The sequence below is a fragment of the Garra rufa genome, chromosome 4, assembly GCF_049309525.1.
Source record: "Garra rufa chromosome 4, GarRuf1.0, whole genome shotgun sequence".
In the NCBI taxonomy this organism is placed as follows: domain Eukaryota; kingdom Metazoa; phylum Chordata; class Actinopteri; order Cypriniformes; family Cyprinidae; genus Garra; species Garra rufa.
In genome coordinates, this window is record NC_133364.1 from 44,271,324 (window position 1) to 44,343,412 (window position 72,089).

A 72,089-nucleotide genomic window follows, 5' to 3' on the forward strand; every position below is an offset into this window, starting at 1 on the left:
GTGCATAAAGTCCATGCTAAAGCAGAGGTAGACAATAAGCAGACAGAAATTCAGACTTTAAAAACTGAGTTGAAGGAACTGAAAGCTATGTTCGCTTCTATGGCAGCCACGCCATATGGAGTTGTGAAAGAAGAAGTGTCTGCTGGTCCAGTCATGAAAGCCACAACCTTAGAAAGTTGCCCCGACCCTGAAGTGACTGCCCTAAAAAAACAGTTCAAAAGATTGCAGCAGAAAGTTCAAAGTAAAAAGCCCATTGCCTCTGTCTCCTCCTTGCCTGTGGAGACTTCTAGAAATTTCACTGGTACATATAAGCCGACCACGTACAGTGATCCAGATGAATATTACTGCTACCGCTGTGGAGAAAGTGGACACTTCGCCGCAAAATGCAGAAATATTGAAAACCAAGCAAAAGTTGTTCGAAGATTAATCCAGTCGCTGAAGAAAGCCAAAAGTAGAGACTCTCATTCATCTGAGCCAAAAGACAGTACAACCAACTGTTCAGTAAAGAGGAGTGCTGTAGACGTACAAAAACAAAGGCACCTTCCAGAAGGTTTGGTTGGTCCAACGTCTGTTGTTCAGATAAAGGTAAATGGACATGAATGTGATTCCTTATTAGACAGTGGTTCACAAGTAACTATCATCTTCGAAGCATGGTACAAGCAGCATTTGTCTGATGTTCCCATTCACCCTGTCACAGGTTTGGCCATATGGGGTTTAAGTGAGTCTAGCTACCCTTACTTGGGTTACGTGATGGTAGATGTTGAGTTCCCTAGAAAAATCACAGGAACTCAGGAAACCCTTTCAGTCTTGGCCTTAATCTGCCCAGGACCGTGTAGTCCAGATCAAACACCAGTTATTTTGGGTACCAATGCTAACCTTTTCAAGCGTTTGGCTCGTTTGTGTAGAGAAAGTACTGGAGTGGACATTGCACAGACCTTGGGCATAAATGTGGGTTCAGTTTCCGAAGAATTGTCATGTGACCCGGCTAAGATCTCTGGTGAAGACGGAGTGGGCAGTGTAAGGTGGCTTGGTCCTGGCCCATTGTCCTTGTCCCCCGGAGGGGATTGCGTGGCGATCTGTGGGGTAGAGTTAAATGAACCATTAGGAGAAGAGGTTCTGTTGGTAGAGGCTTCTCCAGAGGCCACTCTGCCAGTTGGAGTGTTACTGCAGCCCATGGTAGTGCCACATTCTGAAATGGATGTCCACCATTTCCCAGTACTGATGCACAATGAATCCCTGAAGGACACCGTGATTCCAGTAGGAACAGTGGTTGGTCACTTACATCCAGCAGATCCAGTAACATCCGCCCCAAAGACAGGAGAGTTCGATACAAAGCTTATTAACTTTGGAGATTCCCCAATTCCTGAGACATGGAAGCAAAGGCTAAGGCAAGCATTGTTGGAAAGAGCTAATGTGTTTTCGCTTCACGAGTGGGACGTGGGTTTGGCGAAAGGAGTGGAACACCATATTCGGCTATCCGATACTAGGCCCTTTCGTGAACGCTCTAGGCGCCTGGCTCCTGCAGATATCGATGATGTTCGAAGACACATTCAGGAGCTTATGAAATCCGGCATCATCAAGGAATCACGAAGCCCCTACGCCTCCCCTATTGTAATCGCCCGAAAGAAAAATGGAAGCGTAAGAATGTGCATCGACTATCGCACACTTAATGCTCGAACAGTGCCTGACCAGTATACTACTCCGCGCATTGATGATGCGTTAGACTGTTTATCAGGGAGTAGATGGTTTTCCGTCCTTGACCTCAGAAGTGGCTATTACCAAATAGCTATGTCTGAAGAGGATAAGGAAAAAACTGCCTTTATATGCCCCTTAGGATTCTATCAATTTGAGCGTATGCCACAGGGCATTACTGGGGCACCTGCGACTTTCCAACGCTTGATGGAAAAAGCTGTTGGGGATATGAACCTGCTTCAAGTCCTTGTATACCTTGATGACCTGATTGTCTTTGGGAAGTCGTTAGAAGAGCACGAAGAAAGACTTCTGAAGGTTCTGGACAGACTAGAAGAAGTGGGACTGAAAGTGTCATTGGACAAATGCCAATTCTGCCAGACCAAAGTAAAGTATGTTGGACATATAGTATCTGCTGAAGGCGTGGCAACAGACTCTGATAAGGTCAAGGCAGTCAGCACATGGCCACAACCTACCGACCTTAAGTCCTTGAGATCTTTTCTTGGCTTCTGTGGATATTATCGTAGGTTCATAGCCAACTACGCTGCAATTGTCCGTCCCCTTACTGAGCTCACGAAAGGTTATGCCCCTACCCAGCGAGGTAAAAAGTGTGAAAAAGATCGATCTAAGGCTTACCTGAAAGAGTCTGAGCCCTTCGGAGACAGATGGAACCAGTCATGCACCGATGCCTTTAAGCAGATCATTCAGTGTCTAACTAATGCCCCAGTCTTAGCTTTTGCAGACCCATACAAACCCTACATTTTGCATGTAGATGCCAGTCTAAAAGGGCTAGGTGCTGTATTATATCAGGAGCATTCATCTGGTCTGCAGCCTGTAGCATTTGCTAGTAGAAAACTGAGTAATTCAGAGCAGAAATATCCTATTCACCAGTTGGAATTTCTTGCCTTGAAATGGGCAGTCGTGGATAAATTCCACGATTATCTATATGGAGCAAGATTCACCGTACGTACGGATAATAATCCACTTACGTACGTTCTTACCACGGCTAAACTCAGTGCCACTGGACATCGTTGGCTGGCTGCACTATCCACCTATGACTTTGATGTGTTGTACAGACCAGGCAAGAACAATACTGACGCAGATTTGCTGTCTCGTAATCTGGCAGATGAGGAAAAATCTGAGGTTTGGCAAAGCATCTCTGAGACCGATGTAAGGGCCATATGTCAGGAAGTTCATGTTGACTTAAAGCTCAACAAGTCACCTAGGTATGTAGAACAACTAGCAGCCTCACCTGAGTGTATTCCTGATGCGTATGCTTTCCCGGTTCAACTGGAATGTGACTTCTTGGAGCAGAAATCCATAGCTGATTTGGCGAGAGCCCAAAAGAATGATGTTGTCCTGAGGAAAGTAATTGAAGCTTTGAAGCAAGGGACGTGGCCTACTGAAGTGAAGGTGAATTCTGAGTTGTGGCTCATGAAACGTGAGGAGAATAAGCTTATAATTAAAGAAGGGTTGCTTTTTCGAAACAGTAAAACACCCTCTGGAGAAGAAGTTTCCCAACTTGTCCTGCCTGCTGAATTCAGGGAGGATGTGTGCAGGTTGTTGCACGATGACATGGGTCATCTGGGCATAGAAAGAACCACCGATCTTATCAGGAGTAGATTTTACTGGCCCAAAATGGCTTATGAGGTGGAACAATACATCAAGAATTGTGGAGAGTGTATTACTCGCAAAACACCATGCGGTAAAGCAGCGCCTTTGCACCAAATTACCAGCAATGGACCGATGGATCTGGTCTGCATAGATTTTCTCTCACTTGAGCCTGACTCCAAAGGAATAAGTAACATCTTGGTAGTCACAGATCATTTTACACGGTACGCCCAGGCGTTTCCCTCAAGGAATCAGACAGCTCGCACTGTAGCCAAAATCTTAGTGGACAAGTATTTTGTGCATTATGGCTTACCTGGGAGGATCCATTCCGACCAAGGGCGAGACTTTGAGAGTCATTTAATTAAAGAGCTCTTGCTATTCTTGGGGATTCGAAAATCACGTACCACTCCATATCACCCTCAAGGTGACGCTCAGCCTGAGAGGTTTAATCGGACCTTGCTCTCGATGTTGGGAACCTTGGGACATGAGAAAAAACGTCAGTGGAGTCAGCATGTGGGGTATCTGGTCCATGCCTATAACAGTACCAAAAGTGATGCTACAGGGTACTCTCCCTATTACCTAATGTTTGGAAGGGAAGCAAGACTCCCGGTTGATCTTTGTTTTCAAACGTCTGCTGATGGAACAGAGGAAAGACAACATTCTCAGTATGTTGCCAAGCTGAAAAGAGATCTAAAAGAAGCTTATCAACTAGCCTCTGAAGCTTCAAACAAAGTGCACCAACGAAACAAGAGAGCTTATGACAGCAGAGTTAGATTCCAGGTTTTGGACATTGGTGATAGAGTGTTGGTGAAGAATCTAGGACTGAGAGGAAAACACAAACTTCAGAGTCGATGGAGTTCTTTGCCTTATATTGTGGTTGACAAAATGCCCAACTTACCAGTGTATAAGGTGAAACCTGAACATGGTAGAGGAGTAAAAACCATCCATCGAGATCACCTCTTACCCATTGGACAGTCTGTGAGAATGCTGGAGAGTCCAGGATATGCATCGTCTGAAAAGAGAAGAAAACATTCAAACTCAAACCAAACACACAAAAAAGTACTAAAAGAAACCCAAAACCACTTACCTGAGATGACAGAATCCTCAGAGTCAGAGTGTGAAAGGTTTAATGTGCCTTACCAGAAGTACGTGCACAAGTTGCTGAAAAATAAGATGACAAGAGACAGATCTCCGGATAGCAGTGCAAATGAGCAATTAGCTGGTGATACTGATCAGGAGGGAAGTGATCAGGCTGAGGAAGAGTGCACTGACAACGACATTGTTGGTGAATCAGAGTCAGACTCCGAAGTTAAACCCGACCCTGTGACTATCTCTGAAAGGAAGTGTGAAGATCCCATAGTAAGAGACCTGTGAAGCCTGTTATAAGACTGACTTATGACGAACCAGGAAGAAGTAGTGACCACCCAATTGAGATAATTCATAGAGGGGTTATTATTAAACTAGGTCAGAGTTAAAATAACTAAATGAATAACGAGGTATAAACGTAAAGTTTTGATTTAAATGTCTGATGAGGACATTCAGACAATTAGAAAGGGGAGGGTGTAACCCAGTGTAATAATTTACAAGTTTTTTTTATACATATTTAAATTTCAGGTGCATTTTATAAATGTATATGGTTGTGAATAATTATTATACATAATTATTTTTGTATTTTGATATTTCTATTGTTTATCCAATCGAATTCACTTGTCCATGTTGGGTGTCCAATCAATGCTCTAGATTAAGGTGAAGGGGGCGGGAAGAATTGAGGGCAAAGTTGAACGAGGAAGAATCGGGAGAGCACGAGAGAAGAGCGTGCGCTCATCTGGTGTGATATTGTTTCACAAAATATAGTATAACTAATGCTATAATGTGTTTCAATAGTTAATGTAGTTAGTGTGTTGTCAAAACGAGAACAGAAACTTATACTACAGAGACGGGTAAGAATTATTTCTCCACAAAATAGTTCTGGTTGTATTTATTCCAGCCTCCATTTACTAGTACAGCGAATGGACTATTTATAGAGACTGAACAGTGTCTATCTTGCTCGGATGGGTTGTGTGTTTAGTTGGCGAGTCGTCAGCATGAGGATTCGTGGCAGTTTCAGATGAGGATGAGTCCAGATGACTTGATTTAACGTGAGTGCTCGGAATTCTTGTGGCCTTATAAGGAAATCGCCGCGATCGTGGGGTTGACGGACATTCAACGTCGTGAGGTGAAACACGCTCTTCGGATTGGGGATATTAAGGTATTTTTTTTTGTTTGTTGCTCAGTGTTGAGTGAAGCGGTCTTTTGTTTGTTTGTTGACCACAACGTACCCCAGCATCAAACAGGCCTGCAACGTGACAATGAAAGACTTACCGATTGAATAAGGTTAAGTGTGAGCTCATATTGCCGGCTTAGTATTTGGTTAAAGAGTATTTTGAATTTGAGTGAGAGTTTGGGGACTCAAGTTTAAATTATATCTAAAAAGAGGGAAACAAATAACTATTTACAAAAAAAAAAAAGTGAATATGTGAAATGTGTATTTGATTTATTTATTTGATACATCTCTGTGAATTGTTGAAATTCCTATTGCTTATTTACATAACAGTTATTTTATTTTACATTTTGAACAAATCCTGAAACTTGATCCTTACATTTTTTTTTCAGTAAATTGTCATTTAACTTACAGTATACTTGAGTGTTTTCAATTTATTATTATTTGAGATTTAATTACTTTATTAACAGAAGGTAAATTCTAAAATCCTAATTCATAAATGTTTAGGTGATTTTTATTTAAAATTTAAGGGACCCAAGGATTTAAGTAGCAAACCAGGGCTTAAAAACGGAAAAAAAATCCATTCGGTTCACTCCGAGCAGAATCGATATTATAACGTTTCTGTTCTTGCGTTCCTCATTAAACAATACGTTCCGAGAACGGTTTTCTAGAAAAAATACCGGTTAATAACGTTATTTTATTACACAGCACGATAGATAGATAGATAGATAGATAGATAGATAGATAGATAGATAGATAGATAGATTAGGGATGCTCATATTGACCGTTTAACCGTTAACTGACAGTAAGAATTTTAACCGATTATTACTATCAGTTAAACGGTTTAAAAGGGTTTTTTTCTATTATTTTTTTTTTTTTTTACGTTTGCTGCATGGTGAAAGAAATAATGCTATTTGTAAGTTATCTGTTTACTCACGCGCGCGTGTCGACACGTGCAGTGTGGCTGTACAGACATATTTCGCTTCACCTTTACCTAGTAAACAGATGTAGTATATGCAACTCAATGGCAAGTGGCGTTATTGGGTTATTAGAGAGTGAATCCGTGAGCGAATGTATTCAAATTCTGAATGAATTATAGTCTAGAAAGTGCGCAATAGGCGCTCCCGTTACAATCACTGGAAAGCTATCACTCATCCTAGAGTAGTTCATCGCAATCTCATAAAGTTATTAAAAAGTAATAAAATAACCTTTACACTGCACAATTAATCTCTTATTTATATAATGCCAACACTTTCTTTGTTTTAATAAGAGAGTTCGCGAAAGTGTAGAAATCAGCAAAACTGAAACCGGCACTTTGGTTGGTGAGTGGATTGTAACATAGCCTCCTCTGATTGGCCACAGTGATAATCAACTCAACATACATGTCTGTGATTGGCTATTGCTGAACGCTGTAAAACACGCGCTTCTCCACACGCATATGACAGTGGATGGAAGTCCCGAACCGCAAATTGAAAGGGTTTTTGTGATGGTGTTTTTTCGCGGATCTAAAAGTTAACAGGCAGCGGTCCTGCCTATCCGTACAGCATGTGGACATGTTAAAAACTAGGCACACTGAGGTATTGGCTGGCCTGCTATATATTTTTATGTCCGACGAGAAGAATAAGACCGGTACAGTTCTTCAAAGCGCTTAAAAGGATTCAGTGTGTTTTAGTTTTGTCATCTTAATTAGGTAGTTATTTAATTTATACATATTTAGTGTAGGCCTATTTATATTATTCTTTTTTTTCATTCAGATTTTCTCTGTTCTCAGAACCGCTGCTGATGCGTGATAATTTAAGTATATGTCAATACAGTTTTTGTTGTTGCTCTGTATGCTGCTGTTTGCACGTTAAAATAAAACATTTGCTTGTATTTTTAATGTATCATCACAGATACTCGTGCATTCTATTTTTATTTTAAACTAATTTATTATTCTAATTTTATCAGTTAACGGTTAATGTTCGGATAACGAGCAGCGGTTGTCGGTCAGGAAAATTAACCGAAATGAGCATCCCTAAGATAGATAGATAGATAGATAGATAGATAGATAGATAGATAGAGTGTGCCTTTTAATAACATGTTTGGCATTATGTTTACAAATGATTAAACCAAATTCCGTGTTCGTGTCATTTGAACTTCTTGTCTTTAAAACCGAAAGTAAACGAGTTCACAACCAGGGTTTGAAAATTAGCGCGGTCCTAAGTAAGGTGTTAAAAAAATTGTGCTATATTAACACCCTCAAATGCACTACATATAGCCAAAGTCCTTTTAAGAATGGTAAAATGCTAAGATTCTATAGTCTTTGTCTGATATAGCCTAGCGTCAGAAGATTTTTTTTATGAAAGTACAATGTTGCCAGATATTGCTACGAAAAACAAGCAATTACAAAAAGAGAGAAAAAGATATCCGAAATAAGTTCAAAGCTTGTGTTTTTTAAACAAGATTAATATATCAGTAACACTAACGTTCAACTTCCCACTTTATAAACGTCCCAAAGTGTCACACTAAATTGGAAAAATACACGTATAATACGTGGATCTGGCTGTACACGCGCTCTCACTCAACGCGCTCTCAAGCCCCGTTCACTGCGCTAGCTTCTCGCATCAACATGAATTGCAAACACTCGTGTGATATGAGGTGGTTTAAACGGCTTAATAATCATTCAGAGAGCTTGGCATTTTATTTTAATATACAAAAATGACCAATGGCCGGACCTCGGTGACCTCAGCTGGCTACGGCCGTGCCTGGAAACGCGTTACAAATGAGCAAATCATTTTTTTAAAACAATTTTCTTGTTTGATAATACTATAGCGAAATAAGCCCCTTCAAGACCATCCGCTTCACATTCTGACCACACGGCTTAATCTGCGATAAAAACCTGTTGATTTAATTATTCCTTACCTAATATACATAGCCTATTATAGGCTATTTTCACTCAAACAAAAGAGAACTTAAAACAATAGACAATTTTAACTACAAGTTTTAATTAGGCTACAATAACTTAAACCTAAACATACCTTTGCACATGAAACAGTCAGGTGCTTGGTAACCTTAAGCTCGTCGCATCAGAAAGGGCTCTGCTTATGACGTCTGCTTCGCGGGCATTTCACGGTGTATGTATGCGTCACCGTCGCATTTGCGCACACAATTTGAATTCATGTTTTTGGTCTGCCAAATTGATATAATAAAGAGAACGATAAAAATACCGTTATTAACCGGTTAATTTGGAATTTCTGTTTCTGTTCAGAACGATTAAAATTGATTTTGTTTTCGTTTTTGTTCCTGTTCCTGTTTAATGTCATTTGTTTTCGTTTTTCGTTTTCGTTCCTTAAACCGGTTCAGAGCCCTGTAGCAAACACAGTTACACAAAATACGTTGAAGTGAGTAAATAGGCACACATAGCTCACAATAGTTGATAAAACAAAGTTTATTCATCCGAACTCAGAGCGCTCCATTATCTAACCATGTAGGAAAGGGTTGAAAGCGCTACATTAAACAGGACAAAGTGTCCAAAGACACAGGGAAAAAAACCCTGAAGAAGCTGAGATCCATGTGACACAGAATTATAAAGATGGCATTTATTAAAACAGAGAGTGAAGACATGAGGATTGAAGAAGTATTCAGAGTCAAACATGAAGATACTGAGGAACAAACAGGTTGGTTTTCATTCTCAAAGCTGAACTCTCTCATTTGATCCTTATTAAAATGTCCAACACCACAGAATACAGAAATTACTAAACTATTGTGTCAGAGAAGACTGCGACTGCAATGCTTTGTCATTTGGAATATTTGGTACTGCTTTTAACATTTTTTCAAGAAGTTAAGGTGATCGCACTTGTCTGTCATGTTTTTTCTTTACACTGTACATATTTTTTTACTAAAATACAGATTTCCCTGCATATTTCGGTCTATTATTTTTTTTATATCTTTTTTATATTAATTATAAAATGGCTATGTTTAGGTTTGGAGTTAGGTTAATGGGTCTAAAAATGTAATTCATTTATCAATAAAAGATTAAAAATGAGTACACATATATTTATGATATAAAAGATTAATAAATATTTAATGTTTTTTTAGCTGTTAATATTCAGTAATATTATGTTTTAAACCGTGTAAAATGTGCAAATTGCATGTTTTAGCATCAGTCAAAACATTGAAAAAAAATGTATGTTTTATAAACAATGAGAGCAGGCTGGGAATTCAGCATTAAAAAGAAACACAAAGAAATCACTGTTCTGCTCACTGATTAGGTTTTGTAGCTTGAATTAAGATTAATTTATATTCAAATTATAGTTTCTGCATACACAAATTTTACTTAATGTAAAGATTGTTTGAACTTCACTTTTTTTAAAAGCCTAATAAATGTTAAAAATCATGCCTTTCAATGATGCTGTAATCCTGAATGTCTAAAATTATTGGCGTAATTTGAGGGGAAAATGCATTTTTATAAAGACAGCAAGTTGTATTTGTAGCAATAATACTAGCCTTAATTAGGCTACCTGGTAAAAAAAAAAAATATGCCATTGAACAATACTTTTTCCATAAATGGTCACTTTCTGTTCTTGTTTAGTTTGATTGTTTGATTTCTCATACCTGTTGTATTTATTATCCTTTATAAGTTATAAGCTCCTGTTTGTTTCCTTCTGTGTTGTCTGGTCTAACATTTGTTGTGAAATTCTGACACCATAAATATATTATATCAATATGTAATTAATTACTGAAAATGTACAATTAATTGGTAATTTTTTAGTCTATTGTCAGCACTAGTCTAAATATTTGAATGTCTGTTGCTTTGTGCCATTGAACGGGTGTTAACATATTTTTCTATTTTCACCTCAGACCTGATGGCACTGAAAGAGGAGAGTGAAGAACTGAATGAAACAGAAGAGAAAGATCAAAATGAGAAATATCACGATTTCAAAATCGAAGAAAAAACAATTAGTTGCTTTCAAACTGAAGAGAATTCCTCACCAAAAAACCCTCAAAAAACACCAACTACAAACCTCAATCCCCACTTGGTAACTCATATTGGAGAGAGCTCTTTCACCTGCCAACTGTGTGGAGAAATTTTCAATCAAAAAGAAAGCCTTAAAATCCACATGAAAACTCACATTGAAAAGAAGCCTTTCATATGCACTCAGTGTGCAAAGAGTTTTACACAGAAAAAAACCCTTAATGCTCACATGAAAACTCACTCTGGAAAGAGACCGCATGAATGTGATCAGTGTGGGAAGAGTTTCATACATAGAAAAACCCTAAATGTCCACATGAGAATTCACACCGGAGAGAAACCTTACTCCTGTCCTCAGTGTGGAAAGAGATTCGCCATTAAAGGAAACCTTAAGATTCACATTAGAAGACACACTGGAGAGAAACCGTTCACATGCAATCACTGTGGAAAGTGTTTCAGAAATAATGTTAACCTTAATAATCACGTGAGGATTTAAATGTTATCAGTGTGAAAAGTATATCGGAATGAGCCTTTAGTCATTGTCTCACACCCTTTTTCAAGTGAACAGGGCAAACTCTCAAGAATGTAGTACTTTCAGTTCTTGTCAAAACCGTCCAACCCTTTTTCTAGGTAACTCGCAAAGAAACAGTGTACCAGTATTTCTGGATGGTTCTACCCACCACAGCATTGTTGTGCAAGGACCAATTTATTTACAGAGCAGAAAATATACAGTAATACAAATTTTCAACTCACTTTGGTACTGTTTTTATAAGTAAGATGTATGTTTTTATTAAGTAATTTTAACATTCAGTTAATTTAATAGCAAACATAGCAAGATACATGTTTCAAATAACCCTTGTTGCCAAAATAAAGATGTTACAGTAATACAAGGTACAGATGCCACATAAAAATTGAGATACAATTAATAATGTCTGTAATACTGTCTGTCCAGTGTGCAAACAAGGAAACATTTACGCATTAATTTAAAAGGTGATGTGCTGTGAAAGCCAGCAAATATGTTTGCAGGTGATAAGGAGGACAAGTAGCCAAGTTTTTTTTTTATATTTATAGTACAGCCCTGTGATTTGATTTGTGTCATTTGGTTCAGGTGTGTGTCATCAATTATCTTTCTATGCAATAGTATTTAGAGTGTAGTCTGTCCTGGGCTCTCTTGTTTGGTATTGTTGATGATCATACCAATAATTTGTATCTTAACAAGAATACCAAATCACGTAATGAGAAAGTCTGCCTTTATTAGAAAGCAATATCACGTCAGTTTGCTACGTAACACCGGTGAACACAGCTAGATCAAGGTCTACATCCATATCAGCACTGAGCTGAACTAAATCATGGACTACATATAGTATAAAACAAATGGTACAAAAATAGCACAAATAAAAATTACACTTTTCACAGATATATTTATTCATTCATTTATGCATATCTACATTTATTTATATGTTTGTTTTTTATTTATGTATTTCCACATATATTTATTTATTCATTTATTTTTTGATACATAAGTCATTTCTCATCCTCCATAGACTTATGTCCAGATGCTAGTAAATTATTCTTTTCAGCTTAGTGCAAAGAAGGAGCCTGAAACCTGCTATTTCTGTTCTTTTTTTCATGTGTCTAATAGACATGAACAAGTTATTTGAAAAACATCTCTGACCTTTGAAACATGTCTAGTCTTCATGTCGAGTATGGATTCACTAATAATAAACATACATTTGCTTAAAAAAAGCATCCATATTCATCCATACCCATGTTGATTAGAGTATTAAAAACTTGAAAAGTATTAAAGGTATATTTAGAACAGATAAAAATGTGAGATTAATCACAAGTTAACTCATGACAATCATGCGATTAATCGCGATTAAATATTTTATTAATAAAAATTCCCCTATTCAGTGGAACAAGGAAGCAATTCTCAAAAAGATACTTGTTCTGTAAAAATACCTGTTTTGTGAAATTCTTTAAGATATGGATGGATTTCCACTTTAAAATCATCACACTTTGTCTCACAAAAAACCAACCAAACATCTGGTCCAATAACAACACATCTCAAAACCTTAGGATTCTCCCACCAGCATAGGTCTTGTTTAGTCTAACACAGATATTTGATTTGATTTGACAGTTATTTTTGATTGTACTGGTCTAAAGTGGGAAGATTCTGCACCAATCAAATTTTTTCCCATATTTTATAAAGCGACTACTGCTGAAACCACTTTCAAATAAAGTCATTTAACCCCCCACCAACAGTTTTGTCCCAGTTAGTTTCATGTTCAAAATTTCCTTTGTTTTAAAAATGTTGACATATAATTTGAAGAAGGATGACTTGAATATTTGCTGGAGGCAACATGAATACATTCAAGTTTATCCGCAAACAATGCAAAAAAAAAAAAAAAAAACACTTCCTCATTCTATCATTATTGAGTCAGTATAAATATGGCTGTCTGAGTGCTTTCTGTCAGAGCAGATTTTTTGTCCTTATTCTTGATCACTGAGACACCGGAGCAAAACTAAAGCATGTCTTCAGTGCACAGCAATGTTGTTCTCCAGGCTCTCTCCATCTTCACAGGTTCTACTGTCAAGTCTTTGACAGCAGATACAACTGATGGTAAGGAGCTGAATGTATTTAATTTTTTGCCAACCACCTTTGCTAGGACGCAAGCTGTTGATGAAGTTGACTCGTTACAAGCTTCTTGTCCCAACCTGTTTGTGGACATAAACAAATTTCTAGACCCAAAGTTTAATTATGATTTCACACATCTAAAGGACAAGTCAACATGCATGCGTGGAAATGAGCGGTACACACGCCCTTGTGGGTGGACACGGACTGCTGTCAAGGTCCTGGATAAGTATCCAGATGGAAATGCCTGGCTAGGCACAGATGGATGGAGGAGTAACTCTGTGGCTGGTGAGTGGCCTGTCTCTTATCATGGAACCAGCATGAATAGTGCTAAAGCCATCATTGAGGATCATTACACAGCAGGCCCCAGACAAAAGTACGGCAGAGGAATCTATTCAACGTATGACATAAAGGAGGCTACTAAATACAGCCACACAGTTACATGTGAAAAAACCAGAAAAAAATACAACGTCCTTCTTCAGAACAGAATCAATCCAAAAATGAGAACAGTGTGTGCCAGAAGTGATTACTGGATGATTAAGATTCCTGCAGGAACCCCATCTGATAAAGAGAGAGAGATTGTGGAGAAGTCAATTCGTCCTTATGGAATACTGTTTAAGGAAGTGTAAAGGTGTCCTCACAGCTGCCTGCTATCTGGAAAATGAGGGGCAGTCTATGGACATTCTGCTGGAGGGATTATTACGCTACTTAATACTACTGTTTGTTTTTTCTGGTGTATTTCTTGATTATTTTAACTAGCGTAATGGGTTTTACATTTTTATGTGCATTTTGGTTTTTTAACTTGTAATAGGATTTAAGCAACATTTAGTAGAAGATATACAAGTACATATATGTACATGACTAATACATCTTAATAACCACTTTGTAATCACATATATGGTAGAATATCTTTGTAAGTAATAAGAAACAAATTTTCTGCCTAAATACATACCTATATCCTGAATGTTAATTAAATGTCTCTCTTCATTTCTTTACATTCATTCATTCTTTACAATTACTTGTTCATTTGTCCATTTATTAAAGTATATTTTGTAAGTGAACAGTCTCTGACTTCCCTTGTGGGCACTTTCTGATTCCCCAAACTAGTTATGTGTCATAAATTTTATGGTGTTGACTATTTTAAAAGGTGCATTATGGAAGTTTTTTTTTTTTTTTTTTTTTTTTGGAAGGGATGGACAAAAGTCAATTATAGTTAGCAAGTATATAAAATTGTCAACTTGTTTGTTTCACATTAATAAGTTTATAATAATGATTTTTAATTTGAGCTGTTGGATCAGATTTTTCAACACATGTGCAGTGCGGTTGGAGATGTGTTTCATTCTGACAGCGGACATTTTTGTTCATTTCAGTTTTTGTTCATTTCAGTGTGCCTGTGTTAATGCCAACTGCATAAATTTTGGCTCAGGTGTTTTTTTTTTTTTTGTTTTTTTATTTTAAGGGTGAAATTTTAATATTTCACCCTCATTTCCTTCAAAAAACCAAATTTACCCTCCGTACAAAAATACTCACACTCAGGACCTTAAGGACAAAAATATTTGCTAATAGGCATTCATTCTATCAGCAAGGCTTCAAATTTCACATTTTTTTTATTTTTTTTACTAGATTGTGCCATTTTTTTTATTTTATTTGGCATATAGTTTAAAAAAAAAATCTAATTCTACATAAAAAAAATATAAATGCCTCAAAATTAATGTTGTTGTTCTTCATTGACACACCCAAGAATCTAATAAGCAAAGAAAAAAAAATCTTCTTAACATTTAGTATATGGAAGTTAACTACTATTTTTCCTTTTTTCATAAAAAAACCCACCTGTGGCATTATGTAAACAAACCAGCATTTAAAGGGTTACAATTCTGAAAATTAATGAATGTTTGGTATCTATGGATAGAACAGATGCTGGTTAAAAAAATCGACATCATTGAAAGTGGAAAAATTTTTAATAAATCATATTTTTTTTAATCATCAGTTTTTTGACATGGAAATTTGTGTCCATATTGCACCAATGCATAACTTTTTTCTTTGACGCACGAGGGTTCAAAAAAGCAAACATAAGCTCACAACACAACAGAAATACACCCGACCACTAGAGGGCAGTGAAACACTGATACAGATCGGGAGCTTTCCACGTGTGCTGCAAAAAGAAGGGCAGCTTTTGAGCGTAGCACCACAAAATGGATAATACATTGCGAAATTATATAACATCAGCATTAAAACTATAAAAGCATGTTCAGATCGCCAGGCAGTGCCCACGAATACTTGTGAAATGCGCATGCCAGAGTTCCCCCTAGTGGTCCGGAGCATTTCCGTTGTGTTGTGAGCTTATGTTTGCTTTTGTGTTTTGCATAGTGTTTTGCACTACTGGGTCAACATAGGCAAGACTGATGGCTTGATGTGAACGTATACAAGTTGGATTAGAAAAATATTAGTCACCATTAAAGGTGCAGTGTGTAGATTTTTGTGAATTGCAACAGTCCACTGCTCACCCCTCCCTTTACAGAACTATGGAAGCCAATACAGGATTAAAATCTTGCCGTTTTTGACAGCAATGAATAGTGAGATTTAAAAAAAAAACGTAATTTAAGGAATTATATTTACTTAATCATTCAATAAAACGATGTTATTGTGAATATTGCAGTTACTTGTTCATCATTGTGTCAGTGTTTTTTCGCAAGAACAACAGTGATGAAACGCGATATGTAGAGCAGTTTGTCCGTTCAGGGCTACTGTAGAAACAATACGGCGACTTCCATGTGAGGGGACCCGCGGTGTATGTAGATATAAACTGATAATTCTAAGTTAATAAAAACATAATGGTTCTTTAAGTAAGGTCTTTATACACCCCTGAAATCAGAGTTATGTATATTATATTGCACCTCTATCTAGAGATCATCTTAAATATTAGACAGTGCACCTTTAAGACTTTTTGTGGATTTTACAAATATTTAACCAATCAAAAGCATTTCAAAGATTTTGTGAATAAAACTCGTAGTGCCATAGACCCTTTTACAGCCCACGTGATCAAATAGTTGCGCGCGCATTTTGGCAACGGAAGTGGTGTTGTTCTCCACTGGCTCTAACGTGTTAGCGACTAAAGTTTATCAAAACGGTTTCCCAGCATCAAAATGTCTGGTTGTTGTGTTTACGGTTGCACTAATAGATATTCCACCAAGGGGCTTAAGTTTTATAGGATTCCGACAGGATCACGGCCGTTTCAGAAGAACCGGTGGCGCCTGTGGCTGCAGGCGACTATAGGGATAGTTCACCCAAAAATGAAAATTTGATGTTTATCTGCTTACCCCCAATGCATCCAAGATGTAGGTTACTTTGTTTCCTCAGAAAAACACAAACAAAGATTTTTAACAAAAACCGGTGCAGTCTGCCAGCCTTATCATGGACATGGATGGGCACCAACCCTTTAAAAGTAAACAAAAACATGCACAGACAAATCCAAATCACACCCTGTGGCTCGTGATGATACATTGATGTCTTAAGACACGAAACGATCGATTTTTGTGAGAAACTGAACAGTATTTATATCATTTTTTACCTTTGATACACAGCCACGTCCATCTGTCCTGAGCACGAGTTTGGCATCAGTCACGTCACATGAGCACGCGCTCTAGCGTAGAATACGCAAACGCCGTAAGGGGAAATCAGTGAAAAGTCCCGGATGAGTTTGCGCAAACTAATGTAATCTTTTAGCTTTAAATCGGTTTAAACAATCAGGATAAGCGCAAGTAATTACCATTTTGAATAGACGCTATACCCACAATCTCTGTGCTCTGTGTAAACAATGAGTGTCGTATACATGCGACAGATCGCTTCCGGCGTTTGCGTATTCTACCACAGAGCGCGTGCTCATGTAACGTGACTGATGCCAACCTCGTGCTCAGGACAGATCGACGTTGCTGTGTATCAAAGGTAAAAAAATGATATAAATACTGTTCAGTTTCTCACAAAAAACGATCGTTTCATGTCTCAGGACATCAATGTATCATCATGAGCCGCAGGGTGTAATTTGGATTTGTCTGTGCATGTTTTTGTTTACTTTTAAAGGTTTGGTGCCCATCAATGTCCATGATAAGGCTGGCAGACTGCACCGGTTTTAGTTAAAAATATTCGTTTGTGTTTTTCTGAGGAAATAAAGTAACCTACATCTTGGATGCATTGGGGGTAAGCAGATAAACATCAAATTTTCATTTTTGGGTGAACTATCCCTTTAAACGTGTTGATTTCAACACACAAAACTCTGAGTCTATGTCATGGTATTTGACGTTCTGTACATGACCACAGACAACGTATTCATAAGCATCCAGTGATTCTCTCAGGTGTACACGCTCGGTTTCTCAACTAAATACGTATATATATCTGGCCACTGTATATTTGGCCATCTGCTAACGTCTTCTATCCACTCCACTATAGTACACGGATCTGGTAGCCGGATACCATTTGATAAAGTCAACTTTTCCAAATGACTTTCTCTGTCTGTGTTGCTTAATCCGCTCGCGTAGCTTGACACACTGCTGATTCTCGCCATACTTCCGTTGCCAATATGCGCGCGCATACGTTGCTACGTCATCATTGTGTACAAACAGTAAAAGGGTCTATTGGATCCTGTGTTAAAAGGCAGGACCAATGCTCTAAGGGGTGTGTTGTAGTGAGGACGCATGTTATTGTGCAGCTCTTTTACCAGGTGTTTTAAATGCAGATCAGTGTTCACAACAAAATGTCTGCAGAGACCAGGGAGCTCCAGAGCTCTGCTTTGAAGCTGAGAACATTTGACAGATGAGCCCTGTGGCACTCCATACTTTTGTAAATGAAGAGACAACTCATCAAACAACCAAAGTGGTAGCAGTCAGATATACAAGACTTTAACATTCTCTTAGATAGTTTGAGAATTAATTTGGCATTTGTGGACAAACATTACCAGTGTTATAATCTATATTGTCATAAATTGATCCTTAAGTACTTGATCCTTAGGGGTTTGATATATTGGTGGATTACAGGCAACACCTCTTTCAGTTGCTTAGTAGTATGTTACATGTTGGCAGAAAGTAATTTTTACCTTGTATTGGTCTTTTTGCTTTAGACATGATGCTGCTGAAAGAGAAAAGTGAAGAACTAAATGAAATCGAAGACAAAGTACAGTATGACAAGCTTGATTTTACTGGAGAAAATTTTAGTTGCTCACAGACTAAAAAGACGTCTTCACAAAGAAGGGCTCAAAAGACAGAATCTGGAACTAATTTCATCTGCCAACAATGTGGAAAGAGTTTCACTAAAACACAAATCCTGAAAATCCACGTGAGAATTCACACCGGAGAAAAGCATTACACCTGCAAACAATGTGGAATAAGTTTCAGTCAAATAGGAGTCCTTAAAGTCCCCCTGAAATCAAAATTAAAGTTTTTTGGCTTTTAGTATGAAAATATTATCCTTAAGATTATCTATAAGCTAGTGTGCTTCAAGACAAAGACAAAATTCACATTTACAAGATATGGGCATTCATGACTTACAGTCTCGTAACTTCCGCCAATATGAATAAAAGATTTTGATAATATCACCGTGCACTTCAGTTTCTAATCAAACGTTCTGTCCAATCAAATGCTCTCTAGAGTCCGTATTGTCCCGCCCCCTACACAGAGACGCAAGAACATGGAGCAGATCATATGCGCTCATATGTGCGATAGGCATGTATTAAACTACACCGCCTCAGCATGATTATGATCACTATTTTGTTTTAGCAAGAGTTTCATATTGAATCTGTGGGGTAATTTATTAGTCTGTGGCTGTCATAAGCTTACAAATACGGCTTTACCGAGCTCAACAGCTCTGGCCCGAGCAGATATAAATGGAACGCTATTGGCTATTCAAAATAAGTGGGCGGGGCTGGGTGATATGTTTTTGTTTCAGTTAAAAGTACGTCACCACATCGAATAACGCTGCGTGTTTCAAGGCACTTCAGTGGACCTTTAACAGACACATGAGAGTTGACACCGGAGAGAAACCTTACACCTGTCACCAGTGTGGAAAGAGTTTCAGCCAACAAGGAAACCTCAATGTCCATATGAGAATTCACAGTGGAGATAAAACTTAACATTATAAAAAAATGATATGCCCTTAGTGTGGAAAGGATTTAAATCAACAAGGAAACCTTACAGACCACATGAGAATTCACAGAGAAGAAAAGCCTTCCACCTGACAATGGTGTGGGAAGAGTTCCTCTCAACAAGAAAACTTCAAAATCCTCATGATCCGTTGGCCTTTAACCTGCCAACAGTGTGGATCTGGTTTGAAGTCACATGAAGCATCACATTGAAGACAAGCTGTTCATTTGTCTGAAAGGGACAGTTCACTCAAAAAATTGTTGACCCTCAAGTTGTCCAAAACATGTATGAGTTTCTTTCTTTGATTTATGACTCCCTAAGTGGATATACACAGGCGCACCTGCTGATTTATCACCTGAAGACTGGCATCCTTTGAAATATTCCATCTATTCCTGGAGAATGAGGAAGTGTTGAATTGGTGTATTTGTTATTGCGCTGTAATATTCTGGTATGGACTGATTTTTTATTTGTTCATTCCGTTTTTAATAAATTCTTTATTTGCCCTCATGAGATAATTTCTTATTTGTATATTTTAGTCATTTGTTTAGCATGTTGTCCTTTGATTTCATTGTCAATATTGTAAATATTACTATGTTCCTTCACCACAAAGAAAACATTGGGTGCCTTTGAACTCAGAAAAGACCACTGTAATTGATTTGCTGTACTTTCTGTCACATATGAAAATGTAAACAGTATATTGTCCACAGCTCATCAGTGTAATCTATGTGATTAATGCCTCCCTGAGAAAACCTATTAGACATGGTGTCAGAAGTGTAAAGATGTCACAGTTCATCCTGCCAGAAAATTTCAGTTTTGATTGCCTTACAGAGTGACAACATGGAAACGGGCTCACACTGTCCTGCTGTCACACCCTCAGCACGTTCCCTCAGTCCCAATCACTGCGATCCTTCATCAATCAGCCAATCCCCACTGCACCACGCCCGTGAACCATCACCAGAGTTCTAATCACCGTCACCTGCACCAGCAATCACCACTCCCTTTATATACTCACCTCTGCCATTCACTCACCGGCTGGAATCAAAGTTACATGGACACCTCTCCGTGGATCTTCACCTCTTCCTGTTGTCTCTCCTGTGCTCCTCGTGGACTGCTTCTGTGTTATCCTGTGAAACACATTAACCGCCTTAAGGGAAGTGACTTTTGCTCTTGCTACGATACTGATGAACTTGAACTCACCTGTTGTGTTGTGTTTGAAGACTCGGCTACCGAGACCCATACTCACCTGTCTTCACATGTTTGAACTGTGCACCATTGTCAATAAATAACACGAAAGATACTCACCCTCTCCTTTTGTGTGTGGACGTGACAGGATTCCAGCCCCAAAAAAAGAAATTCCTTCAGCTCACTCATGGAGGCGAACACAGCATTCACCGATGCCTCTCCCGACCTATTAAAGATGTCTGAGGCTGAGGACAGGCTATGGGGGCTACGGCAAAGTGGGCAGACATTGGAGAAGTATTTGGAGGAATTCCTTGAGCTCTCCCATCGGGTGAGCTGGCCCGACGTCACTCTTGCTGTTGTGTTTCAGTTGGGACTGGATGAGGAGACAATCCGATGCAACTCCCCCATATGTGATTTCTCCTTGATTGAACTGAAGGAGTGGAAGTCGGAAGACATCATGGCCTTTTTACAAATTAATATCCTTATTAATTCTTACACATTTTTAGTAGATGATCTAGCTCATAAATCTGTGTTTAACTCCTAATATAATTTGTTGTGTAATATTAGTAGTGGCTAGAAAGATGTCTTAATAGAAAATCACATGATGTTAGAATAAATTGTGCTCTGAATGAGATTTGTGCTTGTTGAAGTTTCTCTTTTCTCAGACACCCGAGGTCACACCTCAGGAGGTCAGGATGACCCTCCTGATTACGTGAGCAGTTGTGACCAAGACATCTGTGATCGGGACATCTATGACATGTGTTCTTGATAACTGATCAAATGCAAATCCCTTAGACTTGTATTAGTGAAATCCTGTTGATTTGGTTCTATTTTTCTAAGTGGCTAACTGTTAAGTGTGCGTGTATCAAGCCACACTGATAAAGAGTCTTGCCTGGCTAGGCAACCTTGACGATAGATAAGACCTCTGTGTGTGACTTTATGTGTGTGTTGAATATTTCACACTTATCTAAGTTCTGGACCAATCAGGATCTTCCTAATCTATGCATGGACGTAATTAACAACCTCTGTTAGAGTATAATTACTGTTGTTGTGAACATGTAGTCAGAGCGGCCTACGAACTCCATCGAGAGTGTTGAAGCTGACTTCTGCTGATGAAACTGCAAACTATTTTCTTCAGTAAACATGACTTCGATTGATTGAATCTTTGACTCCTGGTTTTTTTTGTTCATCATATCTGGTCCTTGGGTTTTTACTGTAAAATTCCCCTTACAGTAATGGTGGAGGATGCGTGGGCAAATTGTTCTTTGGTGATATCCCTGATCAATCAACAAGGTAGGAAGATTTGTAAAATTATTTCTGGTTAGGGATTGTCTGTGGTGGAAGGGGTGGGAGAAGGGAGAGTGATATAGAGACTCACTCAGACGTGAGTGGGTGACACCAGACTTAGTTGAATTTAGTTGGATTGGTAAACTGTTAAATTTGGTTGAATTGGTAAACTGGTGTCGTGGATTTGAAGAGAACACCAGACTTAGGTGAACTTGGTGAATTAGTAAACTGGTGTCATGAATTGAGGTACACCTGTAACATTAAGTTACATATGGTTTGGTATGGTGTACAAGTGCACACCTGTGATATTAATAGTAGACTTAGATTGAGAGGTGTGTAGTAGAAGTAGGTGCATCCTATTGGGGGATAAAAAGCACAGTCCAGTAGGGACAAAACGCATTCTCTATTTTGTGGCACTAAAGAGCCGTAAAGGCCAGATAGTGCATTCTGTGGCACTGAGAGCTGTAGAGATGAGATGTACAGTCTGCAGTCTGTGCAGTCTGTTTTAAATATATGAAATATTGAGAGAATGTAAGACGCTAGAGAGGGGTTCTAGTCGTAAATCGCTCAACCAACCCTCCATTCCTACCACCACAGACAGGGGTACCCCGAGCTTTAGCGATCAGATCAGATCAGTTGGTTAGGGAACAGAGTAACCAGAAAGTAGTGTTAAAAACAGAAATAGTAATACAATAAATGTGCACATCTATATATTAATATATGTTAGGGAAAGGACTGGTTGATCTGGGATGTATCAGGAACAACCCCGAAAGAGCTAAAATTGTTGTTTGTATGTTCCTAATTGGAATGGACCTATATGGAAATTCTGGAATATACTTTGCAGTTTCATCACGCAGACGTCAAGTGGAATTGGTAAGATCGCCGCCTCAATCTCTTGCTGCTATCATCTCTTTTGTTTTTTGTTTTTTTGGTTTGTAATAGAAATATGGCTGATAAATTAGGTAACTTGCTTAATCCTTATAGAAATAATGAAATAGAAGAGAACAGATGCTGTAAACAGCTCTGCTATGAAGCTCAAACCTTAGGGATATTCTCAGCCCAAGTGAAATGGTCAGTCTGGGCTTTGATTCTGATTGGGAAATTAAAACAACTTGATTGGCTACATACAAAGAAAGAACCAGATACAATGTATGTGCCTATTTTTAGAGGTGTAGAGTGGCTATTTGTTAAAAATAATCCCAGAATTAATTGAGTAATGATTTAATCTAATTCTTTGTACATAGAAGATTTTAAATGACAAAGAATGAAATCATAAATCTGTTTTAGTCCCTATTTAGTTGTTGTAAGCTCTGACAATGTATTGGACTGAATTCTGGGTTAGTAAAAACACTGTCTAGACACACAGTTAGGCATTAGCATTTTGGAAAAACTTTGAAGCTTATGTTTTGCTTTCAGAAGATAAGATTGCATTTGACTGCAGTGAAACAGTTTGCTTATCTTGCGCTGTGTGGCTGAAGCTGTAAAAGTAACAGAGTCTTGTCCTGAGTTGAAATTAGTAATAACTGATGTTTGGACAAAAGACTAAATTTATTGTGGAATAGAAAATTTCAGCCACTCAGCATCACAGCCATATGCCAATGTTTAGTGAATAATATATGTTTGTATAGAAGCTGGTAATATTGTAAGCAAGTAACATAAACGGGGGTTTAAAGTTAATTTTAAAGAAGTTTAGATAACATGAGGTAACATATCTGGGTCAGATAACCCCTGACAGATTTAAAGTACCATTGTCGAATTTCCAAAGCCATAGGCAGAGCTTTGGAAAAACTTAGACTGTGAGTTGCAAAGTAAGTAAAAAAAAAAAAAAAAAAAAAAGGACAATAAGGAAGATGTTTATTTGAAAGTGCTTGTCATTTTTTTTTTTTTTTTATATATAAATTTAAGCTGGGCTATAGTAAAAGATATCACATTGAAATTATAGTAGAAGATTAATGGCATGCATTGCTATCTGTCCTGAATCCCTCAGAGTTCTTTCTCTCTCTCATTCAAAGTCAGCTAAATGCTGTAATCTGAGCTTGTGTCATAAATGATAATAAGCTATTAATAGTACAGCACAATGTCTCAATGCAAATCATAGACACAGAGATGTTAAATGACATGCTACAGGGAGTTCAAAAATTCTACATTTTAAATGTTATGCAGTCAGAGAGCAATTAGTTGTTAAATGATTTAGAATCTATAGAATTTTGAACAATAGAAGTGATGATTTGAAATAGTTAAACACTTGCATTGTAACTTGTATTGCAGCCAATAACTTGTTTGTCTTATTTTTAGTCTCCACCATCATACAGGGCCTGATGGCTCTGGCTATACAGAAGTAGCAGAGCATTACACTGAGTGGATGGGTTTGATATTTTAATTGAGAGTAATATTAGCACGATGATTTGAAGATGTCTAATTGATTTTAGTGATAAAATATTGCTTTGATTAACATGTCTCAATGTTTTAGTACTACTAGGTGGTCTCAATGGCTCGCATGGTTCTTGAGTGCTCCTTTCCTAAGCTGCAGAAAATACCAGATTCTGGAAGGAAACTGTCGAGGATGTCCAAATGGAAAGAGCGGTTACCAGTGTGAATGAGGTGATTTCTCAATGACGGGTAAGATCCTCTTTTGGCCAAGCGGAGGGCAACCTAAGGCAGGGGGTCACCGCCACTGGGCACCTGCCCGAGAAGGGAGGTGTTATATTTGAGATGGTAGCGGAGTTGAGCGGATGCTGAATAGGCCTAAAGCATCGTTAAAGGGGGGATCTGTAAGTTACAGCCATCTGCCTCAAAAATGTGCGCTCCTCCAGACCTGATCACCAGCAACCGCATTGTTTGATTGTGACAAGCATCTACAACCTGATGCAAACATGCCAGGGCATCACACCTTGAGGAAAAGGAGCTTATTTATTAAGAGTTAACGGCAATGGGTTTTCAAGAACCATCTGAGACCATGTGATGGCAGCCATTATCTCTAGTAAGACATAACAAAATATCTTTATTCATGTCAGGATGAAGTTGGTTGCTTTACTGACAAGAACTGCATAATATTTGTGGATTCAGCATTATGATAAATTCCTGAATCAATGAGGCTAAGATGATAATAAACTAATATGTCTATATCAGTTTTTACTCTTGCAGGTCCTTAGACATGGCATAGGATAATTACAAGACATGGTGGTGGCTAAAGATGAAGACTGCTTTTGCTGATTGAAGGGATAGTCTGGATAATGAAGGTTAAGTAAATTAAGCATTTAAAGTAAACTATTTAGAGATAAAAAAATGCTGCTAGCATACTTGATTTTAAATAATCTAAATTGAGATTTGAAATAGAAGCTTTAACACTTTTAGCTTTGGTAAGTGAAGTGTTATATTGTAATGAATTTAGTATGATAGTCAAAGTTAATGTCTGGTAAAGCTGTCAAATGATCATTTGTACAGCAGGAGAGAGAGAGACTGCTTGAGTGGAGGCAAGGATGGAATTCTGCCTCTCTTATCAGCCTGCTAAATAAGTTCAACCAAAACAAAGCCATGACAAGCATTGAGACTGGAAAAGAGGCAAGGTAAAAACTATGTTAAACTGGCAGGAAAAAAAATAGTTTAAATCCAAAATCGTAACCTCACATATGAACTGTTTGTTGTTGATTTGGGGAACGATTATGTTGCTTTTGTGTGTATATTGTGCCAATAACCTCTGGAATGAGGGTTTTATCGTTACCGTTGGGTTAAATGAAATGGGAAACTTTACAGAAGTTGATAATTCTTAAGTGAATATGATGAAAAGAGGACACAGAACATGGACAAGCTTTATATAGATTGGTTATTTGGCTTTGTCTGTTATGAGTAATAACTACTTATTTTGTCCTTTATAATACTGATTTGAATCACTCTCTGGTTTAATATGTTTCAGAGTGTTTAGGTAAATTGAATTTGTGAAATTGCCATCCATAATGGGTTAAAAACCCATGTCTAAATTTAACTGAGGGTCTAAATTAAAATACAGCTAACTGTTTGGTATCTGAATGATAAAAGGTAAATGTTTTAGACTTGATGGCAAAGAAACAGTGACACATTGGCTAAGTCACTAACCAGATTATCCAGAGAGCACCCTCACGTTATCGTAAGAAAGGCTGGTGGGCAAACAAAGGAGGAATTAATACATTTTAAGTGTAATATGGGTTAAACGCAAACACAGCTGTAAGGCTGTCTGTGTCTCAAGGCTGAGGTGATGTAATACTTTGGATTGGTTTATGTAGAACAGAGACAATTTAACAAAACATTTTGAATCTGCTGGATAACCTGCTGATGGAGGAATTTGGTGACAAGTAGTTTTAATAAATGTTATGAACAACAAAATTGTTATAGGAACTTTGGAACAGTTTATGAACACTTGTCAAATCAAACCAAATTAATATTACAACAACACTGGCAGGGCCTGTTGATAATGTGCACTGTTTTAAAACAGCTTTAGAAACTGAGGAAAGAATATTTGCCAGTTTACATCTGAGCAAGAGATTTGTTTATATGGTTACAGAATTGTGAAATCTGTCAGTTTTAGAAATTAATGATAATGATCATTGCCAAATGACAAATATGAACGAAGGGTTAGCAGGTGTCTTGACCTGTAACCATTTTTAACTGACAAGACAATGAGAACCAAATTGCCTTTAAACAAAGCCCTGAGAATTTGCTGAAAGTCCTGAATTATATGCTGTAATCTGAGTACAGTAATATGGTATGATAATTGAGAAGATTGAAATTACAATAATTAGGCATTTGGGTATCACTGAATAATTTCATGATATAATGATATGCAAGGCAATAACAAGTCTTAGATTTAAAGTTATACACATTGATACTGACAATGTCATTTGGACTAAACTTAATAAAAGGGCTGTTAAGTAACAATTATGAACTATTCTAGGTTTAAGTGGAATAATGATTATGTTTTCTCTTTTTCTATTTTTAACAATGGCTTAATTTGGGTCTTACTTATGTTGGGTTTGTTTATTTTAGACCGCCATTGTTTTGGACCCCAAAATGGTCCATGATAGGGAATGAATGAGTGGATTTACAATCCCTCTTCTTGCACTATATATTATAGCCTAAATAATAGTTTTTGTAAAAATAGGATATCTATCTTGAGAATGCTTATTAATTTAGCTTGGCTTCCATGGAATAAATAAGCTTGATTCTTGTAATCAGTTAATTTTCAGATATTACCAAATTAACTAAGAGGCATTATATTTGTATAAGACAGGTAAAGACAATTGTGTCTAAGATAATGACAGCCAACAATGCACTACATGCACTGTAGGACTTTTAGTTCCAGTGTAGTTATTAAAGGGAAAAGATATTCAGTCGTGCTCACAGGGGTTGTGAGAAGCAGCAGACCAATTAAAGAATTGTTTCCATTGAAGAAGTATAATTCTTGGAGTTGAAAAAAATGTGTGCAGTATGCTTTTGGCCAATAGTTGGGATTGATTTTAGTATGTTTATATATAAGGATGTTTGTTAATTATCATTTGTTAAGGCTGACTATAAGTGAGCAAATTTTGTAGATGTTTTATCGCAGATACCAAGTCCATTACTAGAACGGAACAACTACATGACCATCTTAAAGGTAACTGCTTTAGCGCCACTTCAATGGTCTATAATGTCACTGCTAGATGCATTTAAATAGGTTTAATTTGTGTTTGGAAATTATTGCTAGCAGAAAAACTAAGACAAAGAGAGCACCAAGTTAACTTGAATGTTACATTTACAGTAGGAACGTTTTTACGGACGTGACAGATTCGGTAGAGGAGTTTGTGGAAGTTTTAAAGTATGTTTTGTACGCGCTTGGAGGATATCTAGGACTAGATGTCTTAATTATTTGGAGGATGGTTTGTTGTTGTTTCTTGTACGTTTTTAAATATGTCTGCAGGACAGTGAATCCTGTACAAGGAGAGATGTGCCTGCTGAAGCTGTCAAACAGCTTACATCAACGATTGACCAAAGACAACGTCAACGCCCTGTTGTGAGTGGAAGGTGGGAGAGCCCCTGCCATGGGGACCGGAATTTTTAGGTTCCGGCTTGTCCATGATGGGGTGAAGAGACGATTGTGACCCGCCAGGGGAGCATGACTTAAAACCTCCGCCTTCCGTAGTGACCTCACCTGGTAGACCGGACGTGGAGTATTGGACTCCACAATTGGTCTAAACGGGGGATTGAAGGAGTGGAAGTCGGAAGACATCATGGCCTTTTTACAAATTAATATCCTTATTAATTCTTACACATTTTTAGTAGATGATCTAGCTCATAAATCTGTGTTTAACTCCTAATATAATTTGTTGTGTAATATTAGTAGTGGCTAGAAAGATGTCTTAATAGAAAATCACATGATGTTAGAATAAATTGTGCTCTGAATGAGATTTGTGCTTGTTGAAGTTTCTCTTTTCTCAGACACCCGAGGTCACACCTCAGGAGGTCAGGATGACCCTCCTGATTACGTGAGCAGTTGTGACCAAGACATCTGTGATCGGGACATCTATGACATGTGTTCTTGATAACTGATCAAATGCAAATCCCTTAGACTTGTATTAGTGAAATCCTGTTGATTTGGTTCTATTTTTCTAAGTGGCTAACTGTTAAGTGTGCGTGTATCAAGCCACACTGATAAAGAGTCTTGCCTGGCTAGGCAACCTTGACGATAGATAAGACCTCTGTGTGTGACTTTATGTGTGTGTTGAATATTTCACACTTATCTAAGTTCTGGACCAATCAGGATCTTCCTAATCTATGCATGGACGTAATTAACAACCTCTGTTAGAGTATAATTACTGTTGTTGTGAACATGTAGTCAGAGCGGCCTACGAACTCCATCGAGAGTGTTGAAGCTGACTTCTGCTGATGAAACTGCAAACTATTTTCTTCAGTAAACATGACTTCGATTGATTGAATCTTTGACTCCTGGTTTTTTTTGTTCATCATATCTGGTCCTTGGGTTTTTACTGTAAAATTCCCCTTACAGAACTAATCAACCTCACTCTTTATATAAATGGCTCTAGTATCGAGGTTAAAGAAATAAAGAGTGATGGTAAGTTTCCTCATCCAGCCCTCTACGAAACCCAGCACGTCTCACCGGCTCACTCCTCGCCTGGACTCCCCACATACCTCACCAATAGCTCCTCCCTCCTCGCCAGCCCGGAGCTCGCGGCCAGCCCTCCAACATCATGGCCAATCTTGATGGCCAGCGTGCTAGACCCACCATTGAGGTCAGTACGGGCCGCCACGCCAGCTCACAAGATGGCTGCCACGCCAGTCTCATCCAGCCTTCCAGAGTCTTCGCTGGTTCCGCCTCCAGAGCGCCCTCCAGTGTCCGCGCCTCCAGAGCGCCCTCCAGTGTCCGCGCCTCCAGAGCGCCGTCCAGAGCCCGCTCCTCAAGAGCGCCGTCCAGAGCCCGCTCCTCAAGAGCGCCGTCCAGAGCCTCCGCTGGTGCAATCCAGCCTTCCAGAGCCTTCGCTGGTTCCGTCCAGCCGTCCTGAACCTTCACTGGTTACGTCCAGTCCTCCAGAGCCTCCGCTGGTGCAATCCAGCCGTCCTGAACCTTCACTGGTTACGTCCAGTCCTCCAGAGCCTCCGCTGGTGCAATCCAGCCTTCCAGAGCCTTCGCTGGTTACGTCCAGTCCTCCAGAGTCTCCGCTGGTGCAATCCAGCCTTCCAGAGCCTTCGCTGGTCCCGTCCAGCCGTCCAGAGCCTCAGCTGGTCCCGTCCAGCCATCCAGAGCCTCAGCAGGTCCCGTCCAGCGATCCAGAGCCTCAGCTGTTCCCGTTCAGCCATCCAGAGCCCCAGCTGGTCCCGTCCAACCATCCAGAGCCTCCGCTGGCCCAGCCCAGCCTTCCAGAGCCTCCGCTGGTCCTGTCCAGCCTTTCAGAGCCCACTCTGCCAAACGGTCCCTCCAAACCCCTGAATTCCCCAAAGAAAATTTTGGGGGGGCGCCATATACTCCTGGCCAACGTGGCCGGGCCGAGGACTGAGGCCAAGGCCACGGGGGCTGCCCAGCCATGACCACCTGAACTGCCTGTCCGGCCGTGGCCGCCTGACCCGCCATGGCCACCCGAATGGCCTATCCGGCCGTGGCCGCCTGACCCGCCATGGCTTCCTGTTCCGCCCTGGAGGCCTTCCCAACCCAGCAAGGTCCTGCCCCGGAACGGCCTCCAGGGCGCCCGCCCCCCCTCCCTGGTGTTTCCATCACGGCGCGAGACGCGCCTACCGGGATAATGTCACACCCTCAGCACGTTCCCTCAGTCCCAATCACTGCGATCCTTCATCAATCAGCCAATCCCCACTGCACCACGCCCGTGAACCATCACCAGAGTTCTAATCACCGTCACCTGCACCAGCAATCACCACTCCCTTTATATACTCACCTCTGCCATTCACTCACCGGCTGGAATCAAAGTTACATGGACACCTCTCCGTGGATCTTCACCTCTTCCTGTTGTCTCTCCTGTGCTCCTCGTGGACTGCTTCTGTGTTATCCTGTGAAACACATTAACCGCCTTAAGGGAAGTGACTTTTGTGTTGTGTTGTGTTTGAAGACTCGGCTACCGAGACCCATACTCACCTGTCTTCACATGTTTGAACTGTGCACCATTGTCAATAAATAACACGAAAGATACTCACCCTCTCCTTTTGTGTGTGGACGTGACACCTGCAGCCCGCTGAACACCACAGAGGACTTCATGACAGCAGAGGTGAGTTGCCATCTGAACGCAATTATTGGCTGTCCGCTGGTGTCACAGTGGAAGCTGACACAGACACCAAAGGAAACACAAAAGGATGAGCAGTTCCAAACAAAATTGTGAAAAAAATTGTAACAACAGGATGGCAGAATATGCTTAAAGTGTTGCCATTTCAGACTGGAAAGTGCATACTAAAACAAGAGGACCTGTTGTTTGCACTAATGTGTTTTTGAGCTGCTCCTACCTCCTGTACAGGGGTCAGGTCAGCCCAGTAGAATTGCTCTTGGGGAAGAAAATTGTACTACTCTTTGACCCTTAGACCAAAATAGACAAACAAAGCAAAAAGAAAAAGAATATCAAGCATACTACTATAGGCTTGTGATCAGCCAATGACAAAAGAAAGAAAAGATGGAGATCAGGCCTGGATTACCTTCATTCTGAACGTCTCGGTCACTGAGCGGATCCAACCAAGCTGGTCCAAAATGGCAGAGGCCTCAAAGCCAACAAAAGGTTTGGACAGATATGACTGTTATGACGTCAGTTTGAGCAATTTCATCTTTGTCCCAGATTACTTCCCTTGCTGTCAATCAGGAACTAAATAACTCCATGGTATTGGAAATAAATATGAACAGCTAATAAAAGCATAATTTTCAAGACATTAACCAAAACAACAACATTTTATCAATATGAATAAAATTATATAGATGGCTAATAAATACTTTAAACCTCTTACGTTATCAAAGGAAAACAAGTCAGCTAGACAACAGCTTCAGTGTTCTAATGAGGACTTCTATGAAGGCAACTGCAAACAATGATCTCTCTGTCTTTCACTTTCGGGCATTCTGTCCACAGTGGGACAGAGGTTTGTCAGTGAGAGCATGTAATCAAACAAATTACTTAAACACACCTTTAAAATTAAGCAAAACATTTGAAATGTTAGCATCAGGGTTGCTGTAAAATCATATTTAAGACTTTTTTAAGACAAACAGAGAAAAATGAAAACCAGTTTTGCACAGCAAAATAAACAGCCATTCAACAGTTTTAACATGTCAGTGTTTATTCAACGAAATCTGTAACATAAAGACTGATACATCTCAGTATATTTTTGTAGCTTAGAAGCCCTTCTCTCAATTTCTCTATCCAAAATATCATCTTCAAACATAACGACATACGATTTGTCATTAATTTTTGTGGTCAGCTGTCTTTTGCTAAACGGTGCAATACCAAACCTGGCTATATATGCCATTTTATCTCTGCCACAGGTGAATGTTTTTACATGCTCTGAATCAGGAAATACTGCCTTAAAAATATCCCAGCCTGTTATTTCCCAAATGAGGTCATGAGCTGAGATTAAGAGCACTGTCTTAAAGGGCTTAGACTGGAGTAGAAGCCTAAGATACACTGATGGAAACAAATATATTATATATCATCTATTCTGCTGACACAAAAGCCATGTACAGGCCATGAATGTTGCATATGACCCCAAGAACACCATCACCACCGACAAGCATGGAGGTCGAAACATTAAGCTTTGGTGGTGTTTTTCTGCTAAGGGGACAGGACAACTGCACCGCATCAAAGAAACGATGGATGGGGCCTTGTACTGTCAAATATTGGGTGAGAACCTCCTTACCTCAGCCAGGGCAGTAAAACAAGAAACTTTCTATCTATTTTTTTTTTCCTAATTTGAGCATACTACTTCTTTTGAGTTGGCTGAGAAGGTTCCCACTGTAACCCAATCAAACTGCTCCTAGTTGGTAAGATGAAAACTTACTGTAATTAAGAAAGTTAGCAATAAGTGAGATGCAGAAACTGCAGGACATTCTGACCTTAGCAGATGTCCAAGGCACAAACAAGTATCCTTTAACATACATATCATGTTTATTTATTTATTTATTTTTTATTACAATTATAATTGGAAATATTTTTACTGTTTTATCACAAATTATTGAACTTCTCCATTTATGACCCTGTAAACATCACAGAATCAGCAGGCAGAACAATCATTTTGGTTTGCATAAATGGTAGGAGCTATGGTTTTATATTTGAATTCACTCTTGTTTCTTTGTGCATTACAAAATAACCAGATATTGTTCTATATTTTAATTTTAGGTCAGTATGATTTGCACTTGCCAAACTTACTATACAGATTATGTCTGGCACAGTGGACACCTGAAATGACTGGCCTTATAAGAAGTGGGTATTGGCCAGCATCTGTGAATGCCGACACATTTTTTTTCAGTTGATGTCTTCAGCACATTTGAAGAAATGAAAACTATTGCACCAAGTATTCAAGACAAGGTTATTTTTGCAGATGTTGGAGAGGAGGACTTATCATTTACTAAGGGTAAAATCAGTGTGGATCAAAATTGGTAAGAGGAGAAAAGAGAATATTAGTGTAGCTATTTCATTTACTCTTTACTAATCTAATGTATAGTTAAAAATGTGAATTAGTGTATTTTTCTGATTATTTTTTTAGAAAGTGCACCGGTGCTCCAATGATAGTGATGGTAGCGTTATTCTTGACCCCACTCCAGACACAGAAACAAGTGTACCTGAGCTTAGAAAAACTGACTGTGTAATCATATTTTTTTTAATTCTAAACCAGAAAGTCAAAGAAATGAAGCCAGGAAAAACTACAGTTCAAGCCCTTTGCATGTATACTGATCAAATATATCAGACAAAAGATACGCGAGACATGGGGCCTAGTCCTCCATGGAAAACAAAACAGAAGATCGAAGTCTCTCTGAATCGAATATACTCTCTGAGACAGCTACATGGAATCTGTAACAAACAATGAGTTTTACACTTTCACCAATCTGTCAACAAGAAACTACAATGGAAACCTCTTTTCAATTACAACAAGGAAAACCACTATTGAACCTTTGAAGACACCTATATTGTCTATATGTCACAATTCTGTCAGTTTATGTCTTTGGTTTATCCCATTTGTCTTCCCCCCGTTGATCTGTGTCATTTGGTTTAGCCCTCGTCATCATTATTTCTAGCACCTGTCCTTGTATCATTAGTCATCTGTGTCACCTGTGTTTAATCATTAGTTCCCCTTTAAAAGTCTGTCTTTGTCTTGAGTTCACTGTCGGTCTTTTCTTATGTTAAACGTTGTACTCGTGTGAGGAAGTTTATCTGTGTTCCTGCCTGTTCCTGCTTATTCATCTGAAGATTATATTAAATATTAGTGTTTATTGTACCTTCGTCTCGTGTCTCGTCAGTCCTGCACGAAACCTTAACAGAAAGACCGACCGAAACAGTTTGACCGGCACCTTCCCCTACGTTTATTTTTTCGTTTTGTCAGCCTCAGTGTTTTGTTTTTTGGTTTTCATCATTCTTCATGGACCATACTGTTCTCCTGATCCTCCTGAGGCAGGGGGAACGCTCTCTTGAGGACCACACACGTGAGTTTCTCTTCCTGGCTAACCAGTCACACTTCCCGGATAGCAGCCTATGCGTCCACTACTGCCTAGGACTGAACTCTGCCACCAAGGCGATGCTATCCGGGGAGGGTCCTTAAGAGAGCCTGCCGGATTTCATCGAGTGGGTGCTGGCGTCCTGCCAATCTTCCTGGACTGTCAGCGTCGTCGAGGAGGACGTCAGCCCCACTCACGACCCAGAACCCAGACAAACATCACCCCGACATGCGGAGTTGCAGCCCGAGCCCACCGACGATGGAGAGCCAGAGCCGAGAGCGACAGAGCCAGAGCCGGACCCATCGGACCAGGTGCGAGATAACTCTGATAACTTGATAGACTTCAATACAGAAATATCCGTCTGTCCTGTCTGCCCAGAATTCCCACCCACCCACCCTCTGTCATCCGATGCCATGTTCGTCTGGCCGCCGCTGTCCCCTGACAGCCCCTCAGCTCACCCTCAGCCCACCACCTGTGCAGTGGGCTCGCCGCGGGGCTGCCAGTTTCCATCGGCGTCTCGGCTGGAGGATCCCTCAGCTCCGCCTCCAGCCTCTGAGTCCAGGACTCCGCCTCGGCCCTTCGACCCCGCGGTTCCACCTCGGCTCTCGACGCCCTCCTCTTCACCGTCGCCCATCGATCCACCAGCTCCACCGTCTTTCCGGCTCCGCCCTGGTCAGTCGTCACCCCATCGGCTCCTCAGGACTCTGCTCCTCCGGCTGTGCCTCGTCGCGCCGTCCCACCGGCTCCTTGGGACTCCTCCTTCCTGCGGGCACAGCCTCCATCCTCTGTCGCTCCGGCTCCGCCGCGGATCTCCGGGACTCCGCCTCCGCCTCGGGCGCCAGAGCCTATTCCACCTTGGCCCTCCAGATCCTCGGCATCACCCCGGATCATCGGCTCTCCGTCTCCGCCTCGGGCTCCTCCGCCACCTGCTTCGCCTCTGTCGGTCAGCCCCATGGAGTCGGCATCCCTTCTTCCACCATGGTTCCTCCCTCCGTCGGCTCCACAGTGGGCCGTCATCATGGCTGCGGTCTGGGTCTGTTCCTCCTGCCTTAAGCCCTACCCATGTCCTCCCTGGCTCCTCCCTCCGTCGTCGCCCCTCTGGACTGTCTGTTCTGCCACCTGGACTTTTCTTTTGGTCCCCCTCCTGGTATCGCGTCCTCCGCCGAAGCCTCCTCCAGTGACTCTGTTGTTTTGTTTTCTTGCCCCTCTTGTCCATTTTTGTTTATTCTGTCTACGGCGCGAGGACGCGCCTATTCGGAGGGGGGCGTAATGTCACAGTTCTGTCAGTTTATGTCTTTGGTTTATCCCATTTGTCTTCCCCCCCCCGTTGATCTGTGTCATTTGGTTTAGCCCTCGTCATCATTATTTCTAGCACCTGTCCTTGTATCATTAGTCATCTGTGTCACCTGTGTTTAATCATTAGTTCCCCTTTAAAAGTCTGTCTTTGTCTTGAGTTCACTGTCGGTCTTTGCTTATGTTAAACGTTGTACTCGTGTGAGGAAGTTTATCTGTGTTCCTGCTTATTCATCTGAAGATTATATTAAATATTAGTGTTTATTGTACCTTTGTCTCGTCAGTCCTGCACGAAACCTTAACATATAGCACCAAACAACATCATACTGTCTCACTAAACCACCTGACCGCAACAGTTGAAGTGTTATGAAACTCTGTCCAAAGTGCCACACACCTCAACAGAACTTGTCCCCAAAAGATTCATATCACAGATGTCAGACTTGGAAAATCCAAAGGAAAGTATCAAGCGATCTCACAAAATGCAACGGCACTGACATTCATGTTAGGAAAAAAAGAACTTGCTCTATCAATCTTCAACTCACTTCTCTCCACATTCATTAGATGTGAATGCAAACTTGACCTAATGGATTGTCAAGAAATTTAATAATTTCTCCTTACTGCAGGAGCTTTAACACTTCAATACACCTCGGAAAACCAGATCACCTCCCTTTCTAAAGTAAACGAGACAGACCAGAAACAAAAACCTGACAAAGACTTTTACAGTGATAAAGAGCTATACTGCAACCAGTTACCAGTTATCATTTTGATGTTTCCCCACCATCTGGGCCAGAGTCCACAAAAACCACAGAAACAAGAAACAACAGCAGACTGTCTGGCACTAAAAGAACTACATCAACTTTCAAACCCCACTGTTGTCCCACCACCTGTTCCACAATTAACAAAAAAAAAGCACACTCCCTAAAGACCACAAAAAGAGAGAAAACATCAGACTGTTCAGCAGCAGAAAAACTACATGAATCTTCAAACCTCACCAGCTGTTCCACAATACAAAGCCCAGAAACAAAATACTCCACCAGCAACACAAATACAACAGAAACCGACCAAACAAAAGACAAAATGGAAGAAACAAATGTTGCAGACAACAGGACTTTGACGACATTACCGAACTGTTGCTGTAATAGTAAGCCTTTTAACAGAATTCAGCATATGAATCAGGTACAGTCTATTTCTTTAGAAACACACTGCCGTACTTATAAAGGACCAACACCACAAAAGCTTTCAAAGAACACATACACCACAACAACAGTTTCTTTTTAGAAACACTTGTCTGTCACAGTCTTCAGCTGGTGTACCAAGGATGGTCACCAGAGGACACTGTGTTTATGTGTGAGCACATGGCTTGTAGTGTGTTTGTTTGTTGCCATGTGCTTTCTCCTGTCTGTTGTCTGACCGGTCCATCTTGTTACCTTCTTATTGTTTCAGTGGTTCCACCTGTGTCTCCCTCATTACCTGCCCTATATAGTCTCCCAGTGTTTGCTGTCCTATGCTGGTTCATTAGTTGTATGTACGTGTGTTGTTGTACAAGCATTTCAAAGAACTGAACTAAATATAAACTACATTCTATTTCTTTACAAACACAACAAGCTAAATGTACGTAAATGTGCAAAAGCGAACACTTTTGCAGAACTTAATTCATCTTAAATGTGCATTTTTTTGTTTCTGCCGGCTGCCATCCTCTTCAGATGCACCCATGCTGCAATAAAGTGTATTTTTATATGAATCAAAGAAATAACACGACAAACCGCAAATCTGGATGAAAAAAAACCTAAATAAATTTAGCCTAAATATCGTGACTTTTATCATTACTCCACTTCCATATGAGAATGCATTTTCAATGTGTTACAGTCAGTGATAAAGAATAATGACCACCACATTTGTCCTCTCCATTGGAAATCAAAAAGAAAGGCTTTTTGAGGATTCCTTACACTGTTTTCCTGTTGCATCTCCCTGTTCCTGTGTAAGCAGTTTCCCACGATACTCCAGCACAAAATCCTCTTTCTGAATAAACTCTTTTGTAAATACTCCTTGTCCTAATGGATGAAAGAATAGATTAAAACCCTGTTCACAGCAAGAGTGATAACTATAAAAACAACTATAAAGACATCTACACCAGCAAACAATATTGTCTGTTTTTCTAAGCGCACACTTGTTTGCCTCTTTAAATTCTCCAGCTCATTATAGCAGGACTGAATCTGATTGGGTTGGTGTTTGTATCATTCATCAGCTGGAAAAAAAATCGTTTTGAAAGTAATTCTAACGATATCGTTTCTCTGTGCTGTTATCGTTATAGCTGTGGTGTGGACTCTGCTATTCTTTAATATTGAGAACTATTTTAAGAACTCTATTGCTCTATTACTTATAGTTATCTTCCTTGATGTGAATGGGCCTTAAGAGCCACCTCATTGTCTTTTTTTGTCTGCATTTTAACATTCACACAACATTCATCACTGTGTACAAATATTTTTTTTGTAACTATATGTGGTTATTTAAATGTCAGAAACAAACATTATTTTGTTAGCATAGAACAGTAGTGATTGTGCAAGACAGTCTTTGGCTGTAAAAAGGCAGGAAAGCAGATTTGATTAAAGTAGTTAATAATGTCCAGTACATAACTTTCAAATCACACCAGTTTGACTGAATGGTCCAGGGACCAGCCTAGAGAGATGATGACAAGTCTAACTGAATGTGCACAAAACTATGAGACATTACAAAACGCTACAACACTTAGTCAGTCCAGTGTATGGAGTACCGTACCTTTGAACTTGTTAATGAACCACCGCTCAAGGTATGGCTTGTTAGTTTTTGATTCTATGTGGCTCTCTGCATCATGTACAGGGCTAAGCCTGCATCGCTTAGAAATATTTTCCATTTCCTCTACCTGCAGAAATTAGGATATAGTACTTTAAAAACACAGAACGGTTTGCTGAACATTTGCAAATGTATACATGTGTAATATGCTGCACCATAGTGTTTGTATACACAGAATTGCTTCATTCCAGTGTGTTTGATATCAATTCAGTTGAATTTTACAAGAAAGATCCAAAGTCCAAACACACTCAGACTACTTCTAGAGGTGGTGTCAGTAGTTTGCTTCAGGTTTTTAGTACAGTTCATATTTCATTAAAAATATAATAAAGATAATTAATTATTATGCTAATTGTTAATGTTAATTATGCTAAAGAGATGCTTTTTGTCCTTTTTGTGTTATTCTGCTATTCAGACCTTAAACATTTAATTATATTAGTATATTATAGACAGTCAATACAATATTAATAATGAATTATCAATTCTAAATTACAAATTTATATTCTTAAAACTGTGTGAGCTGACCTCAGTTACAGTTAATTGACATTAAATAAAGAAGTAAAAATCAAGTGACAAACACATTAATTTAAAAGTTTACAGTATTACATAGAACCCATCTGAAAGTATAGGCTAAGAAAAAATATATATTCCCCAAAGCTCAGGGAAAGGTTGCATTATTACCATAAAACTGACAACATGGATGTCACAGTTCTTCCAAAAGTTTTAATTATTTAGTCGCGGTCTATCTTCGAGCTCATTAAATCGCATATAGATTATGATGGCGTGAATATATATTTTAACGACTGCCACCAGAAAACAATGCATAGAGAAATAAACCATACAGACAATACTATTTTTATGAATCAATACATCAATCTTAATACTTATTTACTTACCTAATTTGCTGCTGCTGCATCACTCACTCAGTTTGAAAAGTTTGTGAGAGACTACACAGCCACCATCTTGGTGCTTTTGATACAAAAAAGCAATTGTTTTTTGGTTGGTCACACACTGTCACACCTTCAGCACGTTCCTTCAGCCCCAATCACCGTGACCCATCACCAACCAGCCAATCATCACTGCACCACACCCGTGAACCATCTCCAGAGTTCTAATCACCCACACCTGGAACCGCAATCACCACTTCCCATATATACTCACCTCAGTCATTCACTCACCGGCTGGAATCAAAGTTACATGGACACCTCTCCTTGGATCTTCTCCTCCGTCTCTCGTTTCTCCTGTGCTCCACTCGGATCTCTACTGGATCAACCTGTGAAGCATATATTCACCACTTTAAGGGAAGTGACTTTACTCTTGCTGGCGATTGCCTATGAACTTGTGTTTACCTGATCGGACCGTGTTTGATGACTCGGATACCGAAGTCTCTATTCACCTGTTTGAAGTGTGCACGTCTGTAAATAAACACCTTGAAAGCTACTTACCCTCTCCTTGTGTGTGTGTGGTCGTGACAGGATTCCAGCCCCGAAAAAAGGAATTACTACAGCTCGCTCATGGAAACGGCAACGTCATCAGCCACTGCTTCTCCCGATCCATTCGCCGAAATGGTGAATGCCCTCCGTCAATCTCTGCAGACTGTTCCCCTTGCAACCAGAGCTAACACTACGACGATCTCCAACACACCCTTCTCTCGCCCCCTGAATTATTCCGGCGACCCAAGCGGATGTGATGGTTTCCTCCTTCAAAGCTCTCTTTACATTGAAGCGAATGCTCACCATTTCCCTAACGAAATCTCCAAAATCTCCTTCCTGGTTTCACTTCTCACGGGACCGGCACTTCAATGGGCCAATGCGCTCTGGGAATCGCGGAGTCCAGCGCTGGCCTCACACCATGCATTCACCTCACACTTCAAGGAAGTTTTCGGAGCCGCTCTCACACCCCTATCAGTGCACGATGAACTCATCACTCTGCGTCAAGGTACAACCAGCATACATGAGTACACCTTGCGCTTCCGCTCTCTAGCAGCCCATAGTGGTTGGAATCAGATTGCTCTCCTAGCAGCATATCGTAAGGGGCTCAAACCACAGATTCGCAAACACATGGTAATCTATGAGGATAGTGTACCGCTAGAGACTTTTATCAAGAAAGCCACTAGTGTCTCGCAGCATCTCTCTGCCTGTCCCTCTACATTGTCTGTGGCTAGTTCTCTCCCATGCAGAGCTCCATCACCTCAACGAGACTGTGAGGAACCCATGATCACCGACTCTTATCATCTGGATCCTGCAGAACGGAAACGTCGTATTGAGAACCGTCTGTGCCTGTATTGCGGTGAAGCTTCCCATCTCATCCACGTCTGCCCAGTTCGACCACCTCGTCCAATGGTGAGTACAGTAGCCATTTCTCCTGCAATATCACACTTACCCCGTCTTACTGCAAGCCTAACTGTGAACTCTCGTACTTTCCCTATACATGTTCTTGTGGATTCTGGAGCGGCTGGCAACTTTATCTCCTCCCATTTCATTACCAAGCATCAAATTCCCACCGTTAAAAATGAAATCAGATATCGCATCATGACCATTCAGAACTCACCATTGGGCGACGGTAAAATCACCCGACGCACCAGAGAGGTAATAATAATTTCCCCACACGACCATCGTGAGAAATTAACCCTTCTCGTACTTCCCCGAGCCAATGTGGACGTCATCCTGGGCAGACCGTGGCTAGCAGAACATCAGCCTCACATCGACTGGAGCACAGGAGAAATCCTAGGCTGGAGTGCAGGATGCCAAAACCACGGGTACCGTCCTCCCTCGTCTGCTTCACGACAACTTCGTCCTGCTGTTTCCCTCAATGCAACCACCATCGAAAGTCCCAACATCCATTCTACAGTCACCATTCCCACCATCTACCAATCCTTCTCAGATGTCTTCAGCAAAGAACGAGCCACACAGCTACCACCTCACCGGCCCTGGGACTGTAGTATCGACCTACTGCCAGATTCAAAACTACCCCATGGAAGGATCTATCCTCTTTCACGTCCTGAGCAGGAGGCCATGAATGACTACATCCAGGAGGCACTCCACCAAGGGTTCATCAGACCTTCCACGTCCCCTGCAGCGTCCAGTTTCTTCTTTGTCCCGAAGAAGGATGGAGGCCTCCGGCCCTGCATAGACTATCGAGTGCTGAACGAAGCGACGGTAAAGTTTGCCTATCCACTTCCACTAGTTCCAGCGGCTCTAGAGGAGTTACGAGAGGCCCGCATCTTTACCAAGCTCGACCTCCGCAGTGCCTACAACCTGATCCGTATCCGAGAAGGGGACGAGTGGAAAACCGCCTTCATTACCCCGACTGGACACTATGAATATCAGGTAATGCCCTACGGCCTGGCCAACAGTCCATCCATATTTCAAAACTTCATGAATGAAATCTTCCGTGACTTCCTCCACCGTTTCACCATCATCTACATTGATGATATCCTGATCTACTCGCGAAATCTAGAAGAACACCACGACCATGTTCGCCAGGTCCTTCAACGTCTCCGCAAATACCAACTCTACCTGAAACAAGAGAAATGTGAATTCCATCAGCCCACCGTCTCCTTCCTCGGATACGTGATCTCTGCGGAGGGAGTTCGTATGGAGTCCGGTAAGGTAGATGCCGTAACCACCTGGGTGGAACCCAAATCGGTCAAAGAACTCCAACGCTTCTTGGGCTTCGCTAACTTTTACCGCCGCTTTATTAAGAACTATAGTCTCCTCTCAGCACCTCTCACTTCTCTTCTGAAAGGAGGACGTAAGGTACTTCAATGGACCCCTGAAGCTCAACAAGCCTTCGACCACCTTAAGCTCATGTTCACATCGGCGCCCATACTCCAACATCCTGACCCATCGAAACCCTTCATAGTGGAAGTGGATGCGGCAGACGCAGGCATCGGAGCCGTGCTATCACAATGGTCTGATGAGCCCCAATCCCTCCATCCGTGTGCGTACTACTCTAAGAAACTCACCCCAGCTGAACGGAACTACGGTATAGGTGATCGTGAGTTGCTGGCCATTAAGTTGGCCCTCGAAGAGTGGCGGCACTGGTTAGAGGGAGCCCAATATCCTTTCACCGTAATAACCGATCACAAAAACCTCCAGTACCTCCAGCAAGCCAAGAGACTCAATGCACGCCAAGCCCGCTGGTCACTATTCTTTGCACGCTTCAACTTCCAAATCACCTATCAACCCGGGCACAAGAACATCAAGGCCGACGCATTATCCCGTATGTACTCACCTGATCCTACTCTGGACACTCCTGACCCTGTTCTACCTCCATCTGTCTTTCTAGCACCTATTCAATGGCAACTTGATGAGGACATCCGTACCGCCACCCTCGAGGAACCTGCACCTCCGGAACTTCCTCCAGGCCGTACCTATGTCCCTCACGATCACCGGCTGCCGTTACTGGATAGTACGCACACGTCTCCTGGCTCAGGACACCCTGGCAGTAGGCGAACCCTCTCGCTCCTCCAACAGAAGTATTGGTGGCCCAACATGACCAGGGACGTGGATCGGTACGTCCGGGGGTGCTCGGTCTGCGCCATCAACACTACGCCCCGTCGTTTACCTGAAGGTAAGCTACAACCATTGCCCATTCCCCGCCGACCCTGGACCCATCTAGGAGTGGATTTTGCCACGGATCTACCTCCCTCTCGAGGGTACACAACAATTCTTGTGGTTGTTGATCGTTTCTCTAAAGCCTGTAAGCTAATCCCTCTCAAAGGTCTACCCACAGCTCTAGAAACAGCTGAAGCAGTGTTCCAGCATGTATTCCGGAACTTCGGACTTCCTGAGGATATCGTATCCGACAGAGGGCCTCAGTTCATCTCCAGGGTCTGGCGGGCGTTCTTCCAACTGCTGGGCACTTCAGTCAGCTTGTCATCCGGATACCACCCTCAAACAAACGGGCAGACCGAACGGAAGATACAGGAGATCTCCCGTTACCTCCGGGCGTACTGCTCCCAACATCAGGATACCTGGAGCCAGTATCTACCGTGGGCTGAGTATGCACAAAATTCCCTCCGTCAGACATCTACTGGTTTAACCCCATTTCAATGTGTCCTAGGCTACCAACCTGCACTGTTCCCATGGACCGGAGAACCCTCCGAAGTGCCCGCGGTAGATCACTGGTTCCGGGAGAGCGAGAGGGTGTGGGACTCAGCCCATGTCCATCTCCAACGGGCAGTTCGGAGGCACACCGAGCACGCTAACCGCCAGAGGTTACCAAATCCTGTTTATCTTCCTGGTGACCAGGTATGGCTCTCTACCCGGGACATCCGCCTCCGGCTGCCCTGTAAGAAGCTGAGTCCCCGCTACATAGGGCCGTTCACCATCCACTCACAAATTAATCCCGTCACCTACCGGCTGAACTTACCTCCACGTTATCGGATCTCTCCCTCGTTTCACGTCTCCCTACTAAAACGTCACACTGATCCTCTGTTCCCTTCCTCAGCAGAACCGGAACCACCTCCTCCTCCAGACCAACCTGAAGTCCTCGGGGACGACGTCTACCAGGTCCAAGAGATCCTAGACTCCCGGCGGCGGAACGGCCAACTTCAGTACCTCGTGGACTGGGAGGGGTTCGGACCCGAGGAGAGATCGTGGGTACCCCGTGATGACATCTTGGACCCTGCTCTCCTCGAAGGGTTCCACCAACAACACCCGAAACGCCCAGCTCCCCGAGGCCGAGGTCGTCCCCGTCGCCGCTCGCGGGTGCCAGGAGTCACCCGTGGAGGAGGGGGTAATGTCACACCTTCAGCACGTTCCTTCAGCCCCAATCACCGTGACCCATCACCAACCAGCCAATCATCACTGCACCACACCCGTGAACCATCTCCAGAGTTCTAATCACCCACACCTGGAACCGCAATCACCACTTCCCATATATACTCACCTCAGTCATTCACTCACCGGCTGGAATCAAAGTTACATGGACACCTCTCCTTGGATCTTCTCCTCCGTCTCTCGTTTCTCCTGTGCTCCACTCGGATCTCTACTGGATCAACCTGTGAAGCATATATTCACCACTTTAAGGGAAGTGACTTTACTCTTGCTGGCGATTGCCTATGAACTTGTGTTTACCTGATCGGACCGTGTTTGATGACTCGGATACCGAAGTCTCTATTCACCTGTTTGAAGTGTGCACGTCTGTAAATAAACACCTTGAAAGCTACTTACCCTCTCCTTGTGTGTGTGTGGTCGTGACACACACAAGGTGCTACTGTGGCCTCAGAGCTTCTTCCTTGCTGACTAAGATCTAAATAAATAAATGTCATAGTAAATAAATCTGGGAATAAATAAACGTCAACATAATGCATAAACAAATACGAAGTAGTAAATGTTAAATAAACTTGGAAAGAAACACTTGTGGACATAGATGTTGTCATAAATACATGAATGAATAAATAAATTAGGAAAAATATAATTAACAATACATAAATATGTAAATAAAATTAAAAATATTACAATTTGTAAATATTTGTAACACATTTTTCTAATGTCTTTATATACATTTCAATTTGTAATTCACCAAGAATAAAATTCTGAATACTACTGTCATGATTTATTATTCGAGTATGTTTCCTCTTTCCTGCACATTTAGGATCACAGACACAAGGTGCGTTCCATTCGACCGTAAGTGGACTGCGAAGTGGACTTCACAGGGTATTCCGCCATCTTAAGTGAGATTCCAAACCGAAGGGAGCGAACATGTTCAGTTCGAAGGGCACTGCGAACGGCATAGGGAATAAGGGAACATCAGTACTTCACTTCACAGGAAGTGGACGGGGAAAATTACCCAACTGTCATTGCGCACCGCGTCACCAGTTAGAACAAACGATGGAGCAGAGCCTTTAAAGTTTTTTAAAGGCTCTGCAATGGAGCGGTTGCAATAAATGTTGTTATTATTATACAAATTAGAGTGTTTCTGAATGGTTATGGTGATTCATGTTACATTTGCATATTGTATTGTATGAATGAAAGTAAAACCGGCAAGGTGAGGCTCTATCATGTTTTATTTTGTTTTATTTAACATTACCACAAGATACTTAAATATAGGTAGGGTTGCCACCCGTCCCTTAAAATACGGAATCGTCCCGTATTTGAGAATGAAATTGCGCGTCCCGTTTTGAATCAATACGGGACGGGTTTTGTCCCGTATTTTTTATAATTTTTTTAAAGCAGCGTCTCATGCAAATAATCACTGCGGTAAAGCCAGCCGCGGTTCAGAAAAACACGGTCAAGCCAGCCGCGATTGATTTTAAGTGTGCGCGCATATTACAGTGACTACGGTAGTTTCAGGAACAACACAGAGAACGCGCTTGCAGAGCGCATTTTATTTAGACGCCCAGGGCTGAGAGATAATACTACAAAATGCTCGTGAATTTTTACTTATTTATTTGCATTTCTGCTTTAATATCCGTTTTATTTATTGGTGTACTTGACGGTTCTTTTCTGAGAAATGGGACATTATTAGACTTTAGAGTCTAATAAGTAGAAAAAAAAAACAATGATCAGTTCTTATTCAGGACGGCCCATATTATATGCAAAACTCATATGAAACCTTTTTACTGCAGCATTTTTGAGATATGGGACATGATTACATTTTAACGGGGTATATAGACCCCATTTCTAAAAAGTAGAAAAAAAACAATGATCAGTTCTTATTCAGGACGGCCCATATTATATGCAAAACTCATATGAAACCTTTTTACTGCAGCATTTTTGAGATATGGGACATGATTACATTTTAACGGGGTATATAGACCCCATTTCTAAAAAGTAGAAAAAAAACAATGATCAGTTCTTATTCAGGACGTCCCATATTATATGCACAACTCATATAAAACCTTTTTACTGCAGCATTTTTGAGATGACCCCACCAGCACCCCCCCCCCCCCCCGAATGCGTCCCTTATTTTTGGGTATTAAAAGTGGTAACCCTAAATATAGGCTGCGTTTTGTAAAGAAAGTGTGCGAGATAAGACCACTACAATCTATTAACGGTCTAAACATATACATTTTGACTATATTTATTATATACATAAGTTTATATGTATTTTATATGTATTTAAATCTTAAAGTAAAATAAATTACAATATTTATTTATGTTATATCATAAAATGCGTGACCCTGCCGTTGATTTGCTTTGATGACGTTCCAGGGCATTCCAAATGAGCGATTATTGTCAGCGAAGTCCACTTCAACGGATATACCGTGCTAAGGGAGTAGGGAGCAGTGAACACTGCGTAGGGACCCTGTCGATCGGAACGCACCTACAGAAGCGCGTGAACAGGACTTTTATTTGGATCTGGTGTGTGACGTCATAAGGCTGTGCCGCGCTCCTGCATCAGTGTTTCAGCTGAAGAAAGGTTTGTACTCTTAATCATTTAAAGTGTTTAAATTCATTAAAAACTCTCAATGTATTATATGTTTTACACGGTTAAAACGATTTTACAAGCTTCGATTTAAACTGTATAATTTTTGAATGCAACATTGTAATATTTTATCTAATAATGAACGTTATTTATTGTGAGTAAAGCGCATCCACAGATCAGTCTGATTTCTCTCTCTGTAGTGATTCAGAAACATGAATAACAAACTCCGAGTCAATTGAGTCAGTTGATTCACAAAATGATTCACTGTTTCGAATCTCCGCTCGCTGAGAGACCTGCTGCTCAAAACAGAGAAAATACAACGAGAACAAACTCAAACATGAGTAATGACAACTTTGACTGACAATTGAAAATGTTTTTGTTGTTGTTGTAATGACAATCTTAAAATACAATAGCGATTTTTCTTTTAAATATGCCTCGATTAAATTTAATATACTAATCATTAAATGTTAATCAAAACTGATTAGTAAGTGTTTGTCTAATTAGATCATTTAAGTCTATTAACTATCACTCTGACTCCCTTACTAGTGCACTGACTACTGAACTAGGGCTGATTGAGATGCACACAGATTTATTTTTTTCCTGTTAATAATTGTCATTTTACAGGACAAAGTTTCCCAACACAGAAAAACACTTCTGGTGAGGCAACTGAGATTCATGCAACATAAAGATGGCATTTATTAAAGAGGAGAGTGAAGACATGAAGATTGAAGAAACATTCAGAGTCAAACATGAAGATACTGAGGAACAAACAGGTTGGTTTTCATTCTCAAAGCTGAACTATTCTATGAACTGTCCTCTACATTTTCTCAATTCATTTGTCTTTGGCAGATGTTTTTCTACACTGTCTGCCCTCCTGCAGCTTTCTTTTTTGACAGCTTTATTTTTTCTTAAAGTTCTCTTAGTGCTCTAATTTAAAAACAGCATTTAAAGACTTGTGTCTCATTTAATATTTAAATGTTAATGTTCACTGCTAGGATTAAGTAACATTTTCCATATGAAATAGGTAAATAAGGGCTGTGTGCAAGTGCTCTAACTTGCTCTGATGTAATGTTGACGTATACAAAATAAAGTCCGACAACAGCCATTGCTTTCACTCAACTAGGGCTGCCCCCTTAATAGTTTACTGAATGTTATTCATCAAGAAGAGGATTAGTTAACTTGCATTTTATTAATTGGTCAGTCACACAAAAAATGGTTCATGTCAACGATAAACAGATTGTTAACAGCTGGTCCTTATAGGTGTCACACCAGGCCAGCAGAGGGAGCCCTGCCCCTCACAGACTGTTGCTGCTCCCTCTGCTGCTTCGCTGGTTACTTCCTGTCTGTCCTACATAAAAGCCAGCTACACACAGGGTGCGTTCCGATCGACAGGGTCCCTACGCAGTGTTCACTGCTCCCTACTCCCTTAGCACGGTATATCCGTTGAAGTGGACTTCGCTGACAATAATCGCTCATTTGGAATGCCCTGAAAACGTCATCAAAGCAAATCAACGGCAGGGTCACGCAGATTATGATTTAACATAAATAAATATTGTAATTTATTTTACTTTCAAATTTAAATACATATAAAATACATATAAACATATGTATCTAAAAAAATATAGTCAAAATGTATGTTTAGACCGTTAACAGATTAACAGATTTTTGTGGTCTTATCTCACGCACTTTTTTTCCCCACACACAGCCTATATTTAACTATCCTGTGATAACATTAAATAAAACAAGACAGAGCTTCACCTCGCCAGTTTTACTTTTCATAAAATACAATATGCAAATGTAACATGAATCGCCATAACCATTCATAAACACTCTAATTTGTATAATAATAACAACATTTATTGCAACCGCTTCATTTCAGAGCCTTAAAAAAAACTTAAACGGCTCTTCTCCATCATTACTTCTAACTGGTGACGCGGTGCGCAATGACAGTTGGGTAGTTTTCCCCGTCCACTCCCTGTGAAGTGAAGTACTGATGTTCCCTTATTCCCTATGCCGTTCGCAGTGCCCTTCGAACTGAACATGTTCGCTCCCTTCGGTTTGGAATCTCACTTAAGATGGCGGAATACCCTGTGAAGTCCACTTCGCAGTCCACTTACGGTCGAATGGAACGCACCTACACACTCTCACTGCGAAGTATTGATTTATGTCACACCAGGCCAGCAGAGGGAGCCCTGCCCCTCACAGACTGTTGCTGCTCCCTCTGCTGCTTCGCTGGTTACTTCCTGTCTGTCCTACATAAAAGCCAGCTACACACACACTCTCACTGCGAAGTATTGATTTGCATTTGCGGACTTTACCAAGCGTTATTCCTCGTTCCCAGTTTTTCCTAGTTTCTTTGTTGTTTTCCCTTTGCCCTAGCCATAGTTCTGTTTTTGTTTTCTCAGTCTTAGCCATAGTTCCCTGTTTCTTGTTTTCATTTCATTTGTTTGCTTTGGACTGCTCACCTGGCTTTTGACCCACGCTTGTTTATTGGATTACGAACTTGGATTATCTTCGCTGTTGATGTTTGCTGGTGATTTCGACCCTGTCTGTCTGTCTACGATTATCCTAATAAAGCCTTGCATTTGGATCCTCACTCTTGGTCGTCCCGTTTGTGACAGAATACTTCGCCACACCCGGATCCAGCGGCTTTATTCACCACCAGCATCACAACATGGACCCGTTCGACCAACTCCTGCTCCTCCGACAGGAAGATCGCCCTGTCAAGGAATATGTTCACCGTTTCAGTGAGTTGTTGCATAAAATACCATTTTTTGATGAGGTTTACCTCAAGGACTTATTCCGTATGGGACTGAATGAGCCAACAAGATCAATGCTGCCTGGAAGGGAATTCAGATGTACACTGAAGGACTTTTTTGATTATGCGCTGTTGTTATCTGGTTCTCCGTGCATGATGGAACTCACAGAGCCACAGCACAAAATGTCTGCCAGCCTAGAGCCTCTGCACAAGATGTCTGCTAGCTTCGAGCCACAGCACAAGATGTCAGCTAGCTTCGAGCCACAGCACAAGATGTCTGCTAGCTTCGAGCCACAGCACAAGACGTCTGCTAGCTTCGAGCCCAAGCACAAGATGTCTGCTAGTTCAAAGCCTGTTCATAAGATGTCTGCCTTTCAGGAGCCCGTTCACAAAATGACCGCCTTTCCCGAATCAGCTTTCGGAATGACCATCCTTCCTGAGTCCGCATTCAAGATGGTCACCCGATTGGACCCAGCTCACAAGAAATCTACCACGTCTGACTTCTCTCACAAGATGGCTGCCACCCCAAGGCCCGATCACAAGATGGCCGCCATCCCCAAGCCTGTTCACAAGATGGCTGCCACCCCCAAACCTGTTCACAAGATGGCCGCCATCCCCGAACCCGATCACAAGATGGCTGCCGCCACTCCAGAGTCTGCCCCCAAGATGGCTACCATCCCAAGGCCTGTTCACAAGATGGCCGCCGTCCCAAAGCCTGTTTCCAAGATGGCTGTCCTTCCCGAGTCAGCTCATAAGATGGCCGCCTTTCCTGAGTCTGCACCCAAAATGGCCGCCCTTCCTGATCCTGTTCGCAAAATGGCCGCTCTTCCAGACCCTGCTCACAAGATGGCCGCCGTTCCAAGGCCCGTTCATAAGATGGCTTCCGTTCCTGAGTTCCCGGTCAGAATGGCCACCACGCCAGAGCCTGCTGCAAAGATGGCCGCCACGCCAGAGCCTGCTGCTAAGATGGTCGCCACGCCAGAGCCCGCTGCAAAGATGGCCGCCACGCCAGAGCCTGCTGCAAAGATGGCCGCCATGCCAGAACCTGCACCCAAGATGACCGCCACGCCCATGCTTGCACACAAAATGGCAGCCACGCCTGAACCTGCACGCAAGATGGCCGCCATACCTGAGTCTGTTATTAACATGGTGGCTACAGCGTCAGACTCTCACCCTTCCAGGACGTATCAGAGACTAATGTCTAGCTTGGAGGACCCCCCACTGCTGTCAGCTCGTTCAGCTGGTCCCTTACTGTCAGCCAAGCCAGCACCTGCTAACGCCACGTCAGTCAAGCCAGCATCTGCCAACACCACGCCAGCCAAACCAGCATCTGCTAAAGCCACGTCAGCCAAGCCAGCGCCTGCTAACGCCACATCAGCCGAGCCAGCATCTGCTAACGCCACATCAGCCAAACAAGCGTCTACTAACGTCTCGTCTGCCAAGACAGCGCTCACATCAGCCAAGCCACAGCCTGTTCATTCCATGTCTGCTTCTCTTGAACCTGTACCAGCCGCCGGTCCTGCCAAGACAAGTCACGTCACAGTCACTGTTCATGTCGAGTCAAATCAAGACACAACTCCACTTCAAGAGTCACATCAAGACACAGCAGTATCTCCTGAATCATGTCCAGCCGCCGCTGTCCCAGCAAGACCAGGTCAAGTCTCAGCTGTTTCCCCAGAGCCAACTCAAGTCACAACCACTCCCTCAAAGCTAAGTCAAGTCACTGCTACTCCTGTCACGCCCAATCAAGTCACAGCAGTTCCTTCCAGGCCAGATCACGACTCACCCGAACACCCTGAGCCAGGTCATGTTTCACCCAAGCCACCGGTCCCAAACCATGCAGAGCCAACGCTCCCAAGCCATGCAGAGCCAACGCTCCCAAGCCTCACGTCCACTGACCCGGAGGGCATTCCTCTGCCAACTGCGTTACCTATTATGGCAATCGCCATTTTGAGTGTGTGGGCTGCACACTGCGCCCCAGTGGCCTCTTCTGCCCATGAGTCTGCCCACAAGTTTGCTCTGGAGAGCTCTTCTGCACGCATGTCCGCTGCGCCTATACCTCCTTCGGAGGTGGCGTACATAGCGGAACTTCACGCTCTGCCCGCTCCGCCAAGGCTTCACGCTCTGCCCGCTCCGCCTAGGCTTCACGCTCTGCCCGCTCCGCCAAGGCTTCACGCTCTGCCCGCTCCGCCTAGGCTTCACGCTCTGCCCGCTCCACCAAGGCTTCACGCTCTGCCCGCTCCGCCAAGGTTTCACGCTCTGCCAGCACCGCTAAGGCTTCACGCTCTGCCAGCACCACAAAGGTACCCTGCTCTGCCTGTTCCGCCAAGACTCCTCGCTCTGTCTGCTCCGCCAGGACTCCCTGCTCTGCCTGCGCTGCCAAGGCTTCACACTGTGCCTGCACCGCCTAGGCTCCCTGTCGTCTCTGACACGACCACGAAAGCCGTTCCTGAAGTTCTCGTCTGCCTAGTCACGACTAGGGAGGTCACCTTCCCCCATGAACTCTCTACCTCTCTCCTTGCTCTGTCTGCCTCCTCTGTCTCTGCTCTCCTCAGGTCCCAGTCCATGATGCGGCCTCCTGTTCCGCCCTGGGGGGCTCCTGCGCCTCCTGTCCCGCCCTGGAGGGCTCCTGCGCCTCCTGTTCCGCCCTGGAGGGTTCCTGCACCTCCCGCTCCGCCCCGGAGGGCCGCTCCGCCTCCCGCTCCGCCCCGGAGGGCCGCTCCGCCTCCTGCTCCGCCCTGGAGGGCTCCTGCGCCTCCTGCTCCGCCCTGGAGGGCTCTTGCGCCTCCTGCTCCGCCCTGGAGGGCTGCTCCGCCTCCTGCTCCGCCCTGGAGGGCTCCTGCGCCTCCTGCTCCGCCCTGGAGGGCTCCTGCGCCTCCTGCTCCACCCCAGAGGGCTGCTCCGCCTCCAGCTCCGCCCTGGAGGGCTTCTACGCCTCCTGCCCTGCCCCGGAGGGCTGCTCCGCCTCCTGCTCCGCCCTGGAGGGCTTCTAAGCCTCTTGCTCCGCCTCCAGCTCCACCCTGGAGGGCTTCTACGCCTCCAGCTCCACCCTGGAGGACTGCTCCGCCTCCTGCTCCGCCCTGGAGGGCTCCTAAGCCTCTTGCCCTGCCCTGGAGGACTCCTGAATCTCCTGCTCTGCTCTGGAGGGCTTTTGCCCAACCTGTTCTGCCTCAGTCTCCTGGCCCCCCCACCGCTCCCCTGGACTGTTTCTTCCTGTTGTTTTTTAGAGCGTCTGGAAGCCGCTCCTTGGGGGGGGGCTATGTCACACCAGGCCAGCAGAGGGAGCCCTGCCCCTCACAGACTGTTGCTGCTCCCTCTGCTGCTTCGCTGGTTACTTCCTGTCTGTCCTACATAAAAGCCAGCTACACACACACTCTCACTGCGAAGTATTGATTTGCATTTGCGGACTTTACCAAGCGTTATTCCTCGTTCCCAGGTTTTCCTAGTTTCTTTGTTGTTTTCCCTTTGCCCTAGCCATAGTTCTGTTTTTGTTTTCTCAGTCTTAGCCATAGTTCCCTGTTTCTTGTTTTCATTTCATTTGTTTGCTTTGGACTGCTCACCTGGCTTTTGACCCACGCTTGTTTATTGGATTACGAACTTGGATTATCTTCGCTGTTGATGTTTGCTGGTGATTTCGACCCTGTCTGTCTGTCTACGATTATCCTAATAAAGCCTTGCATTTGGATCCTCACTCTTGGTCGTCCCGTTTGTGACAATAGGCGTAATTACAGTATATCTGGCAGGAAATAAAAACATTCACCAATCATTCATCAACCTCACATATGGCTTATCATTTTAAATTGAAGCATGTAAATAAGCAGCTGACTGCTTCATCTGGTGACTCAAGCTGGATTGAGACACACATCAGTTTATCAGCCGCCTCAGTATTTATGATTTATGATGATTTATAAAAGTATGCTTTTCCAAATGCTCTTTATAAGTTTTGCCACTTGTATGATAATTTTGTCTACATCAGCATGATGTTTATTGCATTGTTTATGGCAAGTCGCCGATGGCAGTAGTGATGGGTGCAGAGACACTCAAAACAAGACATTCAAAAGAATTAAAAAGAAGAATGGCCGAAGGATTTATTTTTAATTGTTGGGAAAACGGCACAATGATACCCGCGCCCCCTTCCACAGACATGGGGAATCAAATAATCCATGGCACAGACAGTCAGAAAGGCTTACTCTTACTGGCCATGTTTCCATTAAGCACACCAATCAAGTTTCTCTTTCATGATAATATCCAATAAAACCACTGCCTTTTTGGTGTCCATTTGACTCAGCATGACCCAAATTAGAGAAAAAAACTAATAATTTTGCTTCTGTGATTAAAAAATTATTGAGTGCAAATTTGAGCTGTTGGTGGCACTAAAGGGTTTGAGTTACAGACTTCAAAGTTGCTGTGGTTCGTTGAGATTGTCCTCCATCTGTGTGCCAAATTTCGCTCATAGACTCGAGCGAGAGAAGAAGAAAAACACCAATGATTACAATAGGTGCCTGCCTAGGGTTTTTCAGATTACATGCAACATCTCTTGCAGTTGCTTAGTGGATATTAGATGTAGTTTTTTGATTTTGACTATTGAAATGTTTTGATGTCTGTTATTTTGTGCCATTAAACTGGGGTTAACTTTTTGTCTTTTTTCACCTTAGACCTGATGGCACTGAAAGAGGAGAGTGAAGTACTAAATGAAATGGAAGAGAACGATTATGATTTCATAAATGGAGAAAAATCTTTTAGTTATTCACAGACTGAAAAGACTTCCTCAATGACAATGGCTCAAATGACAGAAGATAAGCCGTACACATGCCAACAGTGTGGAAGGAGTTTTGCTCAACCTGGAAACCTTGAAATCCACATGAGAGTTCACACTGGAGAGAAACCTTATGCCTGCCAACAATGTGGAAAGGGTTTCACTCATAGAGGAAGTCTTAAAAGACATGTTTTAATGCACACTGGAGAGAAACCTTACACCTGCCAACAGTGTGGAAGAAGTTTCTACCAGAAAGGAAACCTTAACTCCCACATGAAAGTTCACACTGGAGAGAGCCTTTTCACCTGCCAACAGTGTGGAGTAAGCTTCACTCAAAAAGAAAGCTTTATCAGACACATGAGAATTCACAATGGAGAGCAGTCTTACACGTGTGATCAGTGTGGAAAGAGTTTTGATCAACATGAAAACCTTGAAGTCCATATGAGAATTCATAGAGAGAAACCCTACACATGCTCTGAGTGTGGAAAGAGTTTTAGTCAAAAACGGCACTTTGAAGATCATATGAGAATTCACTCTGGAGAGCAACCCTACACATGCCCTCAGTGCGGAAAGAAGTTTAATTATAAACGACACTTTGAAGACCACATGAGAATTCACACTGGAGAGAAGCCTTTAACCTGCCAGCAATGTGGAAGAAGTTTTAACCAAAAAGGAAACCTTAACAGCCACATGAACCTTCACACTGGAGAGACGCCGTTTATATGTGGTCACTGCGGAAAAAGTTTCAGAAATAAAGCAGAACTTAAATTCCACATGAGGTTTCACAGATGAGAGAACTGTAGTTTTATGTTATCAGTGTGATGTGAGTTATGTTATAACACCAGAGAAGCCATCACTGTGGAAAGACTTTCAGAAACAATCTTGAGGTTCACAGCAGATTTGTGCTTTATGTACACCTGGGTTTAAAATGGGTTTTGGTTGATCAGATCACAAATACAATAAACTGTCTCTGTATTTCTGTCTCTTTTGTCCACTTTTGTCACTTCTCTCTTCATTTTGTCAAGGGGAGGGTAAATGCATGGGATCTTTCAGATCTTCCGATCGACTGCATAAGATATGGTGACTGAGTAGATCGGACGTCACATCTTTACGGAAGTCACAGCGGCTCGTGAAAATGAACAGCTACTTTATTCAGGCTGTGTGCAGGTTACTGTGGATTGACTGTTTTGAAACTCATATGGTAGTTACATAGCCCCTAGACCTCAGTTATCATGAAAAAAGCCAGGAAATTTCGATTCTGACAATATGGGACCTTTAACGGACGACAAGTGACTGACAGATGACAAAAGAAGCTGCTGCTGCTGCATCAGTATGAGGTAAGGGTTTTGATAACTCTTGTAACATTATACTTATAAACAGAAATGTGAAATGCAAAATTGAATGTTTATTTTATTTTATTTTATTTTTTACAAAGTTATGGTTCAGAGTATTATTGTAAATAACTTTACTCCGGAGAATGAGCTCGTTTGTAAATGAATAACCTAACTTTATTAGCTGTTAGCTCACTAGCATTAATAAAGTAAATAAAAATTACCAAGAAAGACTGGTGAAACTGTTTAGAGATGCATTACAGTAACCTAAAGTTAATAATCAGTGGCGAAATGTAGCTAACTTACTGAAATCACCATCTAAGTTACCAATAACGTTACTTAAGGTTTAAATTTTTGGCGCTATTATTTACAATTAAAAGAGGGTTCCACACCTATTGTAACTAACGTTAACGTTACAGTTTGTTTGGTCGCACTAGTGATGATCACATTTATATATAAAACGGCTAATGTTAAATGAGACAGTGGTGTTCATTTATACCGTGCCACACGGACCATTTGTCTTTGTTGGTCCAGTGTGTAACGTTAACATTAACTCAGGCAACTCAGAGAGATGTGCTTAAATTCTCCAAACTGTCGCATCTATCCAAAAAGAATTCTCCCATAAGAAAGACCTGCAACAGATCGCTTATGGCGTTTACGTATACTAAGCCAGAGCGCGTTCACATGTAACGAGTCGGATGATGAGCTCGTCCTCAGGACAGTTGGACGTGGCTGTGTATTAAAGGTAAAAAATTATATAACGAAACCCAAACTAACTTTTTATTAAACCTCTAACCTAACTCTAAATAAAAAGGAAAAGAAAAGTCTTCAGCCTTAAAGCACCCTAAATAAACTATACTATCTAACCAAAATAAATGCAAGTTAACGATGATGGACATCAGCCTGGTCGAATGGGAACCCAGGGGAGTAACCCAATGGGTTTTGATAGTGAGAAAGAGAACACAAAAAAAAGGAGCATAACACAACGGCAAACTCATATATAGGACCGTAACAACGGCTGATATAATAAAACAAAGAAAAAAGCCTTTTAGACAATAGCAGACCGATTTAATGCGTAAGTAGTCCAAATAACCAGTGCCCCACTGAAGGCATAATAATTACAATTCAAGGAGTTACTTGTCATTTCCACAAATGTACACTTTGCCTTAAATGCGAGCAGTGGACTTGAATGTTACTCAGGAAATTTATCATGAAGATTATTTGCAAACACTTACCCACTTTGCACATCTATTTAGTTCATTTTATCTATCTACTCTTTTATAAAAAAAAAATGTGTCTTATTGATTTTATCTAATCTGTAATTTGATCTAACTTCATCTATCTGATCGTTCTAACCTTATATCTATCCTTCTTAAAGAACAAACATGTCTGGCCAAAAAAGGACCTGGCAGCAAATCAAGATTAAGAACAAGAACACATTGCAGGCTGGTAAGTGACTTGATTGCTGAAAAATTTATGAATTAGGTGAATAGTGTTTGCTGACATATTTTATTGTCTGTACTGATTTTAGGATTTAAAAAGGCTCATATATCTGGCCCCCCAACCAAAGACTTCATCAAAGCAGAGGAGTTGAATAAAGAGAAGCCAGTGATGGAAGAGATCCAGGGAGAGACATCCACTAACTCTGGTCCAGCAGGAGAAACTGACCTCTTCACACAAGGTACATTATTGCTGTACTACTGGACATGAAAACAATCAAATATTTAGATTTTGTTATGTGGACTGTCTGACTTTGCTTTACCTTGCAGTGTCTGGTAACACACTTACACTTCTGGAGCCAGCAGACTCTGATCCGGTGAGTACTCTTTATTAAAATCATAGGCTTGGCATGTCCTGTCAAAAAAAAAAAAAAAAAAAAAGGGAAGATAACCACACAGTGTGTGCTATCAAATGCCAAATAAAATGCATGTACACATTAAAGAGTGTCATACAAGTCCATCTCAACAGGGTTTCTGCAAATATGAACAAGTGAAATTTAAGACTTTTTAAGACCTTTTTAATACCACCTTATATGAAATTTAAGACCGAACCTGTAATGGAAATAGATATTATATTACATGCATTCATGTAATATTTAATGTCTTTAATGTAAAAAGTAAACACAATTTCATGGCTGTCATAAATTAAATTTATTACTACGATATACAGTGAACTTTTCATATCAGCAGATACTATTCCACACAAAATATCCCCATAAAAGTATCACTAGAAATATCTGATGTAAAAAAAAAAAATTCTGAAGCGATATTTTCATCAGTGCTCTATTAGCTTTTACATCTTAAATCTGCATATTTGATTTACCTTTATAAAGGCCTATTTTTTACTTTTGAAATGTATGCATTACCTTTGAAATTTATTTTATGAATTTATCAATAAATTCTAAATGGCTGTTAGCAGTAAGATAATATAATTTACACTGCAAAATTAAAAGTGAGATTAATGTTTTAAATACATTTATTGATTTATAAATATATACATTAGAAATGTTGGGTGTGGAGTAGAGGCTGACATTTTTTCGGGAATCCCGCGGGTCAGGGGAATCCCGCGGGATGGGAAAGAAAATCACTATTAATAACGTGATTGGGACGGGACTGGAAAAAATGTAAGCGGGAGTGGGCGGGACCGGGAATCGTAATAACACTGTGATAACTTTATACAGAATTATACCTTTTAAATAAATAAACTAATTTTGAACTCAGTATAGTTGGCCTGTCTCTTTATGCTCTCCTCCTGTTTGCTTTGGTATAGCCAGTTAAGTGAATGGTGTGCTCCACACACCCGTAACAGTTGGTGGCGATAATGGTAGAGAAGAAGTAGGCTTCTTTGCGCACTTCTTAGCTGCGAAAATCATAACCAAACGCAGACGTGAAAGGTATGTTGCAACGACTACTGTCTGAAAATGATACATCAGTTGTGCTCACGGATATTTCTGGGCGGTCTGAAATAACTCAAAAATTTTTACGCGTTGAGAAAGATGGCGTGAAAACGCCATACGCCAGCTGCAAGCTGATTTGCATGAAATTCAACATGAAACACACTGTGCATTGTTAAGATGACTTTCAGTTCAATAAAATAACAAATCACATTTTGGATTTTTATTGAACTAAGCAGGGCATGCTGTGATCTGTACTGTATTATTATTTTTTTTTACTGTAACTGACAGATTCCAGACAAAAAAAAAAAAAAAAAAACAGCACGGGAGTGGGAGGGAATGGGAGTCATTCTTCTGGGATTGGGACGGGACGGGATTTTCCCCCAGTTTTTTATGGGATTGGGATGGGACAGGATATTTTTTGTGGGAGTGGGACGGGAGAGGTTTGAAAATTCACTCCCGTGTCACCCTCTAGTGTGGAGGCATACTTTTAAACACACTAACTACCAGCAGGTGGCGGTAAGTCACTTCATGAGCGAGTTATTTCAACTGATTCGATCAAAACGCTGAATTATAGCAAAACGTTGCTAGGAGAATGCTTCTGCTAATGTTGCATATTGTCTAATATGTAAGTAACTACTTGACTAACTACTTTTTTATTGAGCTAAAATTAATGTAACATTTGTAATTGTGAGAATTTTCAGCAAAAAGCTCACTTGGTATATTACTGAACTATATCATGTTATAAATAAACTATACATTTTAAATTTTTACCTCAGTGTGTTTCTTTAGAGTGCTGTTACATTCATTTGTTTAAAAGTATGTCACAAATAGACCAGAAATACACTATCCATTATCAATTTCTGTTTACGTTGAATGTATTAAAATATGAATCTTTCTTGCCTTTCGATGCTTCGCTAGTTGTTTTTGTCACTTCAGTTTTAATCAGGCGGTTTGTTCGGTCGGGCAAGAAAAAAAAAACATTTTAAAAGTATTTCGAAGGCTGGTGTTGTTAGGGAAGCAGACTGACAAACAGGTGAGTGAAACAACAGGTAAAGTTTATTTGTTTTTAGCGGAGCAGATGAAGAAGATGGCATGCAGGACCGGGTAAGTTTAACTGTCCAGATAGTAGATGGTGGTAAGGATGGCGATGAATGGATAACGTGGTTCTTTCTTCCCTTTTTCAGGAACGATCGTCGGAGAATGTCGAGGAGGCAGACTGGGTGCTGGCTTATGGCACACACACACACTGGAAGCAGGGATTGACTGACGAGACAGACTGACTGGAATGCAAGACAAGACAGGTAAGTAATCACTGGTAAGTATTGTAGATCACCTCTAGAATCCACGAAGGAGAATAGAGTTAGTCCGCTTTCGCAGCAACGAGCCCGGACACTGGTGACTGTGTGTGTGGTGCTTATGAAGGTGGCTTGATTGATGACGTGCAGGTGCGGGTGATTAATACTCAGGTGATAGTGATCTTTGTGTGAGTGAGGTGGAAGAACCTGGCCAATCTGTGACATTACCCCCCTCCCCAGGGCGGTGGTCTACCTCGTCCCCGAGGTGCTGGGAGGTCAGGATGGGTGCTGTGGAATTCCTCCAGAAGGGCAGGGTCTAGTATGTCTCCTCTGGGTACCCAGGTTCTCTCCTCTGGCCCGTATCCCTCCCAATCGACGAGGTACTCCAGAACACCACCGCGACGTCGGGACTGCAAGATCTCGCGGACGGCGTAGATGGAGCCTTCCTCCAGGTCCAAGGGGGGAGGGGGTTCCTCTTCGTGGCCAGGTTCTGTGGAGGGAAGGACAGGAGAGCGATAAGGTTTGAGCAGTGACACATGGAACGTGGGGTGGATCCGGTAGTGAGGTGGGAGCTGGAGCTTATAAGTGACGGGGTTGACCTGTTCCGTGATGGTGAAGGGGCCAACAAATCTGGGACTTAACTTCTTCGAGGGCAGGCGCAGACGGATGTCCCTGGTGGAGAGCCAGACCTTTTGCCCAGGAGCGTACGTGGGACCTGGTATCCTCCTGCGATCAGCGATGATCTTACCTCTGCGCACTGCCCTTTGGAGATGGTGATGAGCCTCGTCCCAGACTCTCTCGCTCTCCCGGAACCAGTGATCCACTGTGGGCACCTGTGATGGTTCACCATCCCAGGGGAAGAGCGGCGGTTGGAACCCTAGCACGCACTGGAATGGTGTGAGTCCTGTAGTGGGCTGCCGCAGTGAATTCTGGGCGTACTCTGCCCAGCCCAGAAACTGGCTCCAGGAGTTCTGGTGACCGTGACAAAAGGTCTGCAGGAATCGTCCCACCTCCTGGATTTTGCGTTCGGTTTGTCCGTTTGTCTGAGGGTGGTATCCCGACGAAAGGCTTATGGTCACACCTAGGAGTTGGAAGAAAGCTCTCCAGACTCTGGAAATGAATTGGGGTCCTCTATCCGATACAATGTCTTCGGGGAGCCCATAATACCTGAAGACACGGTCGAAGAGCAGTTGGGCTGTTTCCAGGGCTGTGGGAAGCCCCTTCAGCGGCAGGAGACGACAGAACTTCGAAAAAGATCCACAATGACTAGAATACAAGTGTTCCCGTCAGAAGAGGGGAGATCCGTCATAAAATCCACCCCTAAGTGTGACCAGGGACGGTTCGGGACGGGCAAGGGATGGAGCTTTCCTGCCGGCAGGTGACGAGGACTCTTCAAGATGGCACACTCCTTACAGCCTTGGATATAGCGCCTCACATCCCTTGCCATGTCTGGCCACCAGAAGCGCTCTGATAGCAGCGAGAGGGTGTTGTTGGCCCCTGGATGTCCAGTGCCCAGGGAGGTGTGCGCCGAGTGGATGAGATCTACCCGTTGTTCCCTAGGGATGAACTGACGTCCGAGGGGGCAACCCGGCGGAGATCTGGCTGTTGGAGTGGCGACGGCTGGGGGACTAGACCAGTTGATGGGTGCGACGAAGATGTGTTTTGGGAGTATGGGCGTAGATGTCTCTGAAGAATCCTGGTTGTCATGAAGTCGAGAGAGGGCATCGGCACGGATGTTTTTTGAGCCTGGACGGTAGGTGATTTTGAAACTGAATCGGGAGGGGACTTCCGGTTGAGACATCGACGAGATGGCAGCATAGAGCTAGTGCTCCCGATAAGTGTTGTTCTGAAAAACTCCCTAAAATCATTAAACTAGCGATAAAAGTAAGATATAATATAAAAATAAAAGGGAGGTAACATGGAAACTAGGTGCAAAACTAAAAAAATAGCGCAACCTGCAGAAATACACGACGATGAATCGGCGTGCTCTCTCCCCAGCACACAAACAAGTCGCCATGAGGGAAATCCAGCGAGTCTTTCCGGAGAGAATGTTGATTTGAGCCTTATTCTTAGAGAATTAAGGGATTTTCGTCGAGATAATAAAATTCAACTGGAGGACATTAAAGCAGAAATTACAAATACTAAAGCCAGATTGGAGGAGGCGGAAGGCCGTATCGCGACGGCAGAAGAGAGGATTCAAAACACCGAAGAGGTACTCACAGGTGTGTTAAAGTTACACACCAGAATTGAAGAGAAACTCGTGGATGTTGAGGGTCGTTCCAGACGGAATAATGTCAGAATATATGGACTACCCGAAGGTGCCGAAAAAGACTTCCCGACAATGATCTCCTTTCTAGAAAAATTCCTGAAGGAAAATTTAAATCTGAACGAGGGCACATCTCTTCAAATTGAACGTGCACACAGAGCGCTGGGTAAACCGCCACCGGCAGACGCGCAGCCACGATCAATAGTGGTCAACTTTCAAAGTTTCTCAACCAAAGAACTGATACTTCGACAGGCATGGCAGATGAGAGGATTTGCCTGGCAAGGAAAGCAGATCACTTTCGATAACGACTACGCTCCTGAAGTGCTGCAGATGAGAAGAGAGTACAGAGAGATACGTAATGCTTTGAAAGACAAAGGAGTGAAATTTAAAACAATGTATCCTGCACGCTTGAAAGTGCTGTACGAGGATGGAGTGAAGATTTATAATACAGTCGAGGAGGCAACGCAGGATATGTCAAAGAGGGGATTCCCAGTGCAACCGATCAGCCTCCCAAACACTCTTATGGAGCAGATTCAGCGCATGACGTGGCAGAGAAATGCCAGGGGCACGGGTAAACAACAGAGAAGACCACCATCATACAAGGAGAAGCTGCAAACTTTTCGAAGAAACGACGCGAGTTCGCCACCTTCTTAAGTTATGCATGGACGTGATCGTCTGAGGATCTGGAAGGCCAGGTTGCTTTTAGTTGGATCAGCCTAGTTTGAATAGTGAGTAGTAAGAAATAATCGGGACATGTGGTATGTTTAGCTCAAATCGCCTTTTGTTTTACTGCCATTCACAAGGGCCCCTTCTACAGACTCTTAAAGAGGGGTTTTCCCTTCGAGCCTTCAAGTGAGGGCTCGAAAATAGTCGTGACAATGACTACATTTTTGGAAGTTCACTTTATGTTGTACAACTCATGTAACTTTTTTGATTTATCGTTTACAAATCTGTTCCAGTTTATTTTGTCTAAGGGGAAACTGTGTGCAATGATACGTTTGCTAAAATCCTTTTTACAATTTGATTATAAAACATGAGAATTGCTTCATTTAATGTCAATGGCGTACTTAGTCCAGTTAAAAGAGGAAAAATCTTGTCCAAACTAAAGAAGGCAGGAGCTGAGGTGGTGTTTCTACAAGAAACCCACCTAAACGATGCAGAACACTTAAAACTAAACAAAATGGGGTTCAAAGAGGTATATTTTTCATCCTATAAATCAGCACGTAAAAGAGGTGTGGCCATTCTTATAGCCAAAAAGGTGAATTATGAACACATATCCGAGATAAAAGACAAAGAAGGAAGATTTATATTGATAACAGGGAAAGTTGAGGGACATTTAGTTAGTTTTTTGAATGTCTACGCTCCTCCTGGCTCAGAGTGGAACTTCTACCATAAAGTATTTGATTTAACAGTTGCTAAAGCTCAAGGAACTCTAATATGTGGAGGTGACTTTAACATACGTTTAAATCCTAAATTGGATAGTTCTAAAACTACTAGAGAACCAAACTCACTAATTAAAAAGATAGATGGTTTGTTCAAAGAAATAGGAATTATAGATGCATGGAGAGAACTAAATCCTAAGGTTCGGGATTATACCCACTATTCTCATCCTCATATGACATACTCCAGAATAGATTATTTTTTTATTTTTAAAAAAGATTTGCATCTAATTGAACAATGTGAATTTGGTACGATGGATATCTCGGACCATAGTCCTATTTACATGTCTATGGCCCTGGATAGAAAATCTAGATCTACACTATGGAGAATGAATTCAGATATTCTAAATAATTCCCAAATTAAACTAAATTTGGAAAATGAGATTAAATTATATCTAGAGATAAATGATAACGAGAAGGTGTCACCATCAATACTTTGGGATGCATTGAAAGCAGTTATAAGGGGTAAAATCATTGCACTTACATCTAATTTGAAGAAACTCAGAAGGCAGAAATTACAAGATCTTGAAATTAAATTAAAAAGACTACAGGAACAACACAGGGCCACAATGACTTATAAGGTGAAACAAGATATTAAAAAAATAGTTAAAGAAATAGATGACATTTACTCTAAAGAAATACAAAAGAAACTCTTGTTTTGTAAACAGAGATACTATGAAGTGGGGGGGAAGTCATTAAAATTGTTATCATATAGACTAAGAAAACAACAAGCAGATAGAGCCATTAATAAAATTAGAGATACTCAAACAGGGGAGATATATTGTAAATTAGAGCAAATTCAAAAACACTTTGAAAAATTCTATAAAGTTCTTTACTCACAACCTAAAAATAATAATGATTTGCAAATAAATTCATTTTTAGACTCATTAGAATTACCTACTGTAACAGAGGAACAAAACAAATTATTATTAGGTGAAATTACGATGGAAGAGTTAAAAATAGCTGTAACAAGATTAAAGGCAGGTAAATCCCCAGGAGCAGATGGCTATGGTGCAGAATGGTACAAAACCATGTTCGATCACTTGGCCCCAACTTTATTAAAAGCATTTAATTGTGTAGTACAAAAAAGGGAAATCTTACCTTCATGGAGAGAAGCGATAATTTCAGTTATTCCGAAGGAGGGAAAAGATAGATTGGAATGTGGCAATTATCGTCCAATTAGCGTTCTAAATGTTGACTATAAGTTATTTACTTCCATTTTAGCTAGAAGATTAGAAAAGATTCTTCCAGATCTCATTAATTTGGACCAAACAGGTTTTATCCGTCAAAGGCAAGCAACGGATAATATCAGAAGAACTCTGCATATACTTAGTTTCATTTCAAATCATAAGGTGGAAGCTGCACTATTAAGCTTAGACGCAGAGAAAGCCTTTGACTCAGTGAGATGGGGTTTTCTATATAAGGTATTAGTAAAATTTGGATTTCATAATAAAGTTATAGAAATATTTAAGACACTATATAATAGGCCATATGCAAGAATTAAAATCAATGGAAATTTATCAGATCCCATTCATTTAGAGCGGGGTACAAGACAAGGATGCCCCATCTCACCACTACTTTTTGCTTTGTTCATTGAACCTTTGAGCCAGTGGATAAGACAAAACCACTCAATTAAAGGGATTGACATGGGTTTTGGGGAGCATAAACTTGCTCTTTTTGCTGATGATATATTGATCTATATGTGTCAACCTACAAAGTCATTGCCTGTTTTATTTAATTTTCTTGAGGGATATGAAGCCATATCTGGTTATAAACTTAACGTCACAAAAACTCAAGTATTAACATTTAATTATGAACCACCTAAAGAAATTAAAGAGAAATTTAATCTAAAATGGGATACAAAGTCAATTAATTATTTGGGAGTAAAAATGTCTGGTGATCACTCTAAATTATTTGACTTAAATTACAACCCCCTTCTTAAAAAAATAAAGTCTGATCTACTCCGTTGGAACCTTATTCCTCTCTATAGTTTAAGTTCAAAAGTGGATTCGGTGCGAATGATAATTCTACCAAAATTTTTGTACTTATTTCAAACTCTCCCAATAGAAATTCCAAATCAGCAGTTCACAGAATGGCATAAATTAATATCTAGATTTCTATGGCAAGGCAAAAAACCTAGAGTAAGATTTAAAACATTGCAATTAAGAAAAGAAAATGGTGGACTAGGTCTCCCATGCCTCCAAAAGTATTATTATGCAGCTCAACTAAGGCCACTAGTCTGTTGGTGTAGTCCAATATACTCAGCAAGATGGATTGAAATAGAGAAAGGGATGATGGAAGAGTTTCCATTACCTGCTTTGGTTGCTGACAACAAACTAAGACTTAGAATGATTAAGGAAACAAACCCATTGATCAATTTACTATTTAAAATTTGGCACCAAGCAAAGAAACTAGGCAATTTGGAAGATGCAGTGAGAATAATAAGATGGTGTGCCTATGATACAGATTTTATCCCGAATAGAATAGACGATCGTTTTAGAATATGGGCCAAGATAGGTATTACAAACTATTATACATTTTTCAACAAAGGTAAAATCCAAAGCTTTGAATCACTAAAGGGAAAGTTTGGGCTTAATCAAAGTGACTTTTATAGATATCTACAAGTAAGGCATTATATTGATTGTAATATTAAGTCAGAAATATTGGAGATAGCAGAGACAGGAATAATAAAGGTGATCCTATCAGTGTCTAAGGCTCTACCATGTAACAAGATTGTCTCTAAATTATATAATGGATTTCTGCAATCTGTTCAGGAGGATACATTATATCTCAGAGACAAATGGAGAATGGAAGGGAATCTCAATATTTCAAAGGATAATTGGGAGAAAATTTGTAAATCACAATGGGAATCTACAAGTTCTGCAATATGGAGGGAATTCTGTTGGAAGAATGTCATTCGGTTTTTTATTACACCTACACAGAAAATACACAGAGGGAAGAGTACTGATTGCTGGAGATTATGTGGGGAAAGGCAAGCTAACCATTATCATATATTTTGGGCATGTCAGAAATTAAACCCGTACTGGCAGGAGATTAAAAGGAATTTGGAAGCTGTATTTGAAATAGAGATCAATTTTACCTGTGAATCCTTATATTTTGGTAATATCGCATTAGATGGGGGAAACAATAAGGATAGAAAACTGTTGTTAATTCTTCTGGCAGCTAGTAAAAAAGTAATTACTAGAAAGTGGTTAAAACCAGAATCACCCACAATAGATGAGTGGATCGATACAGTGTATAATATATATGTGATGGAAAAATTATCATTTTTACTAAAAATTCAAATGGAAGATTTTTTTCAAATTTGGGGTAAATGGACAAACTACATTAAACCAATACGCCCAGATTTTTCCTGAATTTTAACAGTTTAATTGTAATTGCAATATTTCTGTGTGAGCGGTTATATGTTGCAAGAGCTCCCCTTGTTCTGTTGTATATAGTTGTTAAAAGGAAGAAAATACATCTGTTTTTGTTTTTGGTATATAGGTAAGGGGGCATACACTACTCTGTATCTGTATTCATAATTGAAGAAATTATGTGTGTCCCAGTCTTTGAATGTATGTTCTTTCGAAAAAGAAAAATAAAAAATGTAAAAAAAAAAAGAAACTGAATCGGGAAAAGAACAGGGCCCAGCATGCTTGCCGTGGACAAAGTCTCTTGGCGTCGCGGAGATACTGCAAGTTCTTATGGTCCATAATGACTTGGAAGGGATGTTGAGCTTCCTCCAGCCAGTGCCGCCACTCCTCCAGGGCGAGCTTGATGGCCAGTAGCTCCCGGTTACCGATGTCGTACTTTTGCTCCGCCGGGTTGAGCTTCCTGGAGAAATAGGCGCATGGGTGGAGACGTGGAGGAGTACCGTGGTTTTGAGATAAGACTGCTCCGACGCCAGTGGTGGACGCATCCACTTCGACCACGAACGGATGATCTGGATCTGGGTGAGTTAAAAGTGGAGCTTGGGTGAACGCGGCCTTGAGGGACTGGAAGGCTGCGGCAGATTCGGGAGTCCATTGGAGTGTCCGTGACTTGCCTTTGAGTAAATTAGTTAGTGGGGCTGTGAGGAGACTGTAGTTATTAATGAAGCGCCGGTAGAAATTTGCGAAACCGAGGAATCTTTGTAGTTCTTTTATGGTAGTGGGTTCTGGCCAGGTGACGACTGCTGAAACTTTCCCCTCGTCCATGCGGACCCCTTGCCGGTCTATGATGTACCCGAGAAACTGAACAGACTGGAGGTGGAATGAGCATTTTTCGGCCTTGAGATACAGTTGGTGCTCGCGTAGTCTTTGGAGGACCTCCGCAACGTGGAGGCGATGGTCGGCCTCGCTCCGGGAGTAGATCAAAATATCGTCGATATAGACGATAACGAAGCGGTGTAGAAACTCCCGGAGCACCTCGTGGATGAAATTTTGAAATACGGAGGGGGCGTTGACCAGACCATAGGGCATAACGAGATACTCATAGTGGCCAGTTGGGGTCACAAACGCGGTCTTCCACTCGTCCCCCTCACGTATTCTCACGAGGTTATACGCGCTGCGGAGGTCCAGCTTAGTGAAGATCCTGGCCGATCGGAGCTGTTCCAGGGCCGCAGGGACGAGAGGAAGTGGATACCAGAATTTGATGGTGCCTTGGTTGAGAACCCGGTAATCTATGCATGGCCGCAGCCCTCCATCCTTCTTGGCCACGAAGAAGAAACTGGATGCTGCGGGTGAGATGGATGGACAGATGTGTCCCTGGGCCAGAGCTTCTTGTACGTACTCCTCCATAGCCTTAGTCTCCGGAAGCGACAACGGGTAGATCTTGCCTCTGGGCAGTGGAGCATCCGGAATCAGGTCAATGGCGTAGTCCCATGGCCGATGTGGAGGTAGCTGGGAAGCTCTCTTGGGGCAGAACACATCCTGGAAGGACGAGTAGCATTCAGGGATCTGGACGGACTGTTTTTCGACTGGACTTTCGACTGACGGGACGTATACTGGTAGGGGTTTTCTGACAGGACGTGGAAGTTCTGGGAAACAGGTATCTGCACACTCGGGCCCCCACTTCATGATCTCGCCGTTGCCCCAAGAGAGGATGGGATTATGCTTCACCAGCCACGGGCGCCCTAAGATGATGTCCATTGAGGCGCCCTCCAGAACCAGAAACTGAATGGATTCCTTGTGAAGGACTCCAATTTGCAGGCTGATGCTCTCACTTTTGCGATGTACTCGGGTGCGACTGGTGGATTTGCTGGTTATGGGCTCGATTTGGTATACTGAGGCTGAGGCTTTGGTTCGGAGTTGGAGCTGGCGACAGAGGGTGCCCGAGATGAAGTTCCCGGCTGACCCGGAGTCGATGAGGGCCGTGACTGTAACAGAGAATGACAGAGAGGACAACTGAACATTGATAGTCAGGGGATGAAGATTTTCTATTTCGGAACACAGACCACTCACCAAGGAACGAACAGGACGGATGGGGCAGTTGAAATGGATGTCCGCTGGCCCCACAGTACATACATAGACCCCGGGTCAGCCTTCTCTGTCGCTCAGCGGATGACAATTTTCCAGCCTCCAGGATCATAGCCTCTGGTTCTGGAGGGGCGGCTGAGTCAGGCGAGCGGAGGAGTGCAGTAGCTGCGGTGTCAGCGTTGTGATGATAGGACTGTATTCGGTCTGAACAACGAAGTGACTGTTGAATGAATTTTTCTAGACCCATGGAATCGTCTAGTGCTGCCAACTGAAGTCTCAATTTGGGTTCCAAGCCGAGCTGGTATGTAGTTAATAGCGATCTCTCATTCCATCCGCTGGCAGCTGCTAAGGTACGGAAACGTAAAGCATATTCTTGAGTCGTCATACTCCCTTGTCGCAAATGATAGAGCTGCTCTCCTGCGGAGATCGCCTCATCCGAACTTCCAAAAACCTCCTTAAAGTGAGTGATGAAACTCTGGATGGTGCTGGTCGCTGGCCCGGCTTGGCGCCAGATGGTGTTCGCCCACTTCAGAGCAGGTCCTGTGAGCAAAAAAGTGATGAAGGCTATTTTAGACTGATCAGTAGGGTATAACTCAGGTTGCATAGTGAATATTAACGGGCATTGAAGAAGAAATCCGCTGCACTCCTCCACCCCGCCTGAGTAGGGCGCTGGTCGGGCCATGGGACTGGTGCCGAAGAAGTGCTGGGTGCCGGTGGAGCTGTGGGACGCGGTGTCGAGGGATTGGTGGTGGTTGTTCCCATCAAAACTTTGCGTAATGAATCCACAAGTTCTTGAAATGGATCCATCGCTCCGCTGGTGCTGTTTGCAGGTCCGGGCTTCTGTTAGGGAAGCAGACTGACAAACAGGTGAGTGAAACAACAGGTAAAGTTTATTTGTTTTTAGCGGAGCAGATGAAGAAGATGGCGTGCAGGACCGGGTAAGTTTAACTGTCCAGATAGTAGATGGTGGTGAGGATGGCGATGAATGGATAACGTGGTTCTTTCTTCCCTTTTTCAGGAACGATCGTCGGAGAATGTCGAGGAGGCAGACTGGGTGCTGGCTTATGGCACACACACACACACACTGAAAGCAGGGATTGACTGACGAGACAGACTGACTGGAATGCAAGACAAGACAGGTAAGTAATCACTGGTAAGTATTGTAGATCACCTCTAGAATCCACGAAGGAGAATAGAGTTAGTCCGCTTTCGCAGCAACGAGCCCGGACACTGGTGACTGTGTGTGTGGTGCTTATGAAGGTGGCTTGATTGATGACGTGCAGGTGCGGGTGATTAATACTCAGGTGATAGTGATCTTTGTGTGAGTGAGGTGGAAGAACCTGGCCAATCCGTGACAGGTGGTCAGCTAGCTCGACCTATATTTATTATTATTATTGATAACATTATATACAGAAAAAGGTAGTTTGACCTGTATTCTGCTACTGCGATTCTGAAGACGCAGTAACTTCCACAGAGGGAGAAAAAAATCTAGTTGTTAGCAACTGGCCTTAGCCAAGCCCTATATTCAGTTTTTTTCAAGCTAAGTATCGCTAAACTTGCACTTCCCCATAGCTAAAAAGTTAAATCCATTTTACTTCTGCGGTACAATCCGAGAGAGACTCGCGCCAATAACAGAAAGCTGATTGGCTATTGCATGTTGGTCTCATTTGTAGTTTAAATACAGCAAATTATGTTTGGAATAGTGAAATAAAGAACTACAACACCACGGAAACAACAAAAAGAGAATTTAAATGAGCATTAGAGGTAGCGTTACATGGACATCGGAAAAATAAGACCTGTGTGAAATTATTTAAGACCTAGAACAGCGAATTTTAGACTTTTTAAGGCCTAAAATTTTGATTTTTAAATTTTAGACTTTTTAAGACCCCGCGGAAACCCTGCTCAAAAACTTGGAATATCCTAAAAGAGTAATTTTTTTTGTTTGTAACTTATTTGAAAAACTGAAACTTTCATAAATTGTAGATTCACTACATATAAAGTAAAACATTTCAAAATTTTTGGTTTCATTTTGATGATTAGAGCTTACAGCTCATGAAAGTCAAAAAACCAATATCTCCAAATATTAGAATATTTACATTTGAGTTTCATTAAATTACCATTCCTCCAGTATAAATTCAAGGTATCTCTTGTGTTTTGAAACCACAATAATGGGGAAGACTGCTGACTTTGCAATAGTCCAGAAGACAATCATTGACACCCTCCACAAAGAGAGTAAGTCACAGAAGGTCATTACTGAAAGGAGTGGCTGTTTACAGAGTGCTGTATCAAAGCATATTAAATGCTAAGTTGACTGGAAGGAAGAAATTGTGTAGGAAAAGGTGCACAAGCAACAGGGATGACAGCCAGCTTAAGAATACTGTCAAGCAAAGACAATACAAACACTTGGGAGAGTTTCACTATGAGTGGACTGAAGCCGGAGTCAGAGCATCAAAAGTCACCACGCTCAGAAGTCTAGAAGGACTACCAAGCCAATTCTGAAGCATCTTACCAGGGCTAAGGAGAAACAACTGGACTGTTGCTCAGTGGTCCAAAGTCCTTTTTTCAGATAAAAGTACATTTTGCATTTCTTGTTGAAATCATGATCCCAGAGTCTAAAGGAAGACTGGAGAGGCAAGAAGTTTCTGAAGTCAGTAATGATTTGGGGGGCCATGACGTCTGCTGGTGTTGGTCCATTGTGTTTTATCAAGTCTACAGTCAGTGCTTCCGTCTGCTGACAGGCACTATAGAGATGCTGATTTCCTTTTCCAGTAGAACTTTAGCACCTGCCCACAATGCCAAAACCACTTCCAAGTTGTTTGCTGAATATGATATTACTGTGCTTGACTGGCCAGCCAACATGCCTAACTAATATTTTGAGATACTGGGTTTTTGACTTTCATGAGCTGTAATCTCTAATGATAAAAAAAAAAAAAAAAAAAAAAAATTTAAAATGTTTTACTTTCTATGTAATGAATCTAGAATATATGAAAGATTTTTGAATAACAAAACAGAAATGATTATTTATATTAATATATTTTTAATCATATGGTCTCTTTCAGTCCATCTACGTTCACACTGCAACCCTTAGTGCTCAATTTCAGATTTTTTTGCATAGCTGTTGATTTGAATGTGACCAATATCAGTTTTCCAGTGTGAACAGATCATGGTTCTGAACTGGCCTGTATGCGCAAAAGAACGATACAAACAGGATTTCCTGTTTGATTTTAAAAGATCAGATTCCATGCGGTTTGTGTTGTTCACACTGTCATGATAAAAACAGATCTGAGTCACATGTAGGCATGGGATAATAACCGGTTTCAAGGTTTACCGCGGTTTGAAAAAGTCACGGTTTCAAAACCGCAAACAAAAAAAGTTATACCGTTCTTAAGATATGTGCATTTTCTGTGTGAAAGCGCAGGACTCGCTAATAGGTTGTGTGTGTGCGTACCTGCAGCGAAAACAATGCAGCCCCTCCCCCAGCGGTTAGTGCTGCAGGC

General features: G+C 41.6%; 2 protein-coding genes across 2 annotated transcripts; both read left to right on the forward strand.

Annotated features, from left to right (window-relative positions):
• The first annotated feature begins 13,043 nt into the window (after positions 1-13,043).
• Positions 13,044-13,775, forward strand: LOC141332964 (uncharacterized). The gene has a single exon (XM_073837921.1). It carries the CDS (start codon positions 13,044-13,046, stop codon positions 13,773-13,775), a length of 732 nt encoding a protein of 243 aa, XP_073694022.1.
• Positions 13,776-18,258: 4,483 nt separating this feature from the next.
• Positions 18,259-54,772, forward strand: LOC141334079 (uncharacterized). The gene is made up of 3 exons (XM_073839230.1): positions 18,259-18,496; positions 19,176-19,251; positions 53,945-54,772. Exons 1-3 carry the CDS (start codon positions 18,259-18,261, stop codon positions 54,696-54,698), a joined length of 1,068 nt encoding a protein of 355 aa, XP_073695331.1. The 3' UTR covers positions 54,699-54,772.
• The last annotated feature ends 17,317 nt before the right edge of the window (positions 54,773-72,089 follow it).

Bases quoted from the DNA above. Each gene is read 5' to 3' on its own strand.
- LOC141332964 (XM_073837921.1), top strand. From the start codon at position 13,044: ATGTCTTCAGTGCACAGCAATGTTGTTCTCCAGGCTCTCTCCATCTTC.
- LOC141334079 (XM_073839230.1), top strand. From the start codon at position 18,259: ATGATGCTGCTGAAAGAGAAAAGTGAAGAACTAAATGAAATCGAAGAC. The intron at 18,497-19,175 runs ATTACACCTGCA...CCGGAGAGAAAC, and splicing joins AATTCACACCGGAGAAAAGC to CTTACACCTGTCACCAGTGT. The intron at 19,252-53,944 runs AGATAAAACTTA...TCAAATGACAGA, and splicing joins CATATGAGAATTCACAGTGG to AGATAAGCCGTACACATGCC.